The following is a 72,089-nucleotide window of genomic DNA, read 5'->3' as shown; positions in this document are numbered from 1 at the left end:
ACCATCTTCCACGACAATATGAATTTAAGGTTCATTAGACAAGTGTTCGGTGAATAAGTGATTTTCTTTTTTTGTCGAGTATACGGTAAATGACTTCATTTAAAATATATGTAAAATAAGGGTATTTATTGCGTTGTTATAACTCGTTTTTAATTTTCTTGTATTTTATTTCTTGAAGTTGTGAAATTACAAAAATGCAGTGGAAATCTGAAACAAAAAAAATAAAAACGTAAAATATCCATCCTACTCAAGATGGAAATATTCTTACCTTTACTGCACTCCAAAACAAAACAAAAAAACGTAGTTGGATCTCTCTATCATTATCCTTAAAAAATAATTCTTTGAAGACTAAAACGTAGCATATTTAGCCTCATGACTAGAGAACCTAAAGACTGGGTGGTAATTGGACTAACTTTTTTCTTTGGTTGATAAACTATCCCAACGGATAGACAATTAAGTAGGCCAATAAGATATCGACCATGTAAATCAAGCACATTGTCGACAAAATTGTTCAACCAAATCACAAGGATTAGTACTTTAGGCTGAATGATGCTTTTGTGGGAATATTAGATAGTAAACAACGATTATTCACGATTATCGGGTTAGAATGAGAATCATATTGAAATCTATGAGATGTTTAAGTCATTCCTCTTCGAGGTGTGGAGATCAAAGATTCAAAAATCGAAGTTACACTCAATGAGAATGGTAATCTAACTGAGCCCACTTGGAGAGTTCCTAGGTCACAGAAGCAATTGTCCCTTGTTTGATAATTAACACTTCTTGGAATGCAACCCATGGTTACTATGACACGACGGTGTGCACAGTTCTTTTGAAATAGTCCTAGTTACTTAAAGGGAGTTTTTCTTGACCTTATCTATGCTTGTTTATGTTATTTTATGATGCATTGCACGATTTGCTAAAAAATTAAATTAATTAAGACGAGAAACCTTGCAAACAACCATTACCAATACAATCAATCATAAAAGCAGAAGTAGCCCGTAAAGGAAGGGTCCTATCCCAAATATGCATATTAGAGAGACATTAGTCACTGCATCAGCTACAAAGCTTGTTTCACGATAAATATGCTTCCAAGTCACACAATGAAAGGAGAAAACCCCTTCTGTTTTGCAATCTTAAGTGCATCTTTGAGCACCAACGCTTCAGCCACGGTTATAGTACGTACACCTAATGGTCTGGCTCCAGCACTGATAGGGCAACCATTTCACTTCGAATCACAAAACCGAGAGCATAACTGCTTCCCGCAACCGAGCCATCAAAGTTAATTTTTACAAACGTCGAATCAGGCGGGTGCCACAGATCCTTTCCTTTTTTCTTTCTTGGTCTGCAGTTATCCTTGAAAAATCCATCACAATAGCAGTAGCTAAAGCATGAACTTTAGCTGGGCGAGGCTTTGCATTTTTGAAGGTTGCATTATTTCTTTCCCATCTGTCGGATCCTTCCAGAACACAATATTATGGATGCCCAGATATTTACCTTGTAGTTTTATGCTGTATCGGTAGGATGTTTACAATGTCACTCGTAGTCTGATTAAAAGTATTATTTGAGAAATAAGATGAGGATGTGTGGAAATTTACCTTTTGACCAGAAGCACTTGCAAAGTCATTCAGCACCTCAACGATAGATCTTCCAGCCGCTTTAGCAAAAATGAGGTTTATGCATGTAATACTATTTGAATTACATTAATGACTTTATTAATAGTTGCATGGCACAAGGATGGGAGGAAGAGAAACGCAGTTTAAAATCCTGCACAAAATCCTTCACTCTCATCTTTGATTTTGAGGATCTCATTCATTTTCCTTATAGGGGCAAAAGTTCAGAGAAAAAAAAGGTGAAAATAAAAACTAAAGACGAAATAATTATCAAACGGTCTCTAAATATTTCAAAACTCCTACGAGACTTGATTTTTACTCTCTAATATGGTCTTAACAAATCGATTTTCGTTGTTTAATTTGTTCATTCTTTTGTTATTTTCGCTTACATTACCATGCTCGAAATCTTAAATGCACATAACCATAGTACAAACTTGACGTAGAGAAGAATTACATGCACATAACAATCCTTGTACGTCACAGCCCTAGTTAATGATAGGTGTTTCAATGTACCTAAAACACAAGATGGCATACTATGTATCATAATACAAGCGGAAGAACATTAAGAATATTCCCTACAGTGTGACATGTCAACCTTGTGTTCTGAGTACAGATTAGGGTTCAGAAAGAATGAAAGGCACGTAAGAAGTACATAGAGAAGCAAATTGATGGATCCCTATGTCATTAAAAACTTCGGGAGTTCTGGGAGGAAAAACTCAAGCAAGCAAATTTGGAGTTTCAAAACAATAACCATACCCAGACCTGTCAATGGATCGGATCTTTTTGATCCAAATACGATGTAATTAATAGAATATTGATCGAAACTTTCAATTTGATGATAAAATCCAAATCCGATGGATCCCATCGGTTTACAGGTCTACCTATGACAAAAAAATAAGGGGAAAAAAATACACACAAAATACAACTACGATTCCTGATTATCGGTGTTTCAAATAAGTAGCAACAATGCTGGATAGCAAGTAGATACGTATCAATTTTCGAAGAAAAGATCGTGAAGGGGGTAGTCAGGAGTATGAAAGTCAGAAGCCATTCAAGATAGATTTGGACCGAAGTTAATGAAAAGTGCAAAGGCTTCACACAAGATGAAGGCGTTCTCCATGCTATGAGTTCCAAAATATACACAAGAATGGTAGACAGCAGAAATCCACTTTAAAACCATCAAATCTAGGGTTCTACACAAAGCATAAACTTTAAGCACTACACCAACGTAATTGTAAAATGTTTAGATAAAATTTCGCCAAAAAATAAAAGCTAAGAATTCCCATATTCCTGAATAACAAACCTTAAATAGGTCCATGATAACATTTACTTCATGTCGACACATTAGTACCAGGCAAGCTTCAAACGATCTTTGTCTTCAGATATCTGAAACTTTTATGGACAGGCTCCGAGAGGCAGGACCACGCTACTAGAGGCAGCGTAAACCTGTCTTTGGAACTTCGAATTTACTCATTGCTTTTATAAGGCATCTGCAACAAAAACAAAATAATGAATAAACTTATACCGCACAGGATATGATCTAAAAACTGGATGAGCCAATGCGACTGGGTTCACTTGGAACCAATCAACCATCGAGTCTGGTTTAACCTTAGGCTCGGTTTGGGTTAGGGACTTTCCTTTTTCTTTTTTTGGTCAAAGGTAAGGAATTTCCAAGTCCCAAGGGAATTTCGAACTTGGGACTTGGAGTGACACCAAGTTTTCAAGAAATGAACCGGATAGAGGCGATTATGAATGCCCTCTCACGTCTTTGTAATGCTCATGGAGGGCATTCATAATCACCTCTATCTAACAGTTTGTGGTTTATTTCTTAATAACTTGGTCTCAATCCACTGGGACTTAAAAATTAAAGTCCGTAGACTGTAATAGACTGGAACTGAAGAAGCACTGCATTTCGCCTAAATTGGTCAATCGGAAACGGTTATAATCTACATCATTTTCCACAATCCATATTTGTGGTATTCTGACCTCTTTATTTCATGTTTTCACTAATAAAAAGGACTTCACCCTTCAGTCCATATTTGTGGTATTCTGACCTCTTTCTTAACTTCTTAGATAATAAAATATGCCGAGAGCTTGTAACTCAAGTGGTTAACAGTATTCATGTGAGATCCCGTATTTTTAAATGTGTACTTTCTGTAAAAAGATATTATTGTACATGGTTTCTTCAATTTATTTTATGTATATTATTAGTTTGTTGTTGTGGTTTGTTTACAATTTATAATCACTAGGTTTTCAAGCATGCATTTTGAAAGCTGTAGACTGCAATTGAAATCTTAGTGGTGTCAGTTAATGGGATAGTTTCGTTTTAGTTTAAAGCACGCGGCAACTTGCTTTTGTAGGTGTCAATTTCTACTTCGTTGACTCATTACTTCAAGATCAGACCATATTTTTATCTATCCATTCGTTTATACTTGCTTCGTAGCCCTTAAGTCTTTTAACCGCCCATTTCCACTATAAAAGGACTTGCATTCATTCATTTATTCAACTCCACTAGAAACGTAGGTTGGCTGCTGCAATGCATGCATCTTCCAGGTTATGTATATGAATGTATGTAAATGTATATGTTTATATATACAGAAAAGAGAGTGAGGGAAAACGAAAGAAAGAGAAAGAGTTTAGGTTAGTGGGCTAGAGGGTTCGATGTGTGGAGATTGTTTGTGGACTAGCTATCGATCAGGGTGAGCGGTTTAAGTAATGTGTTCCAAATATTCTTATTTTTCAGATAACATGAAAACCATGAGTTGTCACGGGATTTATTCTATTTCTAAATCTCGATCTATTTTCATGTCAAGCATGTTTGATTTCATGTAATCGATTTCGACGTGTGTACATATACATTCCATGTGCAATCGTGTCAAGCATGTTTGATTTCATGTAATCGATTTCGACGTGTGTATATATACATTCCATGTGCAATTGTTTGAGATGTTCATGAAGCATGAGAACTGTATTGTTTGGTTATCCGATAGATAAATGTATGGCACCCGGGTAAATTAGGGCAAAATGGCCAATGTAGGGGTCATGTGGTGAGCTACATATCATGAAGGATAACCAAAATGTGAAGGGACGGTATGATATGGCACTATGTATAATGATTCGATTATTATTATCATATATTTTAGTGTGGGTAAAACAGCATGCTTGACTGCATATTACATATCCTACTCACTCGGCAACGGTGGTTGTTGCTCACCCGTCACTGTTTTATATTTACAGATGAGTTATTTGGCAAGGCAAGGTGCTAGACATGCTGAGGTTGAGTTAGACAAGGAATTTAAGAGTTTTTTTTTTATTATTTTGTACACCTTGTAAGGTTTATCGGATTTTTTTGAATAAGAGAAGTTTTGTCTTTGTTTTTATTTTTAAAATTTTTTTACTCACGCACCGGTCGCGGGTTATTCATTCACCAACTTCGGATCCGGGACGTGACAATTCACCCTTTGCACCTGAGCTCTATGCTCAATACCATGTCCTTATAACAAACTAATATAAAATGTGCATAACAATGTCCAGAGCCTAAGTTTGTACCGAATCTCGATTGGTAATCTATGCTTCATTTAAAATTAAAAAGTCAAAATATAGTTCAATAATCATACAAGTTAAGTTTGTATATGATATCTACTCAATATCATGTATTTTCATAATCATATTTTATAATACAATTTAATACAAAAGGAACACCTGTAAAACTGTATATAGACTTATTTCCAACCCACAATTTTGGATAAAGAATAGAATGGCTAAAGAACAAACTACAAGCTAAATCATTCAATTGCATTATCGTTCTTTAGTAAATTAATTTCATCCTTTTAATGTACTAAATAAATCCATGTTGAAACTGATGAAGGTCAATGTGACCCAATTACTCCAAAAAAAGTAAAATTGTACCTTACATTGAAGTTCTGTAATCGTAGACCTCAACAAAGTATCTCCAACAACCAACCTCAACTTCTTCACAAATTCATCACGAGTTATCTTTTTTACCTGAAAAGATATTATCATAATCAGACACAGAAGTGTCTAGATATTTCGAGGCTAAAAAGTTCAAACAAAAAAAGGGAGAAGGGAAAATAACGATATTAATCATACCCTGAATAAGTCGTAATGAACATTAACTTGTTTCATAACTTCAGGAGGAACTTTATTTTCAATAGCAGAAAATAACATGGGGAAAGGCATCCAAGGCGATTTAGGGGCTCTTTGAGGAGCAGAACCAGTAGTAGTGCTTTCCCCCTGAAATCCCCCAGGCTTTGAAACCACTTGAATATTGTTTCCATGAGATTTCCCAGAATCAGAAAGTGGCTGAGTCTCGCTCCCCTATTAGGAATAAAAAAAAAGAAAAAAATGCTAATCGCTGAGCACCATGGTCTACTAGTACTCCACAGTCAATAAAGGAAAGGCAAAAAAATAGCAAGAAAACTTCTGTTGCAATACAAAATATTCTCGAAGTAAAAATGTGAGACTAAGACCCAAAATAATGCAAGCTGTACTCTCCACTGAAGGGGAATTTTACTCAGTGCAAGACATAGAAAGCCTACCAAACTTCTCCGGGACTTCAGTTCAATAAATCAAACAGCTCGAAAATAAGATGTAAGCCTCAATATGGATGAGGACTTATATGTCAAACTAAGCTCATCAAAATAAAATTTTCAGGAGGCAGCCACTTGGATTGGATGAACATGTAACTCACGTCAAGCATTCTACTATGAGGAATAGATGTAAGATTTAGTAATAAAGCAAGTAATCAGGTAAAGTTACAAGCATCCCATGTTACAGCCAAGAACAACCATAAAAAATATATGAAAGTTTGGCACGCACTGTATCAACTGCAGACGAGCCCTGTGGTCCTTGGCAGGATGTTGCAACCCCGGATGCACCAAGTTTATTCTCAGTTCCAATCAGATGCCCTGTAAAAAACGTCAAGAGCCAGTTCTCAAGTACTCCAAAAAAAAAGTCCCATATAATGAAAACACGTTACTGATACAGCATTTTCTGAAGATACAGCCAGCTGTCTCAGTGAATCAGAAGTTGGAGAGGTAATTCATCATTCATCTCTTGGATTTGGTGAAACATCCCAACCATTGATGTCTATGGCCAATGGATGAAGCCTATTTGCTTAAAATAACTTCCAAACATTTTCCATCCAAACTGTAACAGCTACTGAACAGTGTATTTCAGAGCCATAGAACTATTAAAATACAGTAAGTATGGACACATAGGTTCTTATTACAGGTTAGCAAAAGAAAATAATTGAAACGAACTGGAAGATTTAAGGATTAGAGCATCACCTTCAGCATTGGATATGATCTTGAAACTAACAACAAATTCTGGATATATGTGTGTATTCATGTTCATATTCCAGACAATATAATGTTTTGGATCCTCAAGACCATCCACTCCACTATCAAAGTCTTTGCTACTGGGATGGAATTGTGTACTTCCAGGGTGAAGTAACTCCATATTTCCCATTATGACACGACAGAATAACATGTGTCGTATCCCATTTTCGTCAACATCACAAGAATTTGCACTGTGAACAAATGAAAAGTTTATTCCACCTCTAATGAGCATACTAACAAAAAGTAACCATATGTAAAACAACTGCAAGAGCATAAGTCAAATTATCAGAAAAGATACCCTTAATAACCAATACCAATACCTTCTCATGGCAAAGGAAGCCAGCAGTAACATATAACCATAATAAAATAGAAGCAACCAACAATTACCTTAGTACACTTTTACCAATGAAGGTAGTGAACAAAAACAAATTAATAAATGCCTGCTATAGCATTGTCACTCAAAATAGCCACTTTCCAATCTAGCGGGTAATAAACAGCTGCAGGTCACAGAGGACGTGCCATATGGAATAACTAGGCCTAACAAGACACTAGGTGCAGGACAATAACATACCACCTCCATACTTCACAGTAATCATGTCTAGCCCTTAATACTATCCGTCAACTGTGCCGACAATGTTATTTAGGAAACCCTAAACCATTACTTCATCCTTTCCCCATGCAAGAAACCATTTTTATCAATGGCGGAAGTAGCAACCCAACCCAGGAATACTAACTCTTTTCAAACATCTCATCATTCATATGAACAGTATGAACATAATTCTCACACAGAAAACATAAATATTAAACAAACAAACACTAACCAGGTGTTAGAGAAGCTCGCTTCTGTGAGATGAACACCAGTGCCATATATGGACTTGTTCGTGGCTAGTCCAGAATGACCAAGCCCATACATCATTATAGTTGAAAGCTCTCCTTTAGAAGAAGCAAGCCAAGCATATCGTATATTTGCATCCACCGCGAAACATTTTTGTAATTTCTACCTGCTTCTGAAAAAGTTCCAAACGAGCTTGCATCAGAGTACTTGAGCACTGGTATATATCAAGTACTTCTACAACATCAAAGCTGCTCATTCCTTTAAGGAATATCTTATGAACAGTATCCCGATCCAACTTCTCCTTTTCAATCTCAGTTGCTCTAGCTAAATTCTTTGTCATTGATTCATTGTCTTCAGAATACTCATCAACGTTTAGACCATGTTTCCTGTTGCAACTATTCTCAACTTCCGTACCATCACCATGGCTGGCAGGAATTTGATCAACCTGAATTTTCTTTACAAAGCCATTCGACTCCCCACTACATTCATTCAACCCAGATTGACCCATACCATTTATTTCAATTTCCAGGTGCAGTCTTATTTCACGTGACCCACAATGCTCTTCAGCCCAGGGTTCCAAATCTTTGCCACCTTGAGGTGAGCAGTACCAATTTGGTTCATCGTCATCCTCATCGTAAATTTCTGGAAAGAAACAACTACCAGCTTCATCAATCCAAGCAATATGTTGCTTTAGACCAGTTTTCAAGTTCAATCGGAACATATGCAAAAAATCTAGCAAATAATGTTCACCATGTGATTTGATGTTCACAGTTTCCTTCTTGACCTGTAGATCTTTCATAACCAAGTCAACAAGATCTTGAGGAAAATCAGTCCATCCACCACTCTGATAAAACATTAGGCGCTGTGGCACACCGCTTCTTGAAAAATTTGAATAAGATGCAAGTAAGGATCGTCGAGATCCAGGGCTCATAAGCTTGCTTTTGCTTCCATGTAATTTCCTTCGCTTGGCAAGCTTATTCAAGCTCGGCCTCTGAGATACTCTGTGGGTAGCCCCAGGAAAATTTGCAGCATACCGCGTTGCCCGCTTTCTCTTTGAATCGAGCTTAACACTTGGACCACTATCCAATACCTTTGCGATCTTTGTCTCCATTTCCGTCTGCTAGACCGATATCTATCAGCAAGTATGAATCCAAAAGTTCGAATTCAAAATTAAGATAGAACTCTAGCTCCCATCATTCTCAGAAGATGAGCCATCGAAGATATTTTTCAAATCCTTCCTGGGTGGGGAAAAATATGAATCATATATGAGAACACGAACGTAATCAAGGTTATAGAGAAAAATCAGACAAATAGATAAGCAAACTTAAATGGCTGCAATCCAAAGCTTGCATTATTGTGCAACCAATTCATTCAACACTACACAACTTTCATATAACTAGAGAATTTCGGTCATTTTCAGCTAACTAAGTAGACAAGAATTCTTGAATTGACGAACTTTCAAAATCCGGATGCAGGAGATCACATTAACTATAATTCAATGGTGATGGGAGGAAGAAGCATTTGAAGCGAATTGGTCTTTTCCTGAAAGAGATACAACCTAGGAGCATCAATCAATTCATCGACAACCCAATTTTTATCAAAAAAAAAAAAAAACAATTATTTGATAACAAATTCTAAATATTTCAAATAAAACAAAACCAATTGTACACATGATGGCATGGCGACTTATAAATATGATAGCATAAAGGCATTAAAATTTAAGATCATAGCACTTGGTGAAATTCCACAGTTAAAAGCTACTTGGCGAAGTCAAACTTTATAATAACCAAAGAGAGAGAAATGCATTAAAAACCCATACAAATGCCAATCAGCAGGCTTCTTAAATGGATTGTTAAGGTCAGGTCGTACTTCTTAGAAGAGCATGCAACGTTGCCTCAAGGAATTACCTCTGGCCCTAGGGTCTGTGGGGGTCAATACGGGGATCTTCTTCAGGGAAATGATCCCACGCCTCAGATATGTTTGCTTCTCTTTTCTTTCTACGAGTAGGGGGTTAGATGAGCTGTAACCAACGATGTTTCAGCTAGGGAAGAATCAAGATCAACAAAAGTGGTTGTCGTGATTGTTCTTTGGAATCAGAGAAAGGATCTCTCCAACACAAAATTAACGTACAAACTCCGAAATCTAATTTCGAAAAATATCCAGAATTGTAATCAGCTCATAAACATATAGATCAATTTCAACCAGATCAAAGCAAATTCAACATAGAATCAGCATAAACATCAGCCCAGCATCACTACCAAACAGATATTCAGATAACTTGCAATCAAAAATTAAACAGTTCAAACACATAAGCAGAATACAACAGCTAATAAAAAATACTTAATCATCTAAACAGTATCGGCATCGACCCGCCAACAGAACAACCAAAAGAACGCAACAGTTACCTCAATCCTCAAATCAACAACCCGGTAAACCACGGTGCAATCAAGGCTGACAGACAAAAAAAACAATTGATTAGATACTAGCATCAAACCAAAACGCAAATGAATTTAAAAACAAAAAGTATAATTTGTAAATTAAAAATAAAAATCAGGTTTTCCCTGAACACTCACAGATCGGCTTGCTGATGGCTTCAGTTGCTTCCATGGCTTCGCTTGAAAATTGTGAGCCGGAGTCGTGGTGATTACTACGACGGTGCTAGGGTTTCGGATTGGCCAAGGGTTTGACAAGGCAGGCGCTACTTTGACATGTAAATGCAGATGGGAGGGTTGCGTGGCGAGGACGAAGACCTAGAAGTTGTGATCCTGCGTTTTCTTACCTACAATACTAGTCAGCTATGACGTTGACGCGTGGCGATAAAGAAAATTAATAATCGCCTCTCGGGCCCCCTTCCTTGGAAAGGTGAGACGTATTTTTCAAAGTTTGATCATTTTTTTAGATAAAATTTTATAAATGATATAGTATAGAGGGTTGGTAATTAGATTATTAGTTAAATGTTAATTAAATTGTTTACTTTTTATTAGTAACATGTTATATAATTTACAAATTTAGTCTAAAATATTAAAGGTATTTTTAGTACTCTACTTGAATCCAATTTTATAGACTCAATAACATTTTTGAAGTTTTATATCTTATTTTGGTTGGATTGTTTTCATAAACTCCACTCAAACAAACTTAAAAATTAACCTACTTATAGAAAACGCAAAAAGTGAGTTTTTAAAAATTTTAAACTCCAAACCTACTACTTTCTTTATTTTGTCCTCTCACTCTCAAACTTCGTCTGCAAGCTCTCTATCTCAATCTTATTTTTATCTCCCCTCATTTCTTTCTCTCTCCTCCACTCTCCCTTCCTTCTGAATCTCTACCTTATAGTTCTCTCACCTCTTAGCTCTTTTTCTCCTCTCTCTTTTTTATCTCTCTTTGACTCTCTTGAATTTATTTGTCTGTCCAATTAAATTTAATAGTAATATTCGAATTTACAAGGAGCTTCTATTGGGTTTTTTTTTCTTCTCTCTTAAACTATTAAAATTTAAAAACAACTTTGAGTCTCATATCAAATAAGTTTTTAAATCTTAAAGAAAACCGTTCTTAAAAGATGTTTTTAAGAAATGTCTTGAAAATTTCTAAAATTTTTTTAATACGATACCAAGCAAACCCTAATCTACCTAAATTACTCATTTTTTAAGGATGCCATTGTTGACATTCATTTTGTAAACTTAATTTGCTTATTAAAAAAATAATATCACTAAGGATTCTAATTTGCCCTTATTTTAGAGCACACAACCAAGAATAATTTTAACCAGCGCACTCGCTGTCTTTCCTCAACCCATTTACTCTAGCTTCTAGCTCAACACTCCTCGCTGGCGACGACTCCACTGATTCAAATATCCATCGCCCAACCCAAATCCCAAGCTTTCAACTTGTGAAACTTCTCTTCGAATGTGAAGCCAAGTCATATAAAAAAGTTCATAACACTTGTGATTCAAAATCCCCATTGGTCATGAAAGTTTTTCAACATCTCCATGAAACTCTGTGAATTGAGCTCAGTACACCCACGAAGAAAATTGAGGTTCCATTATAAAATCGATTAGCAATATAAGGAGTAGCTCAATTATGTATAAGGACATGCAAAGTCATTTCTTTCCCCGACTTTGAATTTATATTTTCAATACCTCTTCACGCAAGGGCGGAGCCAATGAAGGTTTAGATCATCTCCAAAGGAGATGTCAAATATTCCAAATAGAATTAAAAGACATTCAAGTGTTCTCCAATGGACATTCAAGTGTGTATATATACATTCCATGTGCATGTGCAATCGTTTGAGATGTTCATGGTGCATCAAAACTATATTGTTTGGTTATCTGATACATAAATGTATGGCAAACGGGTAAATTAGGGCAAAATGGCCAATGTAGGGGTCATGTGGTGAGCTACATATCATGAAGGACAACCAAAATGTGAAGGGACGGTATGATATGGCACTGTGTATAATGATTCGATTATTATTATCATATTTTATAGTATGTGTAAAACAACACGCTTGACTAAAATTTTATAAGTGATATAATATAAATGCTAGTGATTGAATTATTAATTAAATGTTGATTAAATTGTTTAGTTTTTATTAGTGACATATCATATAGTTTATAAATTTAGTTTAAAATCTTAAATGCATGTTTGGTATTCTACTTGAATCCAATTTTATAAACTCAAAAATACATTTTAAGTTTTACGCCTTATTTTGGTTTTACTGTTTTCATAAACTCCACTCAAACAAACTTAAAAATTAGCCTACTTATAGAAAACACAAAAAATGAGTTTTTAAAAATTTTAAACTCCAAACCCACTACTTTCTCTATTTTCTCCTCTCACTCTCAAACTTTGCTTGCAAGCTCTCTATCTCTATCCTATTTTTTTCTCTCCTCTCATTTCTTTCTCTCTCCTCTACTCCCCCTTCCTTCTGAATCTCTCTCTACTCCGACTGTCTCTATGAATTTATTTGTCTGTCCAATTAAATTTAATAGTAATATTCGAATTCACGAGGAGCTGCTATTGGTTTTTTTTTCTTTTCTCTTAAATTATTAAAATTTAAAAATAATTTTGAGTCTCGTACCAAATAAGTTTTTAAAACTTAAAGAAAACTGTTCTTAAAAGATGTTTTTAAGAAATGTTTTGAAAAAATCTGAAATTTTTTAATACGATACCAAGTAGACCATAGTCTACCTAAATTACTTATTTTTTAAGGATGCCTTTATTGACATCCATTTTGTAAAATTAATTTGCTTATTAAAAAAATATTATCACTAAGGTTCCTAGTTTGCCCTTATTTTAGATCACACAACCATAAACAATTTGAACTGACGCACTTGTTGCCTTCCCTCAACCCTTTTACTCTAGCTTTCAGCTCACCACTCTTCGCTACGACAACTCTACTGATTCAAATATCTGTCGCCCAACCCAAATCCCAAGCTTTCAATTTGTGAAATATCTCTTCGAATGAAATGCCAAATTACATGAAAAAGTTCATAACACTTGTGATTCAAAATCCCCATCGGCCATGAAAGTTTTTCAACATCTCCATGAAACTTTGTGAATTGAGCTTAGTACACCTACGAAAAAAATTGAGGTTCCATTATAAAATTGATTAGCAATATAAGGAGTAGCTCAATTATGTATAAGGACATGCAAAGTCATTTCTTTTCCCGACATTGAATTAAAATTTTCAATATCTCCTCATGCAAGGGTAGAGCCAATGAAGGCTTAGACCATCTCCAAAGGAGATGTCAAATATGCCAAATAGAATTAAAAGACATTCAAGTGTTCTCTAATGGATATGCCAAATATGATGTGGCAGCTGAGTCATTTGACTCCTTACTTTCTAGCTGTCTTTTTTTACAGCAAACAAAGAAGGTGTGAAGTCTAGTTTTATTGTTTGGTTTCCCTTGTCAAATGTTGTAAATTGTACCATACATGCTTTAGTTATATTTAGGGTTTAATTGATTCTCTGGGATCATGTTGCTGGAAATATCACTTCAAGAGCTTAATTTCTCTCATCAAAGGTTTGTTCATACATATGCATTTCATGCAACTATTTCCAATTCATTCTATCTAGGTGTTCTGTCTCGTCAAAACTTCTCGCTGCTTTCACGCAAGCTGGGGACACACTTTAAGACAACCCACATGTGCCATTTGACAACTTTTTCCCGAAAATGGGTTTTTAGCCCTAGATCTTTCCAGATTGATTTTGCACATGACATGTGGCTTTTTTGGTCCCCTGTTCTGCCTATACACCAAGCCTTCTTTATAAAGATCAAGCTAGGGTTCATTCGGTTTTTGGGGTTGAGATTGGAAAAGTTTTCTGGAGAGCTTTATTTTCATCTCCATCTCAGACCTCCTAAGAGCATCAAACATATTTTATAGGTAATGTTCTTCATCGAATATTTCAAAATCTAACTTTGAAATTGCTTGGTTAAATTTGTTTTATATGCTCATTTGTTTTGGCTAGGAGTATTACATTTTTAGAAAATAGTTGATTTTAGCTTTGAGCTACCTCTTGTGTTCTTCATTGAAACCCTAGCCACAAAGTCATGTTCATGCATCAAACACCCAATCATTGCATATTAGGGTAGCATTTTCTTCATGGTTTTGTTTTAATTTCGTGGTCAAGTTTTTCAAGTATCAAATCTTTAAACTAACATCTTTTTAGATTTGCATTAGTTTCATCTTTCAAGGGTTTGACTGGTGAAACTGACTATACAATCGAATCCAGATTTGCATCAACTTCATCATAACATCATTTGCATAAGTTGATTGGATTTCGGTGCTGCAAGGTGAAGAGCTCAGGATGAGCTGCCACTTCATGAAGACTGAAAGAATCCATCTTGTGGAAGGCAAGGTTGCACAAAGGTACAAGCTGCTCCGTAGATTAGGATCTAGGAATTGAGCTTGTGTGGTTACTTTGTAAGAATCTTGATTTCACTAGTGGATTGGATTTAGTAGAGAGTACCCGGTTTTTTTTACCCAAATGTGGGTTTTTTCGGCCAAAAACATCTTGCGTTGTTTGTCTCTTAAGCTTGTCCACATATCTTATTTACTTGTATATGTTTCATGCATCCTATAAATTGTTATTTAATATGTGTTAGAGACTAAGCTTACGCTGCATATTATGAGCAATGAACTGATTTGTTGTTGACTAAGATAGCTCGTAGTGATCTAAATTTGGTTCATAGATTTGCATTTGATTAACTGACGAATTTGTACTTGTTGACAGGTGAGCTTAACTAGTCAATCTCGCATACTTTAACTCATAATTGCTTTGTTATTATTGTTTGCATAATGAATCGATATGTAAACGTGTTCAAGCTTAGGAATTATTGTTCTGAAACTAATCTGGGCAGACTCTGATTAGTTGAACGTATTGGTCAATTATGTTTTGTTCTTACAACTGCACTTTATATCACTGACTAACTTGTATCTAGTCTACTGTGCAAAGTTAATTTTATTTACAGGATATTCCGCCAAGTACCGAATTTTAGATTGAGTCAAATATTTTTAATTTTATTTTTTAATTCATAGGTCCCATTAACAACCAATAGAATAAAAACAAAAATTAATTTTGATTATTTTAATAGTTAATATATCTCTGGGCGCAATAAAATAATAATATGCATATTTGATACATCTATTGGAAAAGAAAAGGATTTAGCACTTGTATTCAATTTGCCAGATCAACCATCAAACATAATTTTGACATACTATTTTTGACATCTCCTTTAGGGATGCTCTTAGTATAGTCAATTGACCCTTCTCAAGTTATATTGCATATTTGTATATGTTCAAATTTGATTTTGTATGTATTATTCTCAAGGCATGGTCCTTCTCACCGATTGGACCTTTATTGAAATAAAAGCTGACATAAATTTCACAAATATGAAAATTTTGATTTGTTGACTTGTATGTTTCTAGGGCCTAGAAGATATTTAAAAAAATGGTAATATGAATGCTAAATGTGGTAGTAGTTGTGGTTAGTTGTTGAAATAAATTTTTATATTAGTGAAATTTACTACCCTACATGAAGACATAGCACCTCAATCCATGAATAGGAAATCAACTTGGCAAACCTAAGGATTTTGTGCTATTAGATGATTTTATTTTGTTTTGTCTTAATTTTTGTTAATTTAAGTTGACCATCCTTAGTAGATTTTTCTGACTCCACCAGTACTCTCACGTGTGGCAAGTTCTCAAGTTTAATATGTGGACAACATAAATTGGGTGACGTGGAGTACGTGTGGTTGTTGTGGTTCACACATGAGACAATCTGCTTTGATACCATGAAGAAAGTTGAAGTTTCATCATAAAACTTATTGGAAATATGAGGAATGCCTAATTACTTATAAGCACATGCAAGGTCCATTCTTTACCCAATGTGGGATTAATATTTTCAACACCATTGTGAAGCCAAATATAATCCCAAAAATCCAGAAGGTGACACGTGGACTTTTACTCATGAAAGATAAGATTGCCCTCACTAAATGGGCATCGAATATTTATATTACCACTCACAACTCATCATCCCTACAAGTTCAAGCAGCGGACTATGACTGCTTAAAACTCCCCTACTCGTGGCATAAAAAAGTCAAAGGCATTAAAGATATAATTTATCAAGTAAGGAATCCCTACCACAATCAATTAGGGATATTATCACTATTATTCTAAGATATTATCTCCTAATTAATATCATGGAAATATATTTTCCTTGCGCATCCTACGAATGACATAACTTGGCCAATAAGAGGCTACCATGTGTAGGGCAGAACCATACACCATGGTCGGCCACTACATCCTATAAATACCCTCATCACCTCCAAAATTTGATAAGTTTTTCGCTATACCAAAAAACCTAAATACTCACTCTATTCAGAGTTTCTGACTTAGGCATCGGATATCCATTAGCCAAATCATATTCCCCTTCCCTCACTCCTCGTGGGTGCGTGAGGCTTTGGACTTTGATAAAAAAATGTTGATTGTTTTGTAGATACAATTTTGTCAAGACTGAAGACGACGAAAATTTTCTGCCACAAGTTAGTGCTTTCATTGAAAGTTTGATTCACACACTTGAGAAAGTCTTTCGCATTCAACGTTTCAAAATTTTTGTTTATATGTAGATATTCCCACATGTTCCTATTCTTAGAATTTTTATTTAAATTCTTTGAATAGCCCCGGTGAAGAAACACGATGATGGGAAATTATGAAACCACGGCAAATGGAACATTCTACGTATAAGGATTTAGACCGGAAGATGGATCACCACATAGCCCCATGTCGTCGCTCCTCGAGGATCACCACGGCAAAATAAGCAACTCTACCACCATGGGGCGCCACTGTTACCATGCCAGCAGTGAAAACAGTCACTGCAGTGGTCCACAGTGCACCCTCGAGCCATGGTGAAGAAGCTACGAAGCATCAAACCCACAACGCAAGGGCATCAATTCAACAAGCCTAGGTAGCTACAGGCCTAAGGTAGCAATGAAAATATCTTGCCCAATCCACATGGGTCTAAACCATAAGCAAGACCTAAAAGCGTCGCTGCCCTAACAACACAAGCCCAAGATGGGTAGCCAGGCCAGACATAACTCAGGCCTAGCACGCACATAGTTTGGCATGCTCTCAAGCGCCTAACCGGCTTCCGCGGCCCACCTGATGGGTCCCAGACCTGTTCAACCGACCCAACTTAAGGTTCACAGATTGGCGATTAAACTGGGATTATTTTTGCTTCGTTTTTTTTTTGCAGATTTACTAGTCCCAGCTTGAATTTTAGATCCGAAATCCATTACACTTCCACTACTCATATAGATGTCTATCATCCAAGCTCTTCCACCCCGAATAGTGAACAACATTTGTCTCGACAGGTCGCAGATTTGACAAGCGTATTTGCGTAGTAGACGACTTTCATGAATCAGCTCTTATAGTACATCGAGACACAGCGCACCCCAGATGAGGTGTCCAGAAATAGGACAAGGGCATACGACGACATTTCTTTCCAGCACGTCCCATGCATTATGTTTACCCATTTAATTATGCATTATTAGTTGCATATATATATATGTGTGTGTGTGTGTGTGTGTGTGTTGGTGCTGCGGATGCATAGGTAAGTGCCAGGTAAGTTATGGTTTATGTTTATGTTCAGTAGTGATTTGAGATGCATAGAGAGCTCATAACCTGCACCTCCGGTGTTAATGCTCCCGTCCAGAGTTGGGCACAGTCCTTCACGTGATGTTCACCTCCCGCACCACACGCTCATCTTGGATCCAAGTTAGGTGCACAGTCCTATCGTACATACCACTTTAGGTGGTTCCGACTTGTAGGTGACCCGCGATTATTCGCCCAGTCTTCACGTGATCGTAGCACTTAAGCGTACTTATTATACACCCAGTCCTGTCGTACAGACCACTTTAGGTGATTCCGACTCGTGTGCAGGTATAGTTAGTGAGATGGAGATTTAAGCTCTAGATTCAGCCGTACAGGTCACGTTAGGTGACTCCAGCTGACAGATTACATGACATTGTTTGGCATTACCTGAGTACTTACATTTTATTTCGAGACATTTGGCATGGCATATTTCCGAGCATGATTTATATATATATATGTATATATTCTATTTTTCTGGGAAGTATATAGGTTTTACGGCCAGGGGTTAGAACTTTGTTTATGAAATGGTTTTTGAAAAGCTTTATTTTTGCCCGCTCACGCTTTTTGTTTTGTGCCCCTCCAGGTTCTAGTTTGGCTAGCGCCTTTGGTGGCTCCCCAGAGGATTTTCCCGGCTTATATGACAGATTATCACCAATGTAGGACCACCTTTGGGTGTGCTTAATTAGTGTTGTTTCTCCCAGATTGCATTAAGTCTTTCGTGCTCTGAACTTTGTTTTTCACACTTACGCTTGCACATGTATGTTATTTACTTTGTGTATAGCTGTGTTTTTGTTTATTTGTACTTTTATTATTATTTATTAGCTTCCGCACTGTTCACATGGTTACGTCACTTTCACGTGACGACCAGCATGCCCTGACCTTGGTCGGAATGTGTCAGCATATGTGACTATGTGCTTTACATATGATAATTAACGAAAATAATTGATTGATTAGGTTCAAAATATATTTGTTAATTAGTATGGATTTTTAACTTTATTGGTCAAACGTATGAATTTTTAACTTTTTTGGCCGAACATATGGATTTTTAACTATCATACCTTTATATAGATGGATGCCAGAATTTGAACCGATACATAAAAAATTGTATCCATGAGGGATGTGTTGGCATAAATGCCCTTCCATTTATTTCTAGAATCCGAATTCTCTCCGGCTCTTTTTGTGAGAGTTTTAAAAATTCGTGAATTGTATCTATTAGTCGTATATCGTAAACGTTAATTTTTTTAAATACTATTTATATTTAATTTTAAATAATAAAATTTAAAATAATTCCTAAAAACACGATGACAAATAAAATATACAGATCCTCGAAATCTTTCCGAAGAGAATCCGATGACGATTCTTATTCCCAATTCACATCTCCCCTATGACCCATACTGATTCCAGTAAGTAGCTAACCTTTTGGCCTTCCTCCTCTGCCTTGTCTTTTATCCAAAGTCACCGTCCGCAGTCAGAAGCTTTTACATTTATTTATATAAAGGAAACTCGATCCTCACTCAAAATCCAAAGGAAAGATAACCCACATCAAATCTCAATGGAGATTAGTGCCCCAGTCCCCCATGGCCCCTCCTCCTCTTTCTCAAGTCCCCGGGCCTACCTCCGAGCCCTGGCTGACACACCCACCCGCCTCGCTCGCCGGGCCAGTTCCGTCTCCACCTCCTACGACGAAATGAGCGCCGTCCGAGCTCGCTCCGGCCCCCACATGCAGAAGACGCTCCGCTGGTTCGACCTCGTCGGATTGGGCCTCGGCGGGATGGTCGGTGCTGGCGTCTTTGTCACCACCGGTCGTGCCAGTCGCCTCTACGCCGGCCCAGCTATCGTCATCTCCTACGCCATTGCCGGATTCTGCGCTCTTCTCTCCGCCTTCTGCTACACTGAGTTCGCCGTCGACATGCCCGTTGCTGGCGGCGCCTTTAGCTACCTCCGCGTCACCTTCGGTAAACTTTCTGATATTTTCTTCTGTTCTTTCTTTCTCTATGTTTCTAATAATTAATTACTTAAATGCTTTCCTTTTTGGCTTATTTTTGATATTTTTGGTTTGGGATTTGGGGTTTGGGCGTTTGGGTTTCTCAGGTGAATTCGTGGCGTTTTTAACCGGAGCGAACCTGGTGATGGACTACGTAATGTCGAACGCCGCCGTCGCGAGGGGCTTCACCGCCTACTTGGGCTCTGCAATCGGCGTCCCCGCCGCCAAATGGAGGTTCACTGTCTCCGTACTCCCCGACGGATTCAATCAGACCGACGTCGTCGCCGTCGTCGTCGTTTTAACCATTACGCTTATCATCTGCTACAGTACGAAGGAGAGCTCTGTTTTGAACATGGTGCTGACGGCGGTGCATATAATTTTCATCATGTTTGTTATAGTCGCTGGATTCTGCAAAGGGGACTGGAACAACTTCACGCACCCGGCCGACCCGGCTCGGCCATCCGGGTTTTTTCCTTACGGGGTTTCGGGTGTGTTTAATGGGGCAAGTATGGTTTACCTCAGCTACATCGGGTACGACGCCGTATCGACGATGGCGGAAGAGGTGAAGAATCCGGTTAAGGACATCCCAATCGGCGTGTCGGGCTCAGTCTTGCTCGTCACCGTCCTCTACTGCTTAATGGCGGCGTCCATGTCGAAGCTCCTCCCGTACGACGCGATCGACCCGGAGGCTCCGTTTTCGGCAGCGTTCAGGGGGAAGTGGGAGTCGAACGTGATCGGAGTGGGGGCCAGTTTTGGAATTCTAACGTCACTGCTTGTGGCCATGCTGGGCCAGGCGCGTTACATGTGTGTCATCGGACGGTCCAGGGTTGTCCCTGGTTGGTTCGCTAGGGTCCACCCTAAGACATCCACGCCTGTCAACGCCTCCGCTTTTCTCGGTACGTTAATTATCCAAAAGTTTTATATTTCTTTTTTTTTTTTCCTCCTTCGTTGGTTTGTTTCTTTTATTTTAATTTTTTGTTTTGTGTTGATCTGAGAAAGAAAGAAATCAAATCACACACAAATACAGCGTTAGATTTTTTCATGAACACGAAACATTGGCATCACGCGGCCTAATATTGTTTAATGTTCTTTTACTCGTTTTATGATCTGTGCTGTATCAAATTATGCTTCGGGTCAAAAATCACACAACGGTGGATTAATACAGTAAAAATTTCTGGATAAAATTCCAATATGTAATTCAGTAGATAAATATATTACATAGTCTATTTTATAAATTAGTAACTTATCCATTTAGTGTTTTTATTATTAGAAAAAATAAACACCTTAATTAATTAAGGATTAAATCATCAATCCTCATATATTTTTTATTAACGTATGCTTATCAAATGAGCATAAAGAGATTTTTTCAAAAGTAAAATTTTTCATAGACTCTAAATCATTTTATATTTTTGCTATAATTCCCATGCCAATATTACAATTATGGTGCAAAAAAAAAAGATGGCTAAGAGTCTATAGAGAGTTCTATTTTGATGAGTAATACTATATTTACCACTTATTTGTAATGTCTTTGTAATAGACGTAGGATCTGTCACCAGAAGTTGTCTCATCTCTCTGACACATTATGTTACAAATAATTGGTAAAAACAACATTTTTACATTTGGAGAGAGTCTTATTAGCATTTTTCTTATTAAATTTGGATTTGGATCTGGATCCTCTTCTAAGCTTAGGAGACTGAGCCTTCTAAGCAAAGCATACGGGCAGTAGGATTTTGATCTAACAGTTACAAATAAGAGAGTCTTTTAAAAATTATAATAATTGTAACCGTTAGATCAAAATTTAACAATTCATATGCTTTGTTTTAGTGGCTCAACCTTCTAAGATAGGATCCAAATCCATTAAATTTAGGGTGGTTGTGATAATGTGTCAGTCGATAATGGTAATAATATAACGCTTTCTTTTCGTGTTTATCAATCAATGTGAGAGTTAATGTGTTTGCGTGCAATGCGTGTGTTGTTTGCTGTGCGCGCACTTTGCCCCATGCGAAGGAGGAGGTTTATTCCGGGCGTTTCGAACTAATTCTGTGGTGGGGTCCATTTGAACCGTTTCCGTTTTCCACGGCCGACCGACCGACCGTCCGTTTTGTTTTGGCTCATCTTCTTTTGACCAAAAAAAGTTCTAGCATCGCCCGACGGATGAGTTGACGGATTTTGTAAGTATATTTGTCAGCAGCTGATTGGTAGAGTTAGGAGTTAGGATTAGTGGAGGGATTAGGAGAAAATCCTCCTGATCAAGCAGCGTGGGCTGTTAGATTACCATCCAACGATTATAATTAATATAACTTTAAAGGAACTCCAGTTTATAGCCCAATAGCCCCACACTGCTTAGTCAGGAGAATCCTTTTCTTAGGTTCAAGAGATGATCCAAATCCTTAGTGGAGAGATTTTCAATGTGATCGGCACATGGTGGTACATCACGTGTCCTTATATAAATGATGGAATATGTGTTAAAAAATTAATAAATTAAAAATTAAAAAATTTCACTATTTATATAAAAATACATGGTGTACTATTTGTATTTCCGTCACAATTAAAAAATTTCTCTAGTGCGTGGCTGGTAAGAGGCACACGTAGGAAATTATCAACTGTTGATTAGTGTAGGGTTTAGTGAGTCCTCCATCTCCTCCCTGCCATGAATGGTTGGGAATTGCGTGGCCCACTTAAACCCTAAATATTTGTTGTTGCTAATAATAAATAAAGATGATGTGAAAAAAGATCCTACCTTTGTCCACCAGCGAAAGTGTGAGAACTGCAGCTTCTTCGTCCTTCCTTCCTGTAATCTATGTGTTTATCTAATAAGATGTGATGAGGAAAGAGGGATGTCAATGTGAGTCATCTTCATCCATTTTGGATTTTGCTTAAGCTACCTCGGAAGTAGATGCGACAAATCAACTCATTAGGTTGTTAACGGGTACCAGATTTATTTAGTTTTACTTCACTTACACGATTGTTAACACTACAAATTTCACTTCTGTATTATGATGATATCAATTAAACAAGTCTTAATTGGTATTCATTAACAACCCAATATGTTGATTTTCTGCATCTACCCGGTAAGACAATATGAGTGTTTGAATTTGTTTGATGTTTGTGAGGAATTGAAAAAATCAAGACAACTGTTAAAACGTAACATCCGAAGTATCTCATACTTCAGAACACCATAGAATTTTTGTATTTATCGTCATAAGTTCTCATAACATTGTTGTTCTGCTCTATTCGTCGTCTCATAGCATGTTTAATCTTGTTGGTGGTGTTGGTGATGAGTATATTTTGGTGATATATCAATTGGTTGCAGCCGCCCGCGAGCTGTGCGCATGGGTGAAATGGAACTATGCTAGGAATTTGCTTTTGTCAACTTTAGTGCAATGGGCGTATCAGATTTCTCTCCATCAATTTATCTATCTATCTATCTATCTCGTGGTCGTAGTATCAATTTTCTTTTTTCAATATCTAATATAAAACATGGTTGATAGTTACCTTTGCAGCCAGCTTTTATCATGTTCATGGGCATTCTGACTTTAGCATCATCGTCATCTTTATCTTTATCTCTGTCGCTTTCGTGTTCGATTTTTAAGTTGTAGGAGATTTTAATGTTCAAGTTACGAGTGAGTCAAATGGTCGAGATTGGTCCAACCATGCATCTTCAATGTTCACTAGATAAAAATCCCTGCATATGCATGCACTTGCAGCCATTGATGGAAGACGACCTTTTATTTTCTCTCAATCTCACCTGTCAAACTTCGTATAAATGGCTATCCCACTCAACTCGGCAACTTGGCTCTCATATTCTTTGTCACATTTATGCTTTTGTTTTGTGGGTGCTCGTCTAATCTTCATCTCCCATCACCTCTTTGTTTTTCTCGTCTTAGTCCCGAAAATTAAAAAAATTAAAAAATTAAAGTTACTCGCCCTTAGAAAAAGTCTAGTCTATGTTACGTGTGTTTTTTATTTTTTTTCCTGTTCTTCTCCATGTTTTTCGTACTTGCATATTTGTGACTTGTTCCTTTCAGGTATCTTGACAGCCGCAATTGCGCTTTTCACGGATCTGAATGTCCTTCTCAACCTTGTATCCATCGGAACGCTATTTGTTTTCTACATGGTGGCCAACGCTGTGATTTTTAGGCGCTATGTCGTGGTGGGGACGACCAATCCACGACCTACATTATCATTCCTGTGCTCATTTTCCCTCACCTCTATCATCTTCGTCTTCATTTGGCATTTCGCACCACGAGGGAAGCTGAAAGCCTTCATGCTTGTTGTCACCGCAGCAATTGCGGTTTCAATGCTGCAAATTTTCCATTTCCAGGTTCCACAAGTGAGAAAGCCGGAATATTGGGGCGTCCCCTTGATGCCATGGATGCCATCCATCTCCATCTTCTTGAACATATTTTTGTTGGGGTCTATGGACAAGCCATCCTATGTGAGGTTCGGAGTCTTTTCGGGAGTTACCGTGCTCGTGTACGTGTTCTATAGCGTTCATGCTAGCTTTGATGCAGAAGGAAGTGGATCTCTCAATCAAAAGAACGGTGAATTTCAGAGAGAATCAGCTCAAGAAAGTAATGATCCAAGTCTTGGAGTGTAGATATTTCATCTATTGACTTGTAATTGTGATGTTGATGGACCAATTAGAGAGGGAAAACAAGGAGAAGAGAAAAGGTTAGGAAGAATAGATGGCGCGCATCTTTGCCCAAATGACAAATGTATAGTTTGGTGTTTGGTGGGTACTTGAAAAAGCAAAGCTTTTTAGGCTATGGTTCCTTTACCCGGCTGGCAATGTAATCCCATCAACTTTATCGTTGGATGTTGATCTCACTAGTAATGACTTGTAAGATAGAGCATCACAAAAATGCAAACCAAATAAAAATTTCCATGTGCTCAGAGTCGGGAATACAGGTTGGTACGTGCGATATAATATAAGTGAAGAGATGATATATTATTTAGTGTCTCCACTTGTATTATTAAACGTGATGTACATGCTTGTGTTTCACTGACAAAATTTCTTGCAAAGCAAAATTTCAACCACCACGGGGTGACCTAGTGGATGGTGACGAATTCGAAGCTTGTAATTTACACGACATGTCCTGAGGTCAATTCTTGACACTTATGAATCACACGATAGTGATCATTGAGAGGCTGAAGTGCTTTTGTGAGTCTTCCACTCTTAGAAGAGTTTACTGCCATGATGAAATCACTAACTAGCCATTTTAAAAAGGTTTTTTTTAGCCAAAATAGTCTCTGAGATTTGCATAACTCCTCATTTTGATCCCTAAGATTTGAAATTGATAGAATTGGTCTTTGAGTTTGTCTACAATCAATCATTTTAGTCATTCTATGAAAAATCTTCATAAGATAAGGATAAAATAGCAAAAATACCCTCAAATTTGGTCAAATCATTTTGGCCTATTGTTCATTAAATTGAGGGTAGCTTTGTCATTTTGATCCTTATTTAACATAATATTTCACCCAAATATCAAAATGATTGATGGTGGACAATCTCATGAAACTAAAGTGAGAAGTTATGCAAATCTCAATAATCATTTTAACTTAAAAAGTCTTTAAAAGGGTTTTTATACCACCTAGTTGGGGTGGCCCAAAACAAAGTGTTCATACTAAAATGAGTAGCTTTGTTAATTCAAACTTAAATAATGTTGCAACATGCTCAAATTCTTGAAAGAGTTGAAAATTTTATCGGGGGACTATTGAAGAATCTTTGATACTATTTTTAGCCTGCACAAAGTTATGTATGGATGACTGATATTCATTATCTAGTTTAATAAAATGCTCCTACTATCTTTCGAGGATAATTACTGTCGACATTTTCTAATTCGAAATCAAGACCATCAAAGACTAAGGATTATATTTATCATGAAGAATCTTCAGCAATACATTGTAACGATGCACGATGCGCTCATTCTTTTCTTTCGGCTTCTATAGCAGGAATTAAAAAGTAAGAAAAGGACAAAAACACCGGGCACCATGTCTTATCTTTCTTTCATTTCAGTTGAAGATAGTGATCTTTTTTTTTTTTTTTTTTTTTTTTTGGGTGCTTGTGCGTGTAAAAATAAAGGAGAAAGATTATCTACTTTTTTTTTTTTTTTTCTCTCGTTAATATTTTATGTTAATTTTTTATAAAATGAAAATGTAAGAGAAATAGACGGAAATGAATGAAAAAAAGAAGATAGATGATCCTAATCCAAAAAGAAACGAAGGCGACAAAAAATAATGGGATAACATGTTGGGTCCATGCTTGCTAATGACAGGCTATCTCAATTGAATCCCTTTTGTCTACAACAGCAGTCAATTTGCTTTCGCTATTATTTAAGAAAAATTAATGAAAAATATTTGAAAATTTTGAATTTTAACAATAAGAAAAAAATAAAATGTAAAATAATTAGTATTATGATTGAATTTTTAATATAAAAATGTAATTTTTTGTTAAGATAAACAATACCAAAAATCTTTCGTTAAAGTATCTTATTACTTATTGTTGGGCCCAATAAACTGAGCTTTTGTTTGCCCTATTTATTTATCATGGGCGGTGGGAGGGACTGCTAATGCTTTGCTTTGCATGGGTCATATCTATTGTACTGTCCTATCAAACGGTTGATCCGTAAGTCTGACAAGGTAAATCATTCAATAATTTCAATTATTTAATGTTTGCACTTGGATGAGCATAGGAGTGAAAGTTGAATTGGAATTTTTGGTTCCACCGTTAAAATTTTAGGTTAATTATAGTTTGAACTCTTAAGTTTAAGATTCTTAACTGCAGGTTCTATCTGACCTTTACGAACAAAACGACAAGCCTACTCAGATATCAACTTTAAATCACGTGATAATCATTTGATGAAACAAAAGTCTACGAAGGGATATAAAGGTTGGCGATAGGTCTCTCAAGTGAATTTTCCCACCTACTCCAGATCCGAGCAAGGCGTTAAGTAGGGATGACAATTCTAACCGTTAAACTCAATAATCGTAGATAACCGTCCGAATAGATTGGATTTGGATATGAGAATTCGGGTATATGGATATGGGGAAAAACCGTGAATTTTATTTGGTTATGGTTTTAGATATGGTTATAGGGGTCCCTAATCCGCATTTATCCCTGAATCTGACCTGAATAAATTATTTATATATATTTGATATATAATATAATTTTATTCAATTTATGGAACCCTCTCTACATTAATTCATTATGCGTGCATCAAAACCCTATACTATATTTATTATGCACCATGGGCCATACCAACAACCTCATCAATTCAATACTCTTATTGTTATACTCAACCAAATTAATTCATTGAATCATTATATATATCAATTATCAAATGTTACAAGTTTATCAAATTCGCCTCTCTTCAAGAGTCTCACTGTCAAGAAATTGGTGCATGTTATCATGAACAACTTCAAATATATTGTTATGTTTTTTGTAATTGGATGTTGCTATTTAATGACGGAATTAGTATGTACTAAAATTTATAATGCGTCAATTGGATGAATATAATTTTTTTTTCGTTTTTTTGACGAAGATGGATATAACCGATAACCGATTGAAAATCCATTACCCAGTGGATATGGTTATGGATAATCCCCGATGGTTAATTTGTGGTTATAGGATATGGTTAATTTTTGTGGTTATGAGGATAGATATAGCATTTCCATCCCCAAACCGAACCGTTGCCATCCTTAACGCTCAACCTATGTTGTCCTAAGAAAATATGCTTTGAGCAGATGTCACTTCGTTGCCACGTAACAAAATTATAATGTCTTTGATTCAGTAAAATATGCAAGACACAAATGTTTTATCTTTGTCTTTTTTCTTCTTTACCAGCCTTCCAGAGAAGAATATGGCCTGGTGGTGAAGTATTATGCAAGGCGAGGGGACATGCATCGTGCTCGTGAAACTTTTGAGAGTATGCGGGCAAGAGGAATAGAACCATCATCACATGTGTACACAAGGTAATATTCATGCAAATCATTCACAATTTAAGCCTTCTGTCATAGACCTTTTGGGCCTCAAGTTGGATTTATGTAGACTTGTGTTCAAATTAATATTGGGCTTGAAAAATAAATACCCATAATAAAATAAATAAAATATTGAATTAAGTTTCATTCGGTTTGGTTTGGTTTCTAAACTTCTGAAGCTGCCGAAGCTAAACCAATAATTTTTGGTTCAGTTTGATTTTAATTTTGGTTCGATTTATGTTTGGTTTAGTTTAGGGGTGGTGCAGTGCGGTTTCAAGTGAAACCTGTCTGGTGCAGTGCTGCTTGACTACTGCTGTCCCATTCATTTCTTGCTTACTGCATAGCTTTTGTAGTTGTACTTTGTTCCCTCTTTGAATTCCTTGAGTTCAGGTTTACAATTTTTTTTTTTTTTTTGGGGGGTGGGGTGGGGTGGGGTGGGGGTGGTGGTATTGCACAAGTAATTATGTAAGTATTGCGCAGATGCAGAAGGCTGTTGAAATATTGGATGAGACGACACTAGCAGGCATAATTTCGGACGAGCACACATACACAACTATCATGCACGGTTATGCATCTTTAGGTGATACTGGGAAAGCCTTCGAGTATTTTACCAAATTGAGGAGTGAGGGCCTGGAGCTTGATGTGTTCACATATGAGGCTTTGCTGAAGGCATGTTGCAAGGCAGGCAGAATGCAAAGTGCATTAGCTGTCACCAAAGAAATGAGTGCTAAAAACATTCCAAGGAACACCTTTATTTACAACATATTAATTGATGGGTATGGTTTGTTAAATTTTTTATGTGCGCTGATATACTTCACACTAGTACTTCCGTCAGTCTTTATTCTACAGTTTTTTTCTTTGTTTTGTTGGATGTTTATGTAATGTTATTAATTATATTCGACTTTTTCAATATAATCTTCTCTTTTAATTGATTATTCTCTGCCTCTGAACCTGCCTTCCGTTATGCAGATGGGCTCGAAGAGGGGATGTTTGGGAGGCTGCTGACTTGATGCAGCAAATGAAAAAGGAAGGTGTTCGACCTGATATTCACACCTACACATCTTTCATAAATGCTAGTTGCAAGGCTGGAGATCTGCAGGTATTCTACAATTTTGCCAGGTCGTTGGAGATAATTTTATTTCAAGAAATATTATTGTTTCATCACCATTTTGAGCTTCTACAAATAAAATATTTATTTCATATATTTTTTGTACTTTTTTTGAGAGTACTATATTCTACAAATGGATTTTGCGACTTGTTATGCATTAGAAAGCAATGGAAAATGATGTCTTTCATATAACAGCAAAAAAAATTCATCTTGCTGATTTCAGTTGGCTCATAATTTTATTTACAATCTGTCTTTCAGAGAGCTGAACAAATAATTAAAGAAATGGAAGCGTTGGGAGTGAAGCCAAATGTGAAAACCCTACACTACGTTGATAAAGGGTTGGGCACGTGCTTCTCTCCCAGAGAAGGCCTTGAGATGCTACAAAGAGATGAAATTGGCTGGGCTGAAGCCGGACAGAGCTGTATACCATTGCTTGATGACATCTCTGCTGTCAAGGGCAACTGTTGCTGAAGTTTATATCTACACTGGCCTTCTGTCCATTTGTAAAGAGATGATTGAATCTGGGCTGACCGTTGATATGGGAACTGCAGTTCACTGGTCGATGTGCTTACGCAAGATTGAAACAACAGGCGGGGAGCTTACAGAAGCACTGCAGAAGACCTTCCCACCTGATTGGAGCTCATCTCATACTTTAGATGTAAGTTCAGATTTTGACAGTGATGATGAACTAGATATTGTTAGTGATGATGATGGTATGGAGTTTGCTAGTAGAATAAATGGTCATGAAACTATGACGAGGATAGTCTAAACGATAGAACCGGTTTGTAAATCGGGTTATGGACGAAGGTTATGGCGTGCTAATGCGCATACAGGCGTTATGTATGCTGGTTCCGATACCGTATAGCTTCATTTAAAACAGGGAGGTTGAAGAGGTTTTAGATTGCTGGAATGCTTTTTTCAGGAGAAGAACCCCCGTCATTACCATTGATATCATGATTCTTTTGTACAGAACATAAAGTTTTAATTTTATTTTTTCATGTTTTGAACAGAAATGACAATTAGGTTTTGTTTTGTTATTTCAAGTTAAGACAATTCCTTGTTCTTTTCTTAATTGTTGTGTCCAACTCCAAGTCCTCAAATGAATTTTTATTGAGCTGGCACTGTTGGAGAACGACTTACATGCAACATGTTCACTATCGCGTGACATTCTGGTCTAATAATGTATTATCATGTGTATTTTTTTTTTTTTTTCCTCACATGGAGATGCTAAGTAACAAAATCCCAAATTCATGCCGCTCTTGCCTCACTAGGCAAAGAGCGATCCCAAACAGCAGGAACATGAGACGAGTGACCCATAAAAGCCAAAGCATTAGTTACAAAATTTCCTAAAAGGTATGGAAACACGAGATAAACTAGAAGTTACACGCAAACTTTTGCACATTATGAATAATAGTAAGAAGGTGCCTAGAGAACGAAGATCCACCACTAATAACATCGATTAGTAGTTTATATTGGCTATGCTATCGAATGAAAAGTTTTAAATAAAGTTTTTTATTCGAGAAAATTCTAATTAGCTTAATTTAAATTACAGAAATAGGAACTTAAACTTGAGTTTGTTGAGAAGAGGGAGCACAATCCTCTAGCCAACTTGGCAATGTCTACAAAAAGTTTGAAATATCAAATCAAAAGATGTTGACAAAAGTGTTGGCTGTCAAAAGTCTGACTTTTTAACCATTAGATCTTTGGTCAAAAACATTAAAATCAAGATCTAATAGTAAAAATCTTAGAGTATCCACCATAAAATATTCGTTGAGGGGTGATTTTCACACTCCTTTTATTGGATTGAAATCAAACGAAATAAAAGGCCATGGTTATATAGGGGTGTGTAAGAGGCTAAAAAAGTGGGTAAAAATCAATATTTTTTGGTTGAGTTGTTTTGATGGGGCAGGCATTGAACACCATTCAATATTGTACAAACCAACAATTTATTTTTTTTTTAAGAAAAAGTAGAACAACTGGTGGCAAGCCACGATTATCCACTCCTTCCAGGCCTGGAAAGGCTGTAGTGAATTTCACTATGCCCGTGGCCACATTCAAGCTGACTCACCAACTGGTCCAACTTGGAGCGTCAAACCAACAATTAAATACACTCATGTTCTCTCCATGTTCCTTTTACTCTCCTTTTTAAAATATCACTCATCTCCTCTTATTGTAACCTCTATATATGATCTATCACATTATTATCAATTCCATAAAATAAAATAAAAAAGCAGACTTACCTTGACAACAAAAATCCCAGAATCTCAATCAAAACCAACCAATTTTGTAAGCTCGGACGGACGTCATGGATTGGATTCCAATGAAGTTGCCTTGTCTCTTCAAAACAAGGAAACGACAACGTTAGCAGCCACGTCGGCAGTGCCATGGCAGGACTGACCCTCTTGCAACCAGTCCGTCTTCTTCGATCCAAGTACGGAAGGAGGAGCTGATCAGTCTTGGTTAGCAATTTCTTCCTCCTCCTCAGATAATCAATCAACAACCGAGTCTGATGAGGACTGGGAGGAGTCCTTGGATATGGTGGTGGTCCGAGAGGCTGTTTTTCGAGCCGGAAGACAAGAGCTGCATGGTAGATATGATAGACACGGTGAAAGCAGCCGGCGGAGGAGGAGAGATGATGAATCCGTCGTTGAAGGAAAAGTACGTGGTGGTGTTAGCTAGCCAGCTTGGAATCGGAGGATCGGTTGAAAGACTTTAGGAGGTCAATGGAGGAGATGGTGGAATGTCATGCGCTTAAAGATTGGTGGAGCTGTTGGGATGGTATTTGAAGGTCATCCAGAAGAAGAATCATGGCTTTATAGTGGCAGCATTTGTGGATCTCCTTGTTGCTCTTTCGATTCTTAAATAAATATGCAATGAAGCAGATGGTCGCTAAACTACGTAAGTAAATACTGACGTGTTCTTTTCCTCATACTGCATTCTACTTCTGTTTATTTACTTGGAATAGGAAGAGTCATGAATCAAGTAACAGAAAGATGAATGAGAATGTGATCAACTAGTTCCACAACTTATTTAATTCGTGATTTCCATGAAACGCACACTTTTTTCCGTTTCCAAATGTGCTAAACAAGAAAAGTTTTCCAATGCCGATGTTTTAGTAAACGAAAAGAAATAAAGAATCACAATGATTTTAACTCTTATTCATTGTAAGTAAATATGCAAACCCTAACTTATAATTAATTACCTTGCGATATTTCAGCTTTCGTAAAGTTAATTATAAAATGTGAAAACCTGAGTTTAGCCCTTCAAACTCAATTTTCTTTATATAAAACCCTACATAACATTTTTACTCAAAGAAAACCCAATGACTAGGATGCACATAAGCAAATTCATTAACTTCATATTAATTCACACATTTTACATTTTTCACATGCCTAAAATACCCCTATTACATACTTGATGTAGACAATTAATTGTAAGGAAATAGTAAATGATTTTGCAACAAGAAAAAAAAAAGACATTAATGTTAAAAATTTATTGCATATTAATTTTTTTAGAAAGGTATTGAATTTTCATAAAACTATTCGATTCAGTTTTTTCACCCTACTCTTGAATACTTTTGAATTTATCCTTTTTTATTAATATATTAGAACATTGTATTTCATTATCTACATGCACATTAATTTACCTACGAACAATTATACCATGGGTGTAATTCAATGTATGTTAAGAAGAAATGTAGTTCGATGTATATTAAAAAGAAGAAATAATTTACCTATATTAAGAAGAAATGTAGTTCGATGTATAGTAGTAAAAATACTATGTTACACCCATGTTTATACAACAATAAAACGTGCCTAACATATCTAACAATACATGAAAAATAATTTACCTACAAGTTAGAGAAATGTTATTTGGTTGGGTGTAGTATAAATTTTTTTAATAATTGGAAAAATTAAATATAGCTAGGTGTAGTGTAATTTTTTTTATATAATTAGAACAAATTAATTTACCTACCTCCTCTTTGAAATGTTCATTTCCAATGATGCAAAATGTTCATTACCTAACTACAAATTAATTTCCAATAATTTACCTACAACAATTATACCATGGGTGTAATGTAACATCTTTCTTTACAATGATACAAAATATTGTATGTACCAACAACAAAACTTGCCTAACATAAGTACTTGTACATGGAAAATAATTTACCTATAACAAAAGAAATGCAGTTTGATGTATAAAATCAACAATATTATGTTCCACTCAACAATATTATGTTCCACTCATGTTTATACAACAACAAAATGTGTCTAACATATATAAAAATACATAGAAAATAATTTACCTACGAGTTAGAGGAATGTTATTTGATTCAAAATATATAATATAGGTGTAGTATTTTTTTTTAAAATAATTGGAACAAACTAATTTACCTACCAATTAATATGGATAAAATTGCTACGAAATATATCACGAAAAAAAAAAAAAAACTACTTTTCTAGTTTGACATAGATACGGTTAATGCAAACATTTTTTTCATTTTATTTCACTTTTCCTACTACTTTTAATTTGGCATAAATTTAGGAATTTAGAAAATGGACCATAAAGTATGAGTGGCATGAGTGTAAATAAATTGTATTAATAGGTCAATAGTGTTCCTATTTGTTTGCAAATTTTAAATTTGGGCTTAAATTGAATCTTTAAAGATAGATGAGTTTTTATCTAGAAATAATGAATTGTAAGGGCCAAAATCTAAAGCACCCTTATAAAATTGATTTTTTTTATTTTTATTTTTTATTTTACTATCTATGCCAGATAATTTGTCTGCTAAATGGAAAGATATCAATGGAAACACATGAAAGAAGGAAACGAAATAATCTACTACGAATCTCTCCTAAAGTAACCAGATCTTGTTTCCACCTCCTCATTGATACTGGAATGCAAACGAGTAAGTTTACATGCTTCCTCTTAAGGACTTAGGAGTCCTTAATTACTAGTATAAATAGTTCGTTCATGAACAATCCAAGGCACGCAATACTTTGAGCTCTAAGTAGAATTCTTTGGTTCAAAATTATACGAGCTACTGTGACTCTCGGAGGGTCTTTAGTCGGTACCACATCATTGTCTTTTTGTCTTGAAGGATTTTGCAGTTAGGTTGTTGATTACAATTGCAACTCAAGGGAGTGAAAATTTTGTCATAACAATGGCGTCAGAAACGAATTACAATATTCCAGGGGAGATTCCTGACATTGTGTCCTTGTATACCTTTGACAATGAACCTAAGAAAAGAAGCAGTGGAAAAGCAAAGAGTAGTAAACCAGAAAATAACAAGGAAGCGAGTTCCTCGTCAGCCGCGGAAAAGAAGAGCAGCTCTAATAAACGACAACCAACTACTAAGGACTGAACATCCGAATCTTTAGTAAGAAAAAAAATAACATCAGAAGCCTTGAGTTTAATTTTAGATACAATAAAATTGTAGGACCGATTTCAAATCTTGATGCATTGGCATGTTGAAGTATTACAAACTTCGACAGATTTTTGTTTTTGTTTCTTTTTATTTGATGATTCTCTTTGACAATTGTTTAATATAATGAATGTTTAGTTTGCATTTTTTTTTTAATATTTTTGGTTTGATTTAATAAATAATTTACAATTCTTGTATAATCAGTTGATATTTATGTTCGAACAAAGGTCATTACAGCCATCCATACTGTTACCATATTTCTCTCTCAAAAAACCTATAAAAACCCATCTCTCAGCCGCCAGCCTTTGGCTATGGCTGGGGCCGGTGGCTGTTTCTCCCTCCATACGTGCAGAGTTGATTGTCGCTTAGGAGAGAAACCGCCGACATGCACCTGTTTTCTCCACTGTGGACATGTCGGTTTTTTATTTTTTTAGTCTAGGTCGTTTTGTTATTTTGTCTGTATTGCTTCGTCAAGATGATTGTGCAGCTATGGTGTTTTGTAGCCTCGCTAACTGCGATGGCTTTTATGCGGGTTTTGATGCTTGGTATATCACGTCTCGTTTATGTGGCATATTTGTTTAGAGACTTTCATTCTAGTGATATGATTTGTGGGGTGGTCGTCTACGTGGCATATCTGTTTTGAGACTTCTCATTCTAGTGGTATGATTTGTGGGGTGGTCGTATATGGGTTTTAAATTATTTGTGTTTTGTGCTAATTACCTTCAGATCAAGAAATTGATCACTAGAGCATATATACCCATATGGCATCCTAAACCCTTGTAATTGGTTTTTTGTGGTAATGAAACTCTATCGCTTCTGTCCAAAAAAAAAAAAAAAAAAAAAGGTCATGTTACATAGAGTAAAGATTTATCTCTCTTAAATAGGTATATTGTGGCATCTGTATGTTGTTCATAAATTGACCAAATCGATCCGAACAATTAACCAAATCGAACCATGCAAATTCTTCAGTTCGGTTTTTGGTTTTTATGGTAAATCGGGGGAAATCGAACCATACCGGTTCAAATGACTCACGGATAGGCTCTTGACTTTGCTGTGATAACTTGCACCGATGTTCACTAGGTAAATGGACCAAACCGTCGTTCTCCAAAAAAACCTAACCTTTTTGTACAACCAAAAACTAATTTGCATATGTATCGTGGAATGTATATAGTTTTCAAAAGACCATACTTGACTCACATGGCTCGTTTGGTCGGTTGGATGATAGATTATGAAGTATTATAATGAACTTGAATCTACTGTTGTTTGATATGTTAAAAAATATCACAGATGAATTATGTATTTTGGATTCGTATCCTGAATAACAACAATTCCATACACCATACACTAGACAAGTATCACAACCTATTTATTTCAAAGGCAAATTTGAAGTGAGAGGTCTAGAAAATCTACGGTTCATACACCAAAGTCTTAAAGTTCCGAAACATATCTTCCCATGTTTCATACTAAGGTCAAATCTTCCAGGGCGGGGCAGTGTAGAAATATCTTTGTCATTCTACTCAAAGCAAGCATTATTCTTGATGGCAGCACATAAAAGAAATTTTTCAGTATGATCAGTATACAGGGTGGTACATCATGTGTCATTATAATAGTGGGATATGTGTTCTAAAAAGATAAATACCTAACAAATAAAATTTTCCACCACTTCTATTAAAACGCGTGGTGTATCATTTATATTCCGTTACAATGAAAAATTTCTCTAACAGATATCATCTCTGAATACAGCTGAAATCCTCCGCTTGAAAACTGGCAGAGCGGCAATGAAGGTAAAATTTTCTGACGTTGGATGAGCTGCATAATTTCATTACGCTATCTACAAACCCATATAAACCTTTGTTGTTGATCAGGTGAAGAAAAAAAATCTCTCATCTTGTAATTCACTGATCCTCTCTCCGTAAGTTGTTCTATCCCGTTGATATCGTGGCGTCTCATTTCAATAAAACAATGATATGTGTAAGGTTTTAAACACATAACATTGTATTATTGTCTTGTGACGTCACGTGACAGTGAACACATTTCATTTAAGTTGCTCTCCAGGTATACGTTAATAAACTCCACGTTGTAAAAGTTATACTTTTTCTAAATCATATCTTAAAAAACTTTCCTAGTTGTCAGTAAATTCAAAAATATGAAATATCACAAATAAAACTTTTAAGATGAAATAAAATATTGTATGCGATGATTTATTCATTAAAGTTGATGTTATGTATTTGAGTTTGTGGGTATGTAATAATCTATCAACATCACCACCTTGTCAAAGCTTAAAAGTAATTCTAACATATGAAGCATGTTGTAAAAGTCAATCGAAAAAACCTATCGATGGAGTGTTCAATACTAATTTATTCCTCTCATCTGTTACGATGTCTCTAAAAAGTCCAACCATAAAATCATCTTGAAAATTAAAACAATGACGTGGCAGATTCAGGATCCACTACAGAGTAAAGAACCACGAGCTCTTCAGTACAGAAACATGTAATGATAATGGATTTTAAATGATTATAGCCATTCCTCAAAGAAGTTAAAAATCTGGTCAAAAAAATACATTTGATGATGAACTTTGAAAATATTCAAGAACAAAAAGAACCCTAATTTGGTCTGAAAGTGCTAAGAAACGACTGCCCATTTATATAAAATTACAAAATATGAACTCGGAACGCCGCCGGGCCGTCGAAGCAGCAGGGGACTATACAAGCATATGTGGAAAGACAGACCCCTCTTATTCAGTGTGCGATATACAGGGAAGGGCAACAAACATTCGACAGGATACCAAAACCGATAGTACACATCGCTGGCTAAATCAACAGAGAGCCGGTAAGAGCGAGAGACTTGTCAAATCTACCTCCTGGGTTCGTTCACGTTCTTCCCCTCGAAGAATTCACTCAACATTCGCTCAAGATCCTCTGCGGTGTACCGGATGTACTTTTGGGGATTCTTTCCACTCTCAACCAGAGGCCTGTATGACAAACAGAACATACAGATTTTGGCACCAATAGATACAACTAGTACTAAACGTGAAGGATAAAAAAAAACATGACACCATGGATATGACTTCCAGGCCAATTAACATACAATAGTTACATGATATTCAGCCGGAATACCTGAATTGAAGTGTTGTCCTATTAAGTTCCTTAGATAAATAAATGATTAAGTATCTAAAACATGGTTAGTTAAGAGATATCCTCCTTAGAGTCCCTAGACTCAGTCCATGGGCCCACTGAAGTGTCTATGGTAGTTGTGGCCTTGTTTGGTCTCTAGGATTGCATTGGAATGAATAACCCGCTATATTCAAGAAAATAGGTAGAGGTGAATGAGTTTTCATCCCAGGGAATTAGGTGGATTAAACAAGAAGGAAACTTCTTCCTTCCAATCCCCCCAAAAATGGTAGGATTGGAAGGGATAAGTTTCCTTCATGTCCAGTCCCCTTTTGATTGCCTCCAAATGAAAAATCATTCACCTTTACTTTCAACATACCTTGAATATAGTGGGTTATCCATTCCAACCCAAACCTCGAGGTCCAACGAGCCCTTAATGTCCAGACTCCAAAGTACTAAGTTTTTTTTTTTTCCCCCAATCTAGACCCAAGATTATTAAGTTTGGTCAAACTACAAGGCTTAAATGTCAAAATGGTCCATGTGATGTACCCATTTAGCCAAATTAGTCCTTGGGTTTTCAATTTAGCCAATTTGGTCCAAGAATTTACCTCTGTCAGCCAATCTAGATTCTTTTCTATTTCAGAAACAGTAGGCCATTTGATAACCATTTCATTTTCAGGTCTTAGTTTTCAATTTTAGTTAGCAAAAGAGAAGAAATATAAGAGAGAAATGAAGGGATGAACATGGGTGGAGTATGGGTGGTGGGAAGTGGAAGAAATGAGAAATAAACACTAAAACTAAGAACTTTTGATAGTTTTCTATTTCTAGTTTTTGTTTTCTACATTTTCCTTCACCCTCCCTCCACCATTCATCCATCCTTCATTCCTCATTCCTACATATACATTCCCTATATCTCTATGAAGGAAAAACATGAAAACTAAAATGAAATGGTTATCAAACAGGCATTAATGTTTATTGTTCTTAAAGGGATGTATAGTTATACTGGACATGTGGTGAGAGCGCATGCAAAACAATAGAAGATAATGAAAACACACCCATAGCGCTTTATGAATGATCTGTAGGCAGGCAATAAGACTTCAGCAACTGCAAGTCTTAGTGACTCTCGCAACTCAGAATCAGGAACTGTCCACTGAGATTGTTTTTGATGAAATTCCTCAAACTGCATATTGAACGTCTTGAACCTGAAATGGATTACATTTCAGCTGGTCAACATGTTGATGACAAAGTAATCCGTGAATTGATAGATAATCAAGTTACTATTTTAAGTGTATGTTTCATAGGATAGAATTTGAGATCAACCTATCTTTAACAATTGCTCTGGAAACTCCACTGCTTCCTCCTTCAGCAGCTATTGAACTACCACCTCCAGATGACGTCAAGCCTTGGATGGAGAGGCACTGCAGAATCTGCACGGAAGAAAACACCAACATTTCAGAAGGCAGTGAAACACCTCTTAAGAGAAAAATAAAAGAAAAATGAACATGCAGAAAGTGTTAAATATACGTAAAGCATGCTTCTGCATCACTGCATTACGACAAGAGAAACCATATTTTCCACGAAATATATTCAGATTGGTTGGCGCTCAAAAAGTAGCAGGACATAGAACAGTCACATGGATCACCCTCTTTCTACTATTCCGTAGAACGGTAACTATTCTTTTTCGACCTTTTTCCTCTATCTAAATTTACTTTTCTTCACACACACAAATGTTCATGCAGAAGCAAAAATAGTATCTCTATACATTTCTAAAAACAGAGGATACTGATGCTTAGAAAGAAGCTTAAAACCTCACTCTATAGTCTACCACATTAGGTTACAACCATGTCTCCTAGCCTTTCTTTGATAGTTCTAACATTTCTCTCTAATCAAATCACCCAAAAGACGGTTATAACACCTTTTAATGCTGAATTGAAGTAATCGACACCCAAGTATACCTTATGTAAATAACAAGCAAGTTATTTCCCGTTTGTATTGGACCCAAAAACCTTTATATTAATTTCCTTTTCTTTTATCTTTTATCTTCTATGTTTTCTCCAATCTATATGAGGCCTAATGGAACTTCCTAACTACAATGCAATCCTGACAATCAAGCGAAGATACAGAAAGAATATTTGATATTAAGCTACAACAAATTAAGATATTAAGCTTTTATAAGTAAAAGACACTTGGCCCACACACACAAAAACTAAACAAAACCAAGGGAGAAGAGAAACATAATATAAGTAAATATCCAACAAAATCTGGCACTATACAGTCCTTCAATTTAGAATATTATTCATTTCCAGGATCTACACCACTTGCATGGCAGATGAAGGATTTCTCAAAAATATTTCAAATATCTAAACTGAAAAGCCATAATTGTACAAATGTAATGGATTTTTATATGAAAAACACATAGGTCATGGATTTGAAAACGGAAGCTATTTCTTATAATAGTGTAATCGACATGCCAAACTAATGGTTGAACATATCAGACTATGACGGAATCAAAACACAACACTACTAAAGCACGCAGGGTTCAATTTTTTCTTATTAGTGGATTTTGAAGGTCTGTAAAACTTTACATTCCATAACTTCTCAATGGGGTACTAATACGTCTAATATCACAATGACAATCTAATATCTCATACCTGGATCATATCTTCATCAATTTTTTCTTATTAGTGGATTTAAGGTCTGTAAACCAACTTTCTGTCCCATTATTAACATATTTAAAAGACAAAAGAAACGCAAAAAGCTTAACATCGATCATAATACAAATAGTAATGGCCCAAAAAGCAAGAACCAAGTCCCTATAAAGAAAAAACTAAGGTAAATGACAGAAAGATCGTGTAGGGTTCAATTAGGTCAACAAATCAATTATTTTAACAAACAGCACCTTTCCCCAAGCATTTCTTTTGTATTGGTTTGCATGCTGCTGCACAATTCTCCGGTGTCTTTGCACCCAATCATCCCCCAACAAATCTTTGGCTTCAGATCTGAAAACAATTTGAAACAGGAGTGGCACATAAAATAGGCTTGTAACACATAAACCAAAAAGTCAAATAAAACATATCTGAGACAAACCTCCGCACAGATCTGACCATATAGTGAATATTATTCATGAGAAATAGGTGAGTTAAAGCTGGATCTCTGTACTGCTTAGACTTCCCATCCAAATTGGTTTGAAGAGCTTGCATTATTTGCATTGTGACAGCAGCTAATTGTGAACCACCATCATCTCCATTTTCAAATTCTTTGAAAAGTTGCTTCAATGTCGACTGGTAACTGTCATATATAGTTTTGGTCAACTTAGAAAGCTGTCAAATGAAAAATTAAGAAATAGGCATACAAAACCTATCTAACAGTCACAACCTAAAATCGATTGGCCAAAAAAAATATGTATCCTATGTATCAATGCATACAAGAGCAAGCAGTGTAAAAAAATATTTCAATAGAAACTATGACGCATGTCTTAGAGGATCATCCAACCAATAACCATAGAGCACCACTATCTGACCACAGGACCAGGAAAAGTCTTAAAGCCTAATTAGTGTATCTTACTCAAAAAGAAACTTCACATAGTTGATCACATAGCTTGTCAAAGGATGGACAGTGCCATCAGTTACAGCAGTTTTCGTTGCATCCCTTTCAACGGCTTCTTCAAAATCCCCAAAGGTACTTTTTGCGGTCTGGGCAAGCCTTTTTGTCAAGCTTGAAGCTGATTCTCTAATTTCAGCACAAGCTTTACCTATGAAGATCGTTTCAATCTGCAGAAGAATTCAGGGATCAACTCAAAGCATGAATCTGGCACCAGGCCATCAGGCCATCAAGCTACCTACTTTCTCAACAAACAAGCAAGTTTGAAGTTACCTAGACACCACGTTAATGCAAAATGGAAAGTATTTTATTAAATTTGATGTTCTACATAAATTGCATTGTAAGCAGCCACCAAGTGTACAGAGTGAAATAATTGATAACTAATTCTTCCAATTATGAAAATGCAAACAATAAATATTAAACATCATGGATGTGCTTAAGTACTGAAGCCCCAACAGTATAGTAATATCTTGTAAAAGAAAGATAACCAAACAAATATTCAAAATATAAAGAAGCTAAGTATTTTGATATAGATGAAATGGAAACAAGAAAAATTATAATTTGATATGGATGTGATTCACAATTTGTGGAACAAAAGCCATCTGTATCTGAAGCAGACATATCTTGGAAAGAAACAAGAGAATATAGATCTTAAAATAAAATCCCCTAATTCTCGAACTCAAAGTTGTCTGATATACTTAATGATCCTATGTTACCTGATGTGATGAATTCCTAACGGTCAAAGTGCTCTAGACAAATCAATATCCATACAAACTTCAGCACCTAAGGGGCACTCCTAATTGTGTCATTTCCTTAGCTCCAATTTGTCATATTGTATATAGAGTGCATGCTTTATAAATTTGTTAAATTATTCAAACCTCTGAGTGAAGCTCCCGCATTATCTCATACATGTCTAAAAGTACAAATAACTTTTCCGGAGATCTTTTGCTGTTAGCAATTGCCTCGCCAAAACTAAGTAGAACTGAGACACTACTTCTGGTAACTTCAGCAAAACATTGGTCACCAAGAGAATCAAAGGTTTCGAACATTTGATCGCAAACTTTCCGCTCTCCGGCAAAGAGCAATTTGACCTGTTCATGGACAGTTAGATAATGAAGAAAAACAAGGATAATCTATGAAACTGAGGAAATGCCAGAAAATCCTTACAGCTATACGCATGTAATGAATCCAGTTCCCAATCTTGGCCTCCAAAATTTCCCATTGCATTTTCTGAACATCATCCTTGCTAAGTTTTTCGACCCCCAATTTATGGAGGCTTTCTTCCAAAACTGAAGAACGAGTATCCCTTCAAAAATGTTCAAATACAAGATCTGAATTAACCAGCTAGCTTCAATATTAATGGTGTGGTTAGGCACCCAGGGAGGACAGCAGAAATTACAAATGAGATTGAAGCATACAGGCACCTCTACATCACAATAACTTTTCTTTAGGATTTGAAAACTTAACTCCTATTATCTGAGGGCACTGAGACAAGTATGGGTGCGTCAACATAGGCACAACGATTGTTGTGTATATCATGTTTAAGAATGGAAAAAAAAAAAAAGACAAACTCAGAAAACCGAAAACAAACAATCAAGATGAATAACACAAAGAATTTACGTGGTTAGGCTATGTGCCTACTTCCATGGGGCAGCAACAACAAACTTTCACCATATCAATACTGAATGAGTACAACAAATTATGTTGCCTCAGTCTCTAGAATTAAAACTTGACCAAAAACCTGAAAGAACAAGAATAAGAAATACACTCTTATCTCCTTTGTTTTCTCTCACACACACTTTACCCTTTCAATATTCTCTCACACTAACTCCTTGAGTGGTATAATTGATTGTTTTGCTCCACTTCAAAACTAGTGCAATAGCCCCTTTATATAAACATAATAAATGTCTTCTTCAATGAGGAATACTAATCCTAATTGGAATCTAGTTGGGAAACCAACTCCAATTGGGAAAAAAATTATATCCTCTAAGACTATAACTCCTAATAGCCTTAGGACAGCTCATTGAGCTGGAAAAACCCAACAATGTTTCCTATGCGTTTTCCAAAAGTCCAGATACAAGGATAGTGAAATTTTACATAGTTAGACATCTATCAGTGCTTTAGAAAACAATTACTTGTAAAAGAACCATTCTCAAATGATTTAAGACAACAATAACTAAGTGCAGTTTTCTTGGAAAAAGTGATCAACACCTTGTTAAGTTTGGACTCTTTCTAGCAGATGAAGCAGCATCATTTCTAGGAACACAAAGAAGTATTTGACACATGTGGACACAAGTGTCATATCCTTTGGGTGTGCAATGCGGAAAATGTTCTATGGAAGTGTCCCACACATATAGGTCAGTTCTCTTCTAGTCATAAAATTTGAGCTTCACCAACATTGAATAACTTTATACCCAAAAAACAGCAACTGTTTAACAAATCACCCGACGTTGATAAAATATGAAATCTTGAAATAAGCTGTTGTCATAGTAGGGAGTGAAAAACCAGCATGCCACATTGATAACTGAAGAGCAAAGAATGCCTCTTTATTACCTGTAAATTATTAGCAGCTGCCGGTGGTGACCAGCTTGAAACATTTGCTGGGCTAAATCATGTAACAATGGAAGAACCCGTAGTGGTATCAGAGCAGGAGGTGTGTAAACAGCATTTTCTAAGTTACCGTTGTGGTGTTCAGGATGGTTATTGGATGAAGGATTCTTGCCACCATAATCACCCTGATTCCCAGGAGATCCTGAGGATGGCCGCAACGAGGTTGGGAGGCAATCAAAAAGGCGTTCAGGTTCCACAGGTTTGCTGAAATTCGAAAACAAATATATGGTGTAAATGAAGCACCATTTCAATTCTGAAAAAAGGCATAGTTACAGTTCAATAGATGACCTAACAACCTATCTGAAGGTCATTAACAAAATTAACATGCCTCATAAAAGCAAAGGCACAAAAAATTAAACTTCCCAAAGAAAAGTCGCATTCTATCTCAAAGTTAAGCAATAAAAGTTGAATATGACGTTAGTGGAATTGACCATTTTGGTTCCATAGTTTGACCTTGGATTCAATTGGGTCTCTGTCTATGTAACACGGATACTGCAAAGTTTAATAGGGTGAGTATCCCATACGGATATGGCCCCAATAAATTTCGTGTACAAAAATTGAAGTATCTGTTGACATTAGGATATGGTATGGATAGGTTTAGATACATTTTAAATATGGTAAAGGTTACGGCACTAACAGGGATTATGATTTCAGGAATTTAGGGGTCAGTTTGCAATTTTAAAAGAAAATTTAGCCTGCCAAATAAATCTTTCTTCTCCTTCCTGGTTTCACAAAATGGAAAAGGGGACTACAGATTTTATTTTCCTTAGTCTTATTTATGATAAGAAGAAGAAGTTGAAAAGAAAAGGGACGGGTCCCTTCAAAAGGGAAGGATCTCTACTAGACTGGACTGGACTCAGTCCCAATCCTGTCAAGTTGCACCTACCATGTGTGTTCAACCAAAGAAAAAAGAGAGAACATAGAAGTGTAACATGACATGTGGTGAAAATAGGAAAATTCTTGACATAAAAAATGCATAATATTAAAGAATATCTGCTAAGTGCTGGACTGAACAGCCACATAAAGAGAAGCCCAAGAGGTATTAGAGAGGTGCGTACAAATATGATTAGCCCATCATGCTCTCCTCTCACATTGTTTTTTAGAAAGCCTGTTCCAATATTGAAATAAAATTACTAATGCTTTCTATATAAAAGGATGGGTAGAAATTTGCCAGTTAAACTCATTTTTAAAGTATACACAGTATTCTAATTGACGTATTTGTATCCTAGTTTTTAGAGATTTTTCATATCGCCCTACCCGAAAACCTATATATGCGTCATGCATCACAATCCCTGTATTTTCAACTGTTTCCATCAAGTCCCTGTAGTTAACCATTAGTTACAATAAAAAAAAGGGGTTTGGGATTGAGTTGGTTAGATTGGGGATTCCAATGATTGGCTGGGATTCGATTGTAGAATTGTTGGAGAAGATGTAAGTCTTCCATGCTAGATTTTAATTTATGAATTGAATGTTAGATTATCCTTTAATAGTTGAACACCTTTTTTTTCGTGGACAATATTACCCCAGCACTAATGACTCTACCATCTGAAAGATTGAAGAAATTATAATTTAGGACTTGACTGTAACCAGTAGTTAACTATTGATACTTGACTGAAACAACTGAAACTACAATGACACATTTGAGACCAAAAGTCAAACTACAGGACCAAAATGATTGTTTCCCCATGAATAAATTCAATTGTTAGAAGGTGTTACAATTAGACAAAAGGTATTACCCTCCAATGCCAACACAAAACACAGACAAACAGGACGTGATGCACATGAAACAGAAACTGAAATGAAAGAAAAGTAGAGCATAAGCTGAAATGGAGGCAAAGGAAGTAATAGCACCGGAAGAACAGCATCGTTAGCATTCAAATACAAACCTGTAAGACAATAAAAGCTGCTTAAACTCTTCTTCCAGCTTCGAAATAGCTTTAGCAAGCAAACCATTTGCATCACTGAGAACTCCATCACTACTCTTAAAGCCTTTTGTGCTACTAAAGAACCGTATATTTCTTCTTAGCTGATCAATTGCTTCTAGATAACTTTCCAAGTCCTCACGAGGCCCTCTCAGTATTTTTGCCTCAGCCTGCAAATTGAAAATCAGACATAAGGGGTACAGAATACACACACACACGCACACACCCCTAGGCAAGATAAGGCTAAAGCAACACTGTCATGCGGTAATATCCCAGCAATTAACTCTAATAGGCATTTTTACTGCTGGAAATGATAAAAAATTATTACAGGTAGATTATTGAAAATCCAACGACTACTAAAGAATCAACTGTTAGGTAAGATCCTCTCTTGCAAGCTATGAAGCATGGACAACTATAGAAGGTGGCTGAGTGGGACATATAGTCTAGGTTAGTGCCTAGGCTTCATGACTGCATCGCAAACATTCACCAAAGCAAAAACATTACATGTCTACCTGTTGTAACTTGCTGGTAATTTTACATAGTTAAATTGCTTGAGTAAATTATTAACAGCACATTTATGCGAAAATAAAAAGAAAAAGTGCATGGATTTGAAATGACTAATGGATCTAGTAATTTCAAATTCAACAAATTATGTGGAACCAGTAATTTCAAATCCCACTTTAAGTGCACTGTATCCAGGGTTTTGCATAGTTTTTCTGCCTAATCTAGTCACACTCTCAAAAATCGAATTCCTTTCCTATAAATCATATGAAACCAAAAAGTGAACAATGCTCATCCTATAAAAGCACTCAAAACCCCAGATGAAGAAACTAGGCGCATTTCATGGTAAACGGCGCAACTGCAAACAATCAAACGTCAACAAATAAAATCCCAGAAATACAACGAAAGTTAAGTTTCATGCAAGAAAAAGAATTAGGTTTACACTCATTCAATATAAGGTTGAGTCTAGTTAAAATTAAACAAGTTGAGAAAATGGAATTGGGTGATCTAACTAACAATTACTGTATATATGTCGTTACAAATTAAGCTTAGAAATGAAAATATACCTGATGAGAAAGATCGAATTGCGCCAATATAACCTCAGCAGCCTTCAAGGTCTTATCAATGTTCTCATGGGCTTTCCGAATAGAATGCGTCCTAATCTGCACAATCCAATATTCAGACAAGCCAGCCCAAACAACGAAACACAAGCTTAGGATCAAGCATATGAAACCAAGTCAAAATCCGAGAGATCCGCTGTTTGGTCACTGAGAAAATAAAAGAAGAAAAATATATATATACATATATATGCTACTCTTCTGTGAGGAATGTAAAGGCCAAGTCAAACCCAAAAGCCGCGATCCGAACGTGGAAAAGAAAACGCAAGGTAGAAGAAGAAGAAGATGAGAAGGTGGGACTGACCTGGGTAGGACGCATAGCGGTTTCGAGGGCGGAGAGGCGGTGGTCAAAGGAGCCAAGAATTGAGACGACGCTGTCAGTGATAGTCTGGCTCTTTTGCAGTGACTCTCTCATGGTGGCTGCTCTCGCGCTCAGTGAATCGCCGGCCGGTGCGGCGGCCACAACAGCCATTCTTCTCCTTGTTGTTTGAATCTTCTTCTCCTTGTCCTCCTCCGTTGTTGCTGCAGAGCTTCTTGAACGAAACAGGAAAGGAAAGAACAAACGAGGATTTAATTTAAATTTTTTTTTTAATTTGTATTTAATAGTTTAGAGTTGGCGAGATGGTAATTATGGACCCCACTGATAGTTAGACATTTTCCTGTGGTTTCTTTTTTTATTCTTTTTTATTCTCTTTTTTTGGGGTCAAAATTCCTGTCTTTCTTCGGACACACTGTTTTTTCTCAAGTCTCCTCTCCTCTTTCTATATTCTCTATCCAATAAGAATCTTCATTCCTACCTACCAATTTGGTATTGGGTTGGACCGCACAATAATTCAACAATAATTTGATATTGTGTACGTTATTGATGAGAGTATAGATTAGACGAGACCAAATCTTTTACCGTTAAAATAAATGTGGTATTTTTGCGATCTTAGTTATTAGTTGATGTATATTAAGTTCATGGCAATAAAGTTAAGAAAAATCAAATTTATAAATACGTTACAGTCAATAATTGAGGGCACATAGACCACATTCATTTTGATTTCAAAACCTCGAGATCTTTCTTGAAATTTGAAGGTACTTACATGTCTTAACACCATTAAGCGTCCAGCCCACTGGCTTAAAATATTTAAAACCCCTTGTTTGGATATATACCCAAATAGGGTTGATTTCGATAAAAATTTAGCATAATCTTTCATGAAAGTAATACATTACTCAAATTTATCACTTGCGAGCTAACACATTCAAACTCAATCAAGCCTCGATCGACCATTAGGTCACATTGCACAAAAGAGATTATCAGATCGTTCTATTAGAAGGGTCAAAAGTGTCTCATTGTAATGCCTTTGTCGACCAAAGCCAACCTCTACTAGTTACAACATGAGGGCGCAAAATGAACAAAAGCTATGAGATAACGCAGCAAGTGGACAAATAAGATTTTCGCAAACATATTTAAATAAACAAGACATGAAACTATTTAGTAAGACTTATTAAATATTCAAATTTGTTTCTCAAAATGATTTGAGGGTTAACAATAATCATTAAAATAAATATTGAAATTTGTTTATTGTCAATTAATGAACCTAATCTCACATCAATTAAAATAGATATTGAAGAATTTCAACGAAGAGGAGTAAGTTAACTTAAATGGTTTAATTTATTACATATTAGGCTTAAGATTAATTAATCAAACGAAAAAAATTCTAAATGGGCCAAAGGATAGTTTAAGGTTTCATGACTCATTGGGCTATAGCCCAATGGTTTGTACGACAAACTAAAAGGGCCCAATGAAACACCAAATTGAAGGATGAAGGTGTGACTGGTGGGCCCTATATAGCTTCAAGACTTTTTAAAGGGCTTTTAGTGTGAGGGAAGGAGAATGAAGGCATTTGGATGTTCACTTTCTCTTATTTGCTTCCAGGGTGAAGGGGGACGGAAATAATATATCTATCTCTATAACTATGAAAATTAATTATATCTATAATCGTAAATTAATCATCGAGTATTATCTATAACTATACCCATCGGATAATGGAATCTCCATCGGTTAAAAGTTATATCCATCTTTATTAATACAAAAAATATATTTGCTCAATTGACGCATGATAATTTAGTAAATATTAATTTCATCATTAAATATTCAATGTATAAAATGATTTAATTAATGAATCTTGTGGAGCATAAAAATTCAAGCTAAACATTGATAATGTTGGTTGATCTTTGATATCTCCCATAAATACCATTAAATTGTCATAGATTTTGATTCATATAAAAACTTTTGAACTTTGCCACAAAATGCAACTCACACAATGCAATTTTTGTATTCTTAAAGTAATGGATTCGGTGAATAATGAATATACATATATTATATAATACTTTAATATTATATATAATTATGTTATATATTATTTGGTTTGGAGTTGGGTACGAATATGGATTGAGGATTCCTATAACCATATCTAAAATCATAACCGAATAATATCTACGGTTTTCCCCATACCCAAATTACACCCGAATTTTCATATCCAAATTCAATCTATTCAGGTGGCTATCCACGATTATCGGGTTTAACGATTGGAATTGTCATCCTTGTCTTTTCCCACTCTTAGCTTTAAGTTTTTGGTTCATCAACCCTTAAGCTTGAATAAAATGAAAAAAAATGATTTGTTTTATAGTTCATGATCTCTAAGCTTTCGCCTCTGATTAAATTATAAGCATGTGGTATTCAAGGATTCAAGTAATCCTCTATTACACATTATTTGCTATATCATGCGGTATAAAAATGTGATATGAGTAACATTATTGTTTTTAAGGTTATGAGAGAATTTCAATAAAATCAACTGAAACATATAAAGAACGAGCATTCATACGCGATATACGGGAGAATTGGTTTAATGCAACGCTCTATAAGGGTTTTTATTCCCACATTACGGATCGCGATGTTCGGCGGTCCCTCGGTCTATAAGGGGTTGGAAGAAAAATCTCTCTCGAGTAAAACAATGTGTGAAAAGGCCTAGGCAAGAAAAAACGAGGCCCCACGAGCCAAAATTACAACGCTACTCAGGACTCTTTTGAAACTGCTTTTAAAATGACTAAAAATGCTTGTGGTGAAAATATTTTTGACTCTTTTGGACTCAAAACCAGTTATGTGCTTCTTGCACAAAGCACTTCAAGTGCTTTTCTATGATTCACTTGCATTTTTATTAAGGATTAGCTCCAAAAACACTTTTGTGAAAATGCTTTCAGTCATTTTAAATGCACTTCCAATCGAACCTCAATCGTTAATACAATTCATAAGCCACATAGGGTCCTCATCAACCCAGAAATGATAAACCCCGAACCCAAAGACGACGGGCCAGACGATGAGCAATGTTTGTCAGCCTCTTTTGGGATGTATTGCACACTAACCACCGTCCTCTCATGATGCTCTGTATTGCCTCGACATATAAGCTTTCTAACGCATACCAGCTTCCCCAAGCAGCGAGTTTGTTTCCACCTCCGACACCAAACGGATGGTGTCCACCACGAACTCCAGCCCAATATTGATGGCATGGAGTAGAGAGATGAGTGCACGGGCTAGCAACGCCACCACTCCACAAAGTTCTCCAGCTTAATTCCAAATAAGAACACCCATTCCTCGACCCCCTCCCTCTGCGTCAACATTCTACAGCTTCATGGCCGCGAAAACACAGTGCAGTGCATTGTCGATAAACCATCGAAATAGCAAAACTACAGTGCATCGCCGACAATCCTCGATATCCTTTTCGGATAGTCTTTCACTTTCTAGATTTTGGAATTAACATGTGTATTTGACTAACTTTTTTGTTAGTTGATGAAAAGTCTAAAAGCTAAAAGTTAAAAATTAGAGAATGCAAAGGTATAAATAAGTTAAAAACTATGAATTTTACTTTATTAACTGAAACAAAAGAAAACACTACAAATTAGCTGAGACGGTTACATAATCCGAAGAGACTGTATTGTGAGTGACTTGTATCAACTAAATAACAAATTACGATTATTTATTATGAACTAATCCCTAATAGACAAGTAAACGAATCCTAACTCTAACAGGCTAAAGCCAAATCCTAAACTCAATAATCCAAAACCTAAAATACTAATATTTTCCAACACTAATATAATAAAATATATATGGCATCTAAATCTAAATGCCTCAATAAGTAATGTCTCTTAGTTCTAACACAAATTTAGGCAGGGAGACTCACACATAACTGATTAATATAATTGCTCGAAATTAATGTAATACTCACTCGACTCGAGCAGTTACAATTTAGAGGGTATGACATTACCACTACTAGTACTAACCCACAAAAAAAATTTCCCCGTTGGAATCTCCTCAGGAGGAAGCAATGCCAGCCTTACGCAAACACTGGCAGCTTCATCGGCTGTGTGGTCGCCCTTAAAACGAGTCATAGATGTCTGCGTGAAGCCGGGACAGAAGCTATTCACACTCATACCCCTCCCCTCATATTGCTTGGCCAAAACTCTTGTGTATGAATTGAGTGCAAGCTTTGACACAGCATAGTCGGTCCATACTTCAGGCCACCCTTGGCTCTTCCATCTGCCGCTCTTGACGTCTTCAAGAAACAAACTAACCACCCCCTCGATATCTTTTTCCGACAGTGTTTCGCTTTCTAGAACTTGTTTTGTGCTAGGGTTTCTTAGCTTCTGCAAAAATATATTGAGAGATTGATGATCGAGGTTTAATGCATGCATACGTTGTTTCATGAGCTTAATATATTGAGCAGGTTTAATTTTTCGATCGCTTACATTTAGTGAGCCGAGTCTGGAGCTAACGTTAAGTATCCGACCAATGGAGGAGGTGCTATGAAGGAACATGGGCAAGAGGGCATCAGTCAGTAACTTGGGTCCGTAGAAGTTGGTTTTCATCACTGTCTCGGCATGTTCCACCGAGTTTTCATTGATATCATTAAAAGACACAGCTGCATTGTTCACCTTCATTTATTCAAATTTATAATCAATATAAAAAGTACGTAAAACTCTACATATGTACCAAGTTATCAACGTACAATATAACCCTAACTAAAATGTAAAACGCCATGTACCGAATTCAAACCCTTCACCCTTTTTCAAGCGTAGCTTAGCATAGTAATATCGTTTGTATTAAAAAAAAAAATATCAATATCCACTAAAAGTTCCTAATTACAGTATGAAATTTCCAGATATTATTAGTCTGATTGATCAACTAATTGGATACTCCTAAACATTTGATCCACTTTGACATGATTGTTCTCTATAAACGTGAATGTCTCCACCAACTTTTTCGTCCCTCATCAAATTCACCTAACAAATAAATATTGAAGATATACACCCACATATCGATTATATATAACGGATCACGTTTTGAAATATGTAATGTAATCACGTTCATGCTTAACATACTATGATGACAATGCATCATGAATTTATAATGTAGAAATCACCTTTGTTATAGTAATAACAACGTTATTATATAACTTTGAACTGTAATTAAATTTTGGCAATTATAGTGTAACCTTCCTCTGAATTTTATAATTTAGGCGTGGGATATTAATTTCATTTTGTAACACCATTTAACATGAAAGTAAAGATAATTTCATGTTGTAACGCTATTTAACGTGAAGGTAAGGAGTCAAAAAGTGAATAACAATATATAAGAATAATTTCATTTTGTAACTTACAAGAATATCCAGTACCGCATAGCTGTTTTTGAACCATGAAGTGAAAGATTTGATAGAAGAAGGATCGGAGACATCAAGGCAAGAGAAGGCTACATTATGAAGACCTTGAGCTCTGAGCGCCTCAACAGCCTTGCAACCCCTTTCCTTGTCTCTGGCTGTTAATATCACCGTCACTCCCAACTCCGCCATCCACTTCACAACTGCAAACCCTATTCCCTTGTTTGCTCCGGTCACTATCGCCACCGTGTCCTCCGACCACCATCTTCTCCGATTTTGATCCACCGCCATCGAAATTTTACAACAAAGTGATTAAAATTAAACAGCACCAATGATATTGAATGATCCTGTTGGAGTAAATATGTTTTTATTTAAATATTTTAATTGCTATGTTTTTGTCCGTTGTAGTTTTTATATTTTGGTTTATTACAACCATTAAATGTATATAACCTAAATTGATTTTTAACCTTAGCTTTTGATAAGGAGTAATCTCCTTCACTAACTTTGAAACGTGAGAAAGCTTCTCACATTAAATAATTGGATGGAATTCCTTCTCTGAATAGAGAAGATGATGAGGTCCCCATTCATTCTTTTGTTCTGTTTTGAATATTTACTTTTTTGATTTCGTCTGTTTTGGTTTTGTCCGTTTTGTTTCTTTAAGATTTTCAAGTCCTGATGTGGAGCCAAAAATAATCAAGAGGCGACACATGAATTTTTGGGTTAAAAAGACAAAATTACCCTTGAGGCACATCGAAAATCCTACATGTGAGCAATGGACAATCATCCCTCAATCAAGTCAAAAATGCCCAAATAGGTATTTATTTATAACCTATTTCATCCATCCCTCATCATATCTTATCCACAAGGTAATCCCCCAAAACATTCATTTTAAATTATGTTAATTAAAATATTTATTACCTAATTAATCTATTAATGGCTAATTAAACTACCAATTACACCCAAAAAACACACAAAAGGCCGGTCACCTTCTCTCCCAAGGGGGCCGGCCATGCCTTATATATTCTACCTCATTTTCTCTAAAAAGCTAGGTCTTCACTCTTGCTAAACACTCAAAATTCTACAAACACTTTTCTCTCAAAATTCTAACTTTGGCATCGAAGATTCTTCAGCCAAAGTCCCCCCCCCCATTCATCGTGGGTGCGTGAGGCTCTTGGCCTTGACCTAAAGTGTTATTTGCTTTGTAGGTGCAATTTTGTCTAAGAACAAGGAGGAAGAAATTTGCATCCACACCTGATTCTGTCAAACTTGAAACGTATACTTTATCTTTTTGCATATATATATATATATACACACGTTCCCTGTATCGAAGAAAATATAGAGAAACAACAGCGTATATATTTTTCTTAAAATTGAGTTCTAAAGCAACATATAGAAAGGGTGTGAGTTCAAAAGTTTTTTCATTGTGCAAGAAAGAACTTATCAGAAGAAGGTTCTGGACTGTTTTATCCTAGGGACAACGTGGTGTTTGTGAACTGCTTGCACACTTTGGGCAGAGCTGCGAAACGTCCTAAAGAGAGCGACTTAGTCCGCGACTCATCCTAAGAATCATTCACTACTCCAAGCTTCTACATTTTCCAGGTAACTTCGTTCCTTTCTATTTCATTTTTCAACAAACCCCATGCATGCATCTACCAAAATTTAAAGCTCAAATATATAGTGATGGACTTGATGGTTAGGGACCAAACCTAAATGCATAAAGGAAGAGAAGAAAAGAAAAGGCGAACTAATAAGACGTATCTTAAACCCAACCTAAATGGTTTAGGTTAGGGACCAAAACGAAAGTAATGAAACCAAGTAATAAATGTATCTAAACTACGGCATGTAGATAAAGGAAGTATACTGCTTTAGCCAACTTAATTAAGCTCAGATCTGCATAGTGTGATGTAAATTGAAAAAAAAAAAAAAAAGAAAAAATCAACTACGTACTGTCTTATGATGCAAGAGAAGAGCAAAAGTATATTATCTTTTACCTGGTGGTTGGGGTTGGGAAGAGGGAAGGAGAATGAGAAGAGAAAGTTGCTTCTTTGGACTCCATAACCTAATTAAAGTTGGGGTCAGAGAGGTATGTTAATTGGAAGGGAGGAGAGGATTAATGGTAGCAAATTAGCACTGTGTATTTGTAGACCAAATTAAAGGAGATTAAGAAAAGGCAAGTGTGTGAATTGGGCATTAATAAATTGAAGCCACATATCATATGACATACACATAAATAAATTAACAAAACCAAACCCACCCACGTTCCTAACTAAAGCTACCTCCTTGTTTCTTTCTTTCCCTTCCTTAGTTTTATGTTCAACTGGTTGCCTTTCCCTTACATATTTCAATTCTCGTAACTTTTTTCAAGGATCCAAATCGTCTATATTCAATTAATATACTTAACTTAAAACCATTAAAATATTTATTTGCAGTGAGGAAAATGAACTAATACGGTTTTACAAAGAAATGCTAAAACGACTACCGTTTAATCCACCGGTTATATAGCTTCAGATTTTGCTATTTTAGCCTAAAAGATAAACGGTTAGATTGTTAAAATACATTATAGAATAATGTTTATCAATCATTATACACGTGGACGCCACATCACGTGTTAATAGAAATTTTGACAGAAAGCCTAACACAAGTATGAAAGTCTCCAAAATCCTCATTTCGGTAATGGCACTGGGATAAAAAAAATTTAATGTATGAAAGTATGAAAATCATGATAATATAAAATAGTAAAGTGAGAATTACCCTATAATTAACATGAAGCAGCTGCATGCGCCCTATTTTTTTATTTTTATTTTTTATTTTTTATTATCAATTACAAATGCATAAAAATGGCGAGCAGCACAACATCTTTGACCAGAAACGGCTTAGAGTAGCTTCGATTGATCTGTGTGGTTCATCTGTTGGGAGATAAACATCGTCCTCAAACTGAAGTTCAAAGTCAAAGGATAACAGAGCATTGCTAGTACGCCAAGAAAAGAAAGAATAAAATAACAGATTAACGTCACCATAAAAATCCACACGCAATTGAAAGTCTTCCATTGGCATCTCTATGTTTTCGTTATACTAAGGATTTGGTTTCACACATCTCAGTAAACTTAATCCCTTATTTCAAAGATGCGTCATTGTCATGACCTCCAGGTGCTCCGGTTAAGATTGCTCCAGTTAGAAGATGCAACTATGAGATGGTGGCTGGTGGCTCGAGGCAAAAGGGGTAGAGGAAGACCTAGGTAGACTTTTGAAAGAGACTAGAAGAAAAGATATGGAGTACTTGAAGCTAACGGAAGACTTGGTGCAAAACCAAGAGCAATGACGTTCTAGGATTTATACAGCTGACACCACTTAACGGGATAAGCCTTGGTGGTTGTTGTTGTTGTCATGACCTCTAAAACACATGTATATTGTATACAATAACTGGCTGGGTTTTATCAACTTGCAAATTATTCGAATGATGAAGTCTAGATATTTAGTTTCCTACGAAGTCTATGCCTAACAGAATATTTGCAATTTTAAATTACAACTTTGACATAAGAATATTAGCAATTGTATGAATAACCTATTTCCTACGAGATCTAAATGTAAATTCTGTAAAGCACAGGAAATACCGATCCCAGTATGGCGAAAGGAACAGCAGTTTTCAAACAGTGTCACAGAACTACTGGACAAAGCGGAGACCACGAGCATACTAGACTTTAAACTGGCTATGAAGGGTGAGGGCTGAAGAAACCAGGAAGGCAAACCATACTGCATGCCGCAGTGGAGAACTCCTTTGCGAGGAAACATGGGATGTGAGCTAAAAAACAACATGGCACTAAGCAGAATAGCAGGAAAAGATTGGTTTGGGAAAGTTGCCGAGTAATAAGCCAGACTAGCCAGAAATCAATTTATTTCTTCAAATACTAGATATATACGGATGAGAACCACTGAAGATTAGTATTAGTTTTAGTTTTAGAAACCCTCTCAGATCCTTCATCTTTTTAAGAAAAGTACAGACTAAAAGGCTAGATACTCATCCAACTACCTTTCTTTCAGGTCATACAAATCATGAAACCAAATCAAAATAAACTGTACAGAAATTCAATCTGTTGGTAAATAAGTATATAGATTTTGTATGCAAAAACTTGTATAACGTACGAGTCTTACCTTCACAATCGTATTATCCTTGCTAGAGAGATTAACAGGTAAGAAATGGATATTTGGCATTTTCAGTTGTACTGCTGCTATGTCAGGAAACCTGTAACCATGAACATGAAAAAGTATTTTATTTGACAAAATGCAAAATAGAAAAAAAGATAGATGTCATACAGGTAAGCACATGCATGTTTGTGCGCTGACAGAGAAATACCCCTTGAGAACAGTCTTTGCCATGTGAAACAGAGTGCTTTGGACAGACGGGCTATACACTCCTTCCTTTGGAGGACCATAGAAAGTGTCAGCCAGAGCTTTTTTCACACTCAGGTATCTTTCGTTGAAGTACATCGACTTTTGAGGGATGCTAAAAATAGATTCATATTGGTACCTGCATGCAATTTATCTCAGTAACATAGATTTGTATTCTCCAAACACCTGTGGAAATTAACTTTGGACTCAATGTACCCAATGAAGACTATAATACAGAAGAAACCTCGAGGAAAACCAAAGTATTAGAAAACCACTTAACAAGCATTATATCACGTCACCAAATGAAAACATGCATACTTCCATGATGCAGTGATTTCTGTAGCCAGTATCCTCTCTCGTGTGTCAGGAAGAGATGTGTATTTGTCCCTAATAAACCCCTCAAAACCTGACTGCTCAGGCAGAATCCAAACAAAAAATCATCAGTATCAACCAACAAACTCAACAAGAGAAAAAGAACATACATGCAAGCTAATATGCAAATAGCAGTTAAAAGTCTTCCCAAATTACATCGCTTGTAATGTCTTTAATGCAATACATTTTCTGTCTCCTTTTCTTGTTCAGTAAATTGGTAATCGATGAGCGTGATAATACAACTACGTGCAGATGATACCATGTTAGTCAGAAACCACGAAACAGTAAATTTTGATAACTCATAAGTAGCTGGATGTTGACGCATTGGAAGTTATGTTTCCAGGTTTTATCACTCTCCAGCAAGGGCATCAAGAAGCTTCAAGATTTTAAGATGCATCTGTGTTTCCTTACAGTTAAGACTTGAATAAGGAATCTCAATGACTGGTCGGAAAAGTTTGCCTTCATGTCAGCAAAGCTCGAGGTCTGATCTATTTCCTTCAAGGGGGGTGTTAGGGGCTGGAATAGATGTTCAAGAGACATTTACCATCAAAGGGGGGATAACAGGGGGTGAGAGTGGGTCCATTTCCTTTTGATCCAATTTGGAAGGCAAAGATTCCTGTTAAGATTCAAGTGCTTGCATTTTTGGTGGCTAAAGGGAAAGTTAATACTTGTAATCAGATTCAAAGAAGGCTGTATAATCATCTTGGTCCTCAATCGTGTATTCTTTAAAGGCTGGGGATGGAATTGTCAATCATCTTTTTCTTAATTGTCCATTTACCATACAGATCAGGTAGACATTGTCGAAGGAAACTCATTCAAGTTAGGTGATCCCAAACGGATGTCACGAGGTTCTAATGCAGCTTAAAGTCTTGAAAAATAGACAATATTGTAGTAACTCTTATGCGTAGAAGGGCCATGGCAGTTGTCAAGATCATCTGGATGGAGTTAAATAGATTTGAGTTCCTGGGATTATTCAGGGTAGATGAAATTTTGGATTGAGTTAGTTTTTGGTCTCCCCCCTCTGGGGTTCACTCACAGTAGAGTTCAAGGAGTCTCCAAGTCGTCAGTACTGCTAGACTGAGCTTCAGTGATTTATGCATTGCGGGTTTATGTTTTACTGCACTAAATTGAGAGTGGATATCTTGTCCATAATTGTACATATGACATTCTTCTTAATAAAATTTTGGTTTCTTCTCAAAAACAAAAGAGCAATTACAATTGGTGATTTCTTGTTTTGCAGAAAGGCATTGATTATGACGTTGATATACATGACGCGTTCAACTTTGAAAACCTTGATATAAATTTGATTGGATAAGATTACCTGTGTTGTCTTTAGCAGAGATAGTCCTTCAATACCAGAAGTCAGCCAAAGTGCACCAGATTTCTCAAAAATTACCTCTGTTGTATGCTTCTCAGATCCCAATTTGAAACCTTTACAAAGACAGTGATGAAGAAAATTAAAAAGAAAAGAAATTAAACGAATAGTTGTTTCTACATTGCAAATCAATATGCTTGGAAATATTTTCAGAATATATGTTAAATATAAGGACTTCTACTCAACATTTTGATGAGAAAAAATGGTAACCTAACAAGATTTAATTTTAAGGCAACAAGAATGGAGATGCCATCCAATATGTCATCTCTACAAGCAACTAGACAACAAATTAATCCCGAAACTTATTGCTGTTTAGTTTCCAAGTTAAGGTAACTCTCTGCTAATAAACAATCTTAGTATCCAATAGAATGACGGAACAACGTGGAGCAAATAGGTGAAAATTGCTAAATGCAAATAATCATGTGAAATATGGTGAATTAAATTCCCAAGTTTTCTGATTCTAAAGTGATGGGGGAGCATCCAGAAAGATTTCAAGATTGCTTGGGTCAACTGAGGAATTAGGCTACGGTTCTAGTTAATTTGGGTAGTTTAGTTCTTTATTATTTTTCATGTTTCCCTATGCGTTTGATGTAAATCTAATAGGTTTTATTAAGTAATCTTAATAGGAGTTGGATTAATTAGGTAAGTACTAGTTGGATGAGATTTCTTAATAAAAATGGATTACGGTTTCTAGGCAGATGTAATCTAATGTAGATAGGCTATTAAGAGGCTCGTGTACTCAGTTTTTTTATCGAATGTATTCCAGTTTCAGATTTAAGAGTTTCTCTTGCGAATTTCCCTAGAACTCAAATCTTCCTTGCTACTTCGATTCTATTGCTTCTATCTCTCTATTCTCTCATGCTTATTTGGAATCCACTCCTACTGTGGTTTGGCCCTATTTTACCCGCTGGAGAGCAGCTTATCGAGACTGCCCTGCATCATAAAGTCTTCACTGTCGATATCATATACAGTTACGTTATAGCTTCACCCGCACTTCCATGCAAGACAGAAGATAGACTAACCATGTTTGTGTGGTTGACCATCTACATATGCACGCTCCCATGGCTTCTCCACAATCTTTACTATGGCAGTAGTGACCTACAGAAATAAGAACAACTGGATTTTTTCACTAACTATGAATTATTACAAACAACAAATATTACAAGAAAACAAAAACATGAGATGCCAACTTGAAAGATCTTTAAATGAAAAGCAAGATAAAAATGTGAATACTGTCTAAACAGTAGGCATAGGAAGTTTGTGCCAAAAAATACTCCTCATCATACCAATACTCAAACAAGGCTTCCCAAGAAAAAAAAGGTAGTAAAGACGTATCGTTAAACTTCTTTTTATTGAAAATCGTGGAAATTTAGCATCATAAGAGTTGAAGGCGTAACGGGAACCGTGGGAAAAATGGAGCTAAGGTGGAAACAAAGTATAATATCTTTCAACACCTATCAAATAGCCAGACCATGCTTTGAAATTGGAAATAAAGATTGGAGGCTTGAGCAGACACACAAATCTAATGCAAATAATCTTCACCTATCTCTATCGAAGTCTCACTCAGGGAGACTACTAAAACTACCACTACAGGTTGCAGGGAAGAAAGCTTTCTCCTTTTTTTAATTCGTTTTTATATTTCAAAACGACAACTTTCTTTCTAGATTATGCAAATACTAGAAGCATAAAACATGGCCAGAGCAGTTCCAACCACGTCGTATTCAAAGTGTGAAACTCTTTTTGTATGGGAGAGAGGGCGGGTGTTCGTGTTCACACTTGAGAGAGAGAGAGAGAGAGAGAGAGAGAGAGAGAGAGAGAGAGAGAGAGAGAGAGAGATCAAAGGAAAAGTCCAGACTTAAAGACAACCAATCAAACTTAAAAAAAAACCAACTTCTACAAATGAAATATAAATTCATTTCCATGAATCATGCCTTCAGGATTGGGAATACACATTAAGATGTCCAGATGAAAGTATGATTAGTTAAAGTGACCAGAAAAGACTAATTTCATAACTAACCCATTAGAGGAACCTGTGAGTACCACCAATTATTGATAATAACATATACACCGTAAACCATTAGAAGAAGATGCACCTCTAACCAAAGGAAGACCAGTTATAAGAGAAAACAAAGACCAGGAAGCCAACCAAGAATAACAACTACAGCCATCGTTTCAGCAGCGACAGCAGTAAAAGCATCGACCATTTTTCCTTTTCATCTACAATATGGTATTAACTAATGAAACTTAATTAAAAAAAAAAAAAAACGCTTAAATTACATAGTTTTTACCTGCTGGTAAAGCGATGTGAAGTGTTTTGCAAGTCGAACTGCAAATTCCTCCACTGAAAGTTCTTCTTTACATTCCTTTGCCTTTACATATACCTGTGTTGCAACTAGGTTAAATCCCAAAGGCGAATAGCAATCTAAATGATGGAAACATAGCAGATTTCCAGTACTGGGAAAACTAACAAACATAGATGTCTAATTGTCTACGTACTTTTTTTTCTTTTGTGTCAGTAGGACATTGTATTTCGTATCATCGTGTTAACTGGAACTTGAGTCCATAGCAGTCACGTTAGTTGCTAAGTTATTTAATCACTCCTACATTCTTTTCCTGTATGCGTCTTTTATTTTTATCAATTGAACTGAGGAACCAATTTTTTCGCCCACAGTTTCAACCGATATTTTTGCCATTTGGTGCTGAAAATCATGATCAGCTACTATATAAGCCTTAGGAGTTATCAAATAGCAATAGTTCATTAGAGTTGAAATGTTGCACAGCAGTTTCATTCATTCGTCCATGGACAAGCATGGATAAGACGAGATCATATTACTAACGGTGGTGCTATCCACACACCCCTGTCATCGGATCAAATGAACTGACGAGTTTAAAGAATAAAAATTAGCAGAGTGTGTACATGGTGAAAAAGTGCGTGTGGATATATTTTATACATATTTGAAAAGTTACAAATAATTTATCAATCTAGATAAGAAGATATCATTTTATTAATCATAATCTATGATCATAATCATAATCTCTAATAACATAAGAGTGGATGGAAATGATGATCATGTCGATTGTTGTTGATTTGATTCGATGAGAGAAAGAGGCTTATTACTTACAGTGTTCTTCATGGTATCGGTAGCGACGATATCAGAGTTGTCGCCGCGGGTATAGGCATTGACGCAATCGGAGAGGAGGCTGATGCCGACGTTCCATTCGACGATGGAATGGCGTCCGTCGTTGTTCCGCCGGACCCTGACCACCCTAACCCTTTGCTTCCCATGCCTTTGCTCAAAGCTGAGCCCCTCTATTTTGTTGGCCATCGTCTGCGATTGAGCGATTCAGCGAGTCACCGGCGTTAGTGTGACAGCTATCAGAAGCAGACAGGCTTGCAGCCTTCCTTTTTACTGCACTCAATTACTCTCAACTTTCCATTTGGTTTTGAGCTCTTCTTGTCAGCTTTCTCAGTCAACCAACATCCAAACTTGTCCAACCAACAAAAACCAGGTAACGCTATTATAGCATGTTTCTATATTATATTTCTATACCATTTAGGCATTTGTTATGATATACATAGCCACATTATTTAAAACTTTTGCAAAACCCAAGGAAAGGAAGAAAAAAGACTCCTTGCATATCACAATCATTATTTAATTAACTAGTTTTTCTTAATTATTAATTTATTAAATAATGAACAAAATTTAAAAATATGATTAATTCTAATGATGTGGTTGTCCACGTCAAATGCTACTTAAGATAATATGAAAATGTGGTACAAAAACATTTTATGAATAATATTACTCATAAAAACCATCTCCAACATTTTCTTTTAACTTTTGCGAACCGCTATAATTATAAAAGTTACCTTGGATTAAATAGCATGTTGCAAATGATGAAACGTATGACTAGCATACACCATCGTTGTAGTAAGCAATAATGCTTCCCTTGATAAACCGAAATTTCCGTTCTCCAACAGTATCAACCAGTCAATTAAAGAGAGTTTTAACGAAAAGCTCGCGGTACTGTTATTTTAACAAAAAAAAACCACATTTTTACACTAAGAAGTCAATCCTAGTACTATTTACTTTACCCTTTATTTTATCCTTATCATTAAAACTCAAAGTTTTCAAATATTTTTCACTATTTTTTCCTCTAATTAAACGATATGGTAATGAATGCAGAAGAATACAAGATCTTAAAAATACGTTTTGAGCTTACTTTTTTTACTCTCTTTCCTGCTCATAGCCTTTTAGAAATAGTTTATCAAACGTTTACTTTATTTTTAAAGCACAATAAAAAAACGGTTTAAAAATTTGATGACACAATGTTGAGCCTGAAATTTAATCACAATCCCTCCCGATTCTCGAGATATTTTTTAGGATGATGGAAATAATGTATGATACATTAACAACGCGTTTACGTAACCGTAATCAAAATACAGGAATTGGATTAAGGAGAAATTGAATTGAGGAGGGATTTGATTAAGGAAGAGTTAGAATCGGATTCCTATTAAAACAGTATACTTTAATGTTCTGGAATCGGAATAAAAATGAAACGAAATTCATATAAGTTATTTACTAATTCATCTAAATCGGAATAAAAATCAATATGATTACTAAAATGCCCTTATTGTTTTTGTTTTATTTCTTGCCCATATTACATTTTCACAAAATGTCATTATTGTAAACCTTCATCTTGTCTTTTGTATCTTCCCCAGCAGAAGATGAAAACTCCCCATCTCCCATTTTCCCCCTCGCTTTCATCTTTCCCACTCACCTTAACCCCATAATCACCAACCCTTCTCCCTGCCAAATATTTCAATTTCAAGATTTTCTGGGTTTTGAGTTATTTCTTCACCGAATCTGTGGGTTTATTATCTGGGGTTTGGATAATAAATTCTTGAATCCGATTTGGGGGAAATGTGGTTGGGTTTTGTGAGGTAGTGGTAGGAGAGTAATGCATGGCTACACTTGGGAGGTGGAAGGTGTGGTGCAGACGATGAAGGCGAAACGTAGGGAGCGATGGGTTTGTTGGGTTGAATGGTAGCCGAGCCCCAAATCGAAACTGTTCACACGGCAATGCATGCGAAGGCAGAAATGAGGCACTATGATTGATAGCAAGTCCTTTGTATCCTCTTGTGACGATTTGCCAAATCCTATGGAGGAGGACGTGGATGATTTTGAGGTAGTGGAGCGTGAGGAGGCAGCGGAGGGGTGATAGTTAGCTATCCTGATTTCCTACCCCAACCACACGCCATTAATATTATACCATCCATCCCCCCAAACTAACTCTTACACCCAAACAACATTTCACATCGTTATTAAGGAGAAAGAGCCTATTTCCGGATCTCACTCTCACCCTCATTTCTCTTTCTTTCCGGTTGATTCACACTTTCTGCAATTCGAACGGAAATTGCATGATTTTTTTGGAAGAATTAAAAAGGTTTGTTGCTTGATCGATTTGCTGAAGTGGGTCTCTGTCACTTGATGTCGACGATGAAGGTGACCGTAGTTTCGCAGAGTGGCCGAGAAGTTGTCAAAGGCAGAGAGCTGCTGGAGAGGATGGCAGATGACAACGGAAAAAGGAAATGAGTACTAAAGGTGAAGGGCATTTTGGGAAGGAGAATTTGATTATGGATGGAGCCTTCTCCCCGGAATCTAAATACCACATTCGTCTACGTAATCCAATTTCGACAATATCAGGATTTGAAATCCTGATTTTACATAGGGCCCGCGAAACTGCGCATTCGGCTTAAGTTAGTAAACGGAGGAATGATCAAGAATGGGGAATGACTCCCATTCCACCGTGTTGATGCACAAAATCAGCGAGGATTTTGGTACAACAGAAGGTGTGGAGTTTATGACCTTCGCTAGATTGCTCTGGTCATTAGTGTAGATAAATATGTAAATGAATAAAGACAGGGAAGCAAGCAACACAAGATGTACGTGGTTCACCCAGATTGGCTACGTCCACAGAGTAGAGGAGTTTTCATTAGTTGTGAAGGGTTTACACAAATACATAGGTTCAAGCTCTCTTTTAGTGAGTTCTAATGAATAGTTTAGTACAAATGACATTAGGGATTATTATGGGAGAATGATCCCCTTTTATAGAAGAGAGTTTCTAGCTTTGTTCTGACATTGACACGTGTCGTGTTGTGATTAGCCTTTGATATCAACACGTGTCGCGCTATGATTGGCCTCTCATACTAACATGTGTCATGTTGTGATTGGCCTCTTGGTTGGAGTAAAAGTCTTGTGGGTCCTTGACGGTATGTTGTTGACCGGTGCTTAATAGTTTCGGGATTGGTCAAGTATGGTATAAACAGTGCTCCCCTAAGTTCCCAAGTGAGGAAAGCTCCTCGATTGGGGACTTGCAAGATCCAAGTCATTGAGTAATCACGAAACTTCCAAGTACCGAAGTGTGGTGTCGCCTTCACTTACCTTCTTTGTCCTGTAAGTAGATGTGGCATCTTCTCTTAGAAGTACTTTTCCTTCATCCAGGAGTGGTATCTCTAGTGGGCGTTGACGCACAAGGTAATGTATCATTTTCATTTGAAGCTTACTTGTAGTTTCGGGTTTGGTCAAGTGCGATACAAACCATATAGTATGAGTCCCCCAAGCCTCTAAGCGAGGAGATTTGCCGAAGGAGGTGACAGACAAGGTAAGCAATCAGGGTTCCAAGCAATCAGTCTCAGATCGGTAGGTTGATCTTGGGTTTCGTCTGATTGTACTCATTCTCCCTGTCTCTCATTCAGCAACAAGGATAAAGAGAAGAAACAGGGAGAAGATGATATGAGGTACTCTTGTTTTTGGAGAAGACGGACGAATTGGCATGTGCTTTGTTGTACTTGACTTTCCACATGTGTATTCTTGAACTAGGCTGGAGGGTTTTCTGGTTTCCTCCAAAAGAGCAAGCCGACTCCAGAATTTGAGGGTCAAAACAAGTCTGTCAAACCTGGAGTATGTTCGATCCTCATGATATGAGATACTTTTGCTGTTTGACAAAGTAGTAGATGTGGTATGGCGAAGCTTTGTTCTTCGACAACGGTGTTAGCAAATGTTGTTGAGGCTTCTCGATCTCTTCAATTAGAGCAATGATGCCGAGCTTCGATTTTTTATTTTGTTGAAGTTTGCATGTTGAAACTTCGTGGGTGAACCTTGTAGGTTGAAGTAGTGCTCCCTTAATTTCTTGAGTGAGGAAAACTTCTTGGTTGGGGACTTGAAAAATCCAAGGCACTGAGTAGTCGCGAAATTTCTGAGTACCAAGGTATAGTGGTATATGGTAGGAGTCCCCCAAGTCTCCGGTCGAGAGAGGTGTCTTGCTAGTAGGCAATTTTCCAAACAAAACTTCACCATTTTCCTTTCTAAGTGGTTGCCCAAAACTCTTCCTTCATATATATTTAGTATGAAAGTTGTTTAGGCCCAAAGAAAGGAAGGCCTAGGCTCATCTTTTTTTTTTTTTTTTTTTTTTGGGGGTGAAGCTTTGATGTTGAAGTTTTGTAGGTGAAGTTTTGGTGTTGAAAGCTTTATAGGTGAAGTTTTTGTATTGAAACTTTGTAGGTGAAGCTTTCGTATTGAAGCTTTGTAGGTGAAGCTCTTGTGTTGAAGCTTTGTAGGTGAAGCTCTTGTATTGAAACTTTGTAGGTGAAGCTCTTGTGTTGAAGCTTTGTTGTTGAAGCTTTGTAGGTGAAGCTTTTGTGTTGAAGCTTTGTTGAGAACCATAAATTGATTTTGCTTCACACTATCTTGATCAAGAGTGTGTGAAGCTTTGATGTTGAAGTTTTGTAGTTGAGAGTTGAACCCTTGTAGGTGAAACATTGGTGTTGAAGCTTTTGTGTTGAAACTTTGTAGTTGAAGCTTTTGTATTGAAACTTTGTTGGGCACCATAAATTGATTTTGCTTCACACTATCTTGATCAAGAATGCGTGAAGCTTTTGAGAATTGTAATTACTCTCCATTGATGAAACTTTGTTTGATGTTGAAACTTTGTAGGTGAAACTTTTGTGTTGAAGCTTTGTTGGGCACCATAAATTGATTTTGCTTCACACTATCTTGATTAAGAGTGTGTGAAGCTTTTGAGAATTGTAGTTGCTCTCTATTGATGAAGCTTTGTTTGATGTTGAAGCTTTGTTGTTGAAGCTTTTTAAGGCACCATAAATTGATTTTGCTTCATACTATCTTGATCAAGAGTGTGTGAAGCTTTTGAGAATTGTATTTTGCTTTCACACTGTTGAGAAAGAGTTTGTGATGCAAGCCACACCTTGTTGTAGTCGAAGGTTTGGATGAACCATATAAATTGAATTTGCTTCGAACAGTCTTGATCAAGAGCGTGTGAAGCTTTCTATAAGCTGTAGTGTTTGCATTGTTACAAAGGAAAAATGTCTGAGGCAGATGTAAGAGGGTTGAAGAGCTTAATCTTCGTATATCATGCACTAGCCGTTGTTGGCTTGCAATAAGACTTTATTGGTGACTATAACTCTTGTTAGGCATAAGTGCTCCCCTAGTTGTAAACCTTAAGGGTTTTTTATAATTTATGAATGCTAGGAGTTCACATGTATAAGTTATACCACTCGTCTTCTGGTTGGTGGAATGAATGGTAAGTTGCTTTCATCACTTGGTTAGTGGTACAAATGTGAGTTCCTTTATCACCTTTCATCACATTTCATCACCTGGTTGGTGACACGAAGATGAGTTCCTTCTTTACCTGGTTGATGGCATGAGTGGCAAGTTGTCAAATGATGTTAGAGTACGGGTTGTACATTTCATCACCTGGTTGGTGGGACGAAGATGAGTTCCTTCTTTACCTGGTTGGTGGCATGAGTGGCAAGTTGCCAAATGATGTAAGAGTACGGGTTGTACATTTCATCACTTGGTTGGTGGCATGAGTGGCAAGTTGCCAAATGATGTAAGAGTACGGGTTGTACATTTCATCACCCTGGTTGGTGGCACGAAGATGAGTTCATTCTTCACTTGGTTGGTGACATGAGTGGCAAGTTGACAAATGATATTAGAGTACGGGTTGTACATTTCATCACCTGATTGGTGGCATGAAGGAGAGTACGAGTTGTACATTTCATCACCTGTTTGGTGGCATGAAAATGAGTTCATTCTTCACCTAGTTGGTGGCATGTGTGGCAAGTTGCCAAATGATATTAGAGTACGGGTTGTACATTTTATCACCTGGTTGGTGGCATAAAGGAGAGTACGAGTTGTACATTTCATCACCTGTTTGGTGGCATGAAAATGAGTTCTTTCTTCACCTAGTTGGTGGCATGAGTGGCAAGTTGCCAAATGATATTAGAGTACAGGTTGTACATTTTATCACCTGGTTGGTAGCATGAAGGAAAGTACATGTTGTACATTTCATCACCTCGTTGGTGGCATGAAGATGAGTTCTTTCTTCACATTTCATCACTTGGTTGGTGAGAATAAGGGCAAGTTGTCGAGGCACATTGTAGTAAATGTCAACTGACACAAAGTATGTTGAACCTTTTCGAAGCACAGTTGGCTTATGTATGGATGTGTTGAATGTATGATGTTTATGTATGAACGTGTTGGAATGTATGATGTTTATGTTGATTGACATAAGTGATGCTTATGAATGTTTTGCTATGCATGAAGGATTCATGCTTTTGATATATGAACCATGTTGGTTGTAACACTTAGTTTCACATACTTTGTGTTAAAGTATGCATGTTAAAGCTTTGAGTTAGAGTATAGGGGTAGGTCAACGTAGACCAAGTGTTCTAGTGCTAGGAATGAAAAAGACTCAGAAAAAGTTGTATGAATTCCCTCTTCTTTAAACATTTGCTAATGGCTTGTGTGACAAAAGATCTCAAGTGGTTGAGAATCAAAACATTTGTAATATGTATGCCTTCTTATAATAGTATTTCCTTCAGTACCCAGTCCTTCACTTTGAAAAAGTGAGGCTTGGCCCTATAGTCATAATAGTCAACGGTATGTTCACCCCTGGTTGTATTGATACGAACTTTTATCCCTCTTGTTGTAATAGGCTTGCTGAGAGTAAAAATTCTTCCTCTTACCAAGAGACAAATACGTTTGGTGACTTAGCGAGTAGTTAAATAAGGCAGGAGGTGATGCAATGGGTGTCTGAATGGCCAAGATCTCCTCACTTGGTAGAACTTAATTTCCACTTCCCACTTGTTAATAGAGGTTAACCATATGGGGGTTCGCTTGGTATGTCCTTGCTTCAGCGGAGGCATAGTTGTAAGCCTGTGCCATCACCTTAAAGTAAGTCTTCCAAGTGTTAGCATTGATCATGTACTTGAAGAAACACTCGCATAGGCTTGCCGTGAAGGTTTTAAGGGTGGTCTTGTCATCTGCCTCAACGTAGTGAGAATACTCATGGCTGAAGCGGCCAGCATACTTTCGTAGTGACTCGTCCGGTTTCTAGCGAATAATGTACAAGTCATATGTGAATAAGTAATCTGTCTAGAAGATGTGTTGAAAGACAAACAGTTTCCTCAGTTCCTTAAATGAGTCTACTGTCTTAGGTAGAAGATGACAATACCAATTCAGAGCTCCGCTAGAAAGGGTAAAGGGGAAGAGAATACTTCGTTCTTCGTCAGTGTGCATCCGATATGCCATGGTGGACTCAAAGAGGTTAAGGTGTTCAATCGGGTCCTCCCTTCCAGTGTAGAATTGTAAGCCAAGCTTCTACTTTATCTTTGCTTGGAGGGGGTGTCGAGGATCCTCCTTGTAAGAGGACCAGACCTAGGTTGGTTCCAGTAAGGTATTTCGACCTGACGTTCTGCCTTCAACATGTTTACTTCCTCAAGGAGTTGTAGGACAAGGGGGTTTTGAGTGGAGTTAGGTACTGCTGGATCATTCTTCCGTAAGTCTCCATCTCCTCTTGGAAGTAGGAAGGCTTGATCAAGGGCATGAGATTTTTATTTGGACTCACCGTACTGACTTCCAGGACGAGCTTATCGAAACGCGCCTGAGTCCTCCGTACCTTCATATTCCTCTAGGACATGTGGCTCATTCCCTAGATTGGTAGTTGGCTTGGGGTATGAGAGAGGACCGAATCTTTCAGAAACCCTTGGGTCATTGACCTTCGAGCTTATGTGGATGGGGTTCTCTCGACGTTGCCTCAGGAAGTCCCAATAGTCACGATAAACGGATTTTGATCCTTCTACTCCTTCTGCAAGAATGTGCCTTCCTCCACTTCTCCTGCTTCGGGTCGAAGCAGCTGAGTCGAGAGAGGTCTCATGTTGATCAACACCTTGATGAGTAACTCGCTCCCCATTAGAGATATCCATGTTGAAGGCAGGTGATCCCCCGAAGGAAAATATAGATTTATGGATTTCTAGTACCATGCATATACAATCAAATTATTACGAGAGAAGTGTCATACATTTATCAAGCATAGCAATCCCTTCAAGATGCATAGGTTTATAAGATGCATCAAAACATTATGAAGACAAGTAGGAGTACGTTGTATGTCTAAGAAAGGATTGACCACTCCAGCTCTTTGCCCTGAACTCTGAGCCGCCTCCCTCCTGCCTCCTCCCTTTGGTGAAGAGTCTCCAGTCCCTTCAAGTTCCAAGATTGAAACCAAGTGTATGGAAAGATGAGGATAACCAAAGGGACAGATATTCTAGTTCATCCCCTTGGTGGCCGGCCTTTGAAGATTAGAGAGAGAATGTTTTACTTTTCTTTTGTGTATTCTCAATCACCTAACACACTATGTCTTGTTTTGTTCCTTTTATTTCTTAAAGAAACAAGTCAACAATTGACTCACTCTCTCTCTCTCCCTTCTCATTTGGCCGGCCTATTGTGTTTAATTTGGGCTTTGGGCTTTTAATTATTTCAAGTCATCCAATGCTTGAATAAAAGCCCAATGGGTTTTGGCCCAATGGGCCCGATTAAACCCGAACGTTTCTTTAAGCCCAAAACGATCTTTATCGCTTTTATGATTTCTTTAGACTTTCTAAATTAATCAAAAACACTTAATTAATCCAATTAATTATTTCCTTCATCCATTAGTTACTCACTACAAGAGTGTATCGGTGAACAATCTTTTAGGTTCTAATTAGCAAGGCAGTGAGGTGATTGGCACCAATCCAATTGATTATCCAATCACTTAGTGATTTAAAACTTACTTTTAATTCACCTTCCTTTTAATGACTACATTTAATCATCTAGAAGAACTCACAAGCCATGAGTGACATCTAATCATATCATGGCTACCCAAGCTAATGTAGAAGTTATTCGGAGAACCTATTCAGTTGGAATTACAATGTAATTCGATCCTTCTCTAAAACAATACTCTCAATCACATTACTAGGGTATGGATTTATAATGTCAAACCCCTAATGTGATTATTCCTTCTTATATGATTCATTTGAGACGTATAGGAACGCTTTCCTTTATTACGCTCGATACTTCGGCCGAAGATTCCCGAATCATATCTTAGAGTATTCATCCTCTCTTATCGAAGATTAGAGATTCCTTGTTGCGCATTCACTTGCCTTCATGGCTAAGTGGCTTAACCCCAACGATGCCTTGGACACTCTCGAATGGAATGACTTTAACATAATCAAAGATTAAGTACTTAACCACAAGACAACGAGATGCCTCAGGTCAAAGGATTACTTACATTATTCCAACCATTAGAGTTACTTGCTTGACATGTGAGTAGACCTCCATGCAAGTACTCTCGTTCGATTGTGTTCAGTGAACTCATTCCCTTAATGAGCACCTACATGCTTGTCTTAGTGTCGCTACACGAATGGGATGAGACTTTCCATCCTTCCAATTGAAGCGGACATAGTATGTACCAGTCTATGGATTGTCAGTATCCCTCCGACAATCCTTATGACCAGGAACCTTTTTGGACATGATGGTTATGAGAAGAAGGTCTCTGTATCCTAACATCATTAGGTTACTTCTTCCATCGATCCATTGTCCATGGATTCACTATTTAGGACATATTTCGTTCATTGAGATAGTCCCAATTAGTATCTTTGCCTTCCGATGTATAAGAGTCATATATACATCAATTCATTGTCCTGAAAGGTTTCTTCCAAAGATTGACTTTCAGGGCATATTTCCAACACCCCCGTGTTGGGGGGGCATCCAGGTGATGGTTGACTTCCTTAAGGGCGATGAGTTCGTGTGTTTGAGTATACCTAGCTTCAAGGAGCATTTCGAAGAGCTTCTCATACTGCTCCTGGAGGATCTCATCGACTTTAGCTTGAAGAACAAACCTCTTTCGTTCCTTCTTTCGTTGCTTTGCACTAAGTGCGAGGGGGTGTCGTTCTACGTGCTGTGGCCCCCTTCATTCCCCATGTTGGAGAGGGGTGCCTGGTCGAAGGAAAGTGTGCGAATGGTGGAAACCAGCTTAACAAAGCTGGAGAGAGTAGGAATAAGTACGATTCTAACAGACGACGCCAAATGTTGATGCATAAAATCGGCGAGGACT

General features: G+C 36.7%; 5 protein-coding genes and 1 pseudogene across 8 annotated transcripts; 3 read left to right on the top strand and 3 right to left on the bottom strand.

Moving 5' to 3' along the window:
• Positions 1-2,758: 2,758 nt before the first annotated feature.
• LOC103933617 (probable inactive poly [ADP-ribose] polymerase SRO1) lies at positions 2,759-10,586 on the bottom strand. Its single transcript, XM_009343307.3, is given in 9 exon segments — positions 2,759-3,100; positions 5,520-5,615; positions 5,721-5,948; positions 6,450-6,538; positions 6,920-7,161; positions 7,792-7,943; positions 7,945-9,043; positions 10,211-10,256; positions 10,379-10,586. Coding segments are annotated over 7 exon segments (1,803 nt in total). The 5' UTR covers positions 8,917-9,043; positions 10,211-10,256; positions 10,379-10,586; the 3' UTR covers positions 2,759-3,076.
• An 8,766-nt stretch (positions 10,587-19,352) lies between these two features.
• On the top strand, positions 19,353-24,768 carry LOC103933616 (cationic amino acid transporter 7, chloroplastic). 2 transcript variants are annotated; one of them, XM_048572780.1, is made up of 3 exons: positions 19,353-19,909; positions 20,046-20,834; positions 23,252-23,444. In XM_048572780.1, the coding sequence occupies exons 1-3, from the start codon at positions 19,507-19,509 to the stop codon at positions 23,413-23,415; spliced, it is 1,356 nt and encodes a 451-aa protein (XP_048428737.1). In that variant the 5' UTR covers positions 19,353-19,506; the 3' UTR covers positions 23,416-23,444. The 2 variants fall into 2 exon arrangements, with proteins under 2 accessions (XP_048428737.1, XP_009341581.2); XM_009343306.3 differs by lacking the exon at positions 23,252-23,444 and adding an exon at positions 23,967-24,768 and having other exon boundaries at positions 19,362-19,909.
• Positions 24,769-28,382: 3,614 nt separating this feature from the next.
• LOC103933615 (pentatricopeptide repeat-containing protein At5g04810, chloroplastic) lies at positions 28,383-29,795 on the top strand. The gene is given in 4 exon segments (XM_048572672.1): positions 28,383-28,694; positions 28,888-29,017; positions 29,285-29,344; positions 29,346-29,795. Coding segments are annotated over 4 exon segments (936 nt in total). The 5' UTR covers positions 28,383-28,398.
• Positions 29,796-31,097: 1,302 nt separating this feature from the next.
• On the top strand, positions 31,098-31,892 carry LOC103933631 (annotated as a pseudogene).
• Positions 31,893-36,942: 5,050 nt separating this feature from the next.
• LOC103933614 (exocyst complex component EXO70A1) lies at positions 36,943-47,385 on the bottom strand. The gene is made up of 12 exons (XM_009343304.3): positions 47,116-47,385; positions 46,761-46,856; positions 45,658-45,863; positions 43,715-43,975; positions 42,329-42,467; positions 42,040-42,252; positions 41,126-41,331; positions 40,649-40,849; positions 40,461-40,560; positions 38,882-38,988; positions 38,617-38,763; positions 36,943-37,422 (listed from the first exon to the last, which is right to left on the bottom strand). Exons 1-12 carry the CDS (start codon positions 47,281-47,283, stop codon positions 37,305-37,307), a joined length of 1,962 nt encoding a protein of 653 aa, XP_009341579.2. The 5' UTR covers positions 47,284-47,385; the 3' UTR covers positions 36,943-37,304.
• Positions 47,386-50,947: 3,562 nt separating this feature from the next.
• On the bottom strand, positions 50,948-61,987 carry LOC103933611. Of its 3 annotated transcripts, none has more exons than XM_048572719.1 (11): positions 61,763-61,987; positions 60,929-61,021; positions 59,663-59,738; positions 58,587-58,696; positions 57,212-57,303; positions 56,859-57,032; positions 56,657-56,747; positions 54,499-54,566; positions 52,511-52,772; positions 51,600-51,785; positions 50,948-51,497 (listed from the first exon to the last, which is right to left on the bottom strand). In XM_048572719.1, the coding sequence occupies exons 1-11, from the start codon at positions 61,964-61,966 to the stop codon at positions 51,093-51,095; spliced, it is 1,761 nt and encodes a 586-aa protein (XP_048428676.1). In that variant the 5' UTR covers positions 61,967-61,987; the 3' UTR covers positions 50,948-51,092. The 3 variants fall into 3 exon arrangements, 1 of the variants encoding a protein (XP_048428676.1); XR_007253925.1 differs by lacking the exon at positions 50,948-51,497 and adding an exon at positions 55,333-55,441 and having other exon boundaries at positions 51,634-51,772; XR_007253924.1 differs by lacking the exon at positions 50,948-51,497 and adding an exon at positions 55,333-55,441 and having other exon boundaries at positions 51,750-51,785.
• Positions 61,988-72,089: the final 10,102 nt, after the last annotated feature.

This window comes from the organism of the source record quoted next, unplaced genomic scaffold (genome assembly GCF_019419815.1).
Source record: "Pyrus x bretschneideri cultivar Hongxiangsu unplaced genomic scaffold, Pyrus_bretschneideri_v1 Contig62, whole genome shotgun sequence".
Classification (NCBI taxonomy): domain Eukaryota; kingdom Viridiplantae; phylum Streptophyta; class Magnoliopsida; order Rosales; family Rosaceae; genus Pyrus; species Pyrus x bretschneideri.
This window is presented reverse-complemented; position numbering and strand designations above follow the sequence as displayed.

Coding starts and splice junctions, on each gene's coding strand:
- LOC103933616 (XM_009343306.3), top strand. CDS start 19,507: ATGGAGATTAGTGCCCCAGTCCCCCATGGCCCCTCCTCCTCTTTCTCA. Junction 19,910..20,045: donor CTACCTCCGCGTCACCTTCG/GTAAACTTTCTG, acceptor TGGGTTTCTCAG/GTGAATTCGTGGCGTTTTTA. Junction 20,835..23,966: donor CAACGCCTCCGCTTTTCTCG/GTACGTTAATTA, acceptor TGTTCCTTTCAG/GTATCTTGACAGCCGCAATT.
- LOC103933614 (XM_009343304.3), bottom strand. CDS start 47,283: ATGGCTGTTGTGGCCGCCGCACCGGCCGGCGATTCACTGAGCGCGAGA. Junction 45,864..46,760: donor AATTCGATCTTTCTCATCAG/GTATATTTTCAT, acceptor TTCAATTTGCAG/GCTGAGGCAAAAATACTGAG. Junction 42,253..42,328: donor TTCATTACATGCGTATAGCT/GTAAGGATTTTC, acceptor GTCCATGAACAG/GTCAAATTGCTCTTTGCCGG.
- LOC103933611 (XM_048572719.1), bottom strand. CDS start 61,966: ATGGCCAACAAAATAGAGGGGCTCAGCTTTGAGCAAAGGCATGGGAAG. Junction 57,033..57,211: donor GAAATCACTGCATCATGGAA/GTATGCATGTTT, acceptor AATTGCATGCAG/GTACCAATATGAATCTATTT. Junction 52,773..54,498: donor TTCCCAACCCCAACCACCAG/GTAAAAGATAAT, acceptor AAATCGGAGAAG/ATGGTGGTCGGAGGACACGG.